This window comes from Podarcis pityusensis (assembly GCF_964106645.2).
Source record: "Podarcis pityusensis genome assembly, chromosome: 18".
NCBI lineage: Eukaryota > Metazoa > Chordata > Lepidosauria > Squamata > Lacertidae > Podarcis > Podarcis pityusensis.
This window is the reverse complement of record NC_138043.1, coordinates 4,881,633-4,951,028: the sequence shown is the minus strand read 5'-3', so window position 1 is coordinate 4,951,028 and position 69,396 is coordinate 4,881,633. Positions and strand designations below refer to the sequence as shown.

Below are 69,396 nucleotides of genomic sequence, written 5' to 3'. Positions count from 1 at the left end.
CAAGTGATGGAGTGACGTGACGGGGTGAGCTCCCGTTGCTCGGTCCCAGCTGCTGCCAACCTAGCAGTTCGAAAGCACACCTGTGCAAGTAGATAAATAGGTACCGCTCCGGTGGGAAGGTAAACGGCGTTTCCGTGCGCTGTTCTGGTTCGCCAGAAGCGGCTTAGTCCTGCTGGCCACATGACCCAGAAGCTGGACACTGGCTCCCTCGGCCAGTAAAGCGAGATGAGCGCCGCAACCTCAGAGTCATCCCCGACTGGACCTAATGGTCAGGGGTCCCTTTACCCTTTACCTTTAAGTGATGGAGGCAAACAGAGAGCATCTTATCCCACCTTTTGGAGCCGGGTGCAGCTGGAGCATGGCGCCATCTGGCGCTTGGAGGTGGTTCTGCGGTTCGAAGTATATTTTTGCCGGGGCAAAGGGACCCCGAGACTCTTTTTAAAAAAATAATAATTTTGGGGGGGAAATTTTATTTACAACGTAACACAACCCCCCCACCCCCCGACACAGAAATCCACCCCCATCAGACACAAACATAACAAGCAACAAGCATAATATACAACAATACAAACAACCAAATAAAAGACTTCCTTTATCCTGTTTCTGGCGTCCTTATTTACTTCTTATAAGCTGTTTCCTTTATGAATAATTATTTAGATTTTTCTAATTATAACTTAAATATCCACAAAGTCTCCTGCAGACATTAATCGAAACAAGTCCGGGTATGAATTTTAGGGCACTGTTTTGTGAAGTATTCTCTGCATTTCCCCCATGCTTTTTGAAATTCTTGCCTAGTATGATCTCTAATTGCCTCTGTTAATCTAGCCAGTTCAATATACTCTAACAGTTTGTCTTGCCGTTCTATTTTTGTTGGCACAATTTCTTTTCCCCAGTTTTTAGCAATTAGGATCCTTGCCGCTCCTGTAGCATAGAGGAATATTTTCTGATCTTCTCTTGCTATACCTGCGTCCGTTATCCCTAGCAGAAAAGCTTCTGTATGTTTTTATACTTAAACATTTTTTTAAGCTCGTCATATACTATGTTCCAGAAGCTTTTGATTTTTTCACAGGTCCACCAAACATATATAAGTGTCCCCTCTGTTTTACCACACCTCCAACACAGATTTGTTTTTGTCTTCTACATTTTAGCTATTTTGGTAAGTGTTCAGTACCACCTATAAAACATCTTGATTAGATTTTGGGACCTTGAGACTCTCGTCAATGGATGGGATAGCGTCAGAGCTGTCCTGGCAGGGGCAGGATTTTGCGGAGGGAAAGCAATGTTTGGGGCAGAGCACTGATGTTCCAATTTTTGAGCCAATCAGTTGTTCCATATCCAGTTCTAACTGTAGCTTCTTGTCCCACATAGAGATTTCTCAGGAGACAGATGAGGTGATCAGACACTCCCATTTCTTTAAGAATTTGCCATAGTTTGCTGTGGTTGACACAGTCAAAGGCTTTTGCATAGTCAATGAAGCAGAAGTAGATGTCTTTCTGGAACTCTCTAGCTTTCTCCAGAATCCAGCGCATGTATGCAATTTGGTCTTATATGCAGAATTCATCATGCGAAAGGCTGGGCTGGATGAATCCCTAGCCGGAATTAAGATTGCCGGAAGAAATATCAACAACCTCAGATATGCAGATGACACAACCTTGATGGCAGAAAGTGAGGAGGAATTAAAGAACCTTTTAATGAGGGTGAAAGAGGAGAGCGCAAAATATGGTCTGAAGCTCAACATCAAAAAAACGAAGATCATGGCCACTGGTCCCATCACCTCCTGGCAAATAGAAGGGGAAGAAATGGAGGCAGTGAGAGATTTTACGTTCTTGGGCTCCATGATCACTGCAGATGGTGACAGCAGCCACGAAATTAGAAGACGCCTGCTTCTTGGGAGAAAAGCAATGACAAACCTAGACAGCATCTTAAAAAGCAGAGACATCACCTTGCCAACAAAGGTCCGTATAGTAAAAGCTCTGGTTTTCCCAGTAGTGATGCATGGAAGTGAGAGCTGGACTATAAAGAAGGCTGATCGCCGAAGAATGGATGCTTTTGAATTCTGGTGGTGGAGGAGACTCTTGAGAGTCCCATGGACTGCAAGAAGATCAAACTTCTCCATTCTGAAGGAAATCAGCCCTGAGTGCTCACTGGAAGGACAGATCCTGAAGCTGAGGCTCCAAGACTTTGGCCACCTCTTGAGAAGAGAAGACTCCCTGGGAAAGACCCTGATGTTGGGAAAGATGGAGGGCACAAGGAGAAGGGGACGGCAGAGGATGAGATGGTTGGATAATGTTCTTGAAGCTACCAGCATGAGTTTGACCAAACTGCGGGAGGCAGTGGAAGACAGGAGGGCCTGGCGTGCTCTGGTCCAGGGGGTCACGAAGAGTCGGACACGACTAAATGACTAAACAACAACTGATGTTCCAGATTTCATACTTTTAAAAGACTTTAAAAGGCTCGTTAAAATAGCGGTTATGCATTTTATGGTGGGCAGGAAACAGGATGATGTTTTAATAAAATAGTTACGAGAAGTTCTATATTGAGGCAGATGTTTATTTTGAGAACTGAGATTTATGTATGACGACGGATTTATATATATTTATTTTCTACCCCTCCACAGAAGAGGCAGTGCCTTATCGTAGCTTTTCAGCTGAAGCAAATTACAGATGATGGTTGACTGTTCTCTTTTCAAGTTTGAGAAACGGCTTTTGAAATGTTGTTATCAGTGTTGAAAATATTTTAACAGGAACACTTCACTAAAAACTTCCAACATTGTTGCATATTGTGCCTGAAAATTATGTTTTATTTGGCTTGGGGAAAGTGGGGAGAGGTGCAGGGGGGGGAAAACACTGCAAAGGATATCATAGGACTTAATAATTTTTCTGCCCATCTTGACTAAATAAGATCCCTGCATTTTGCTACCAAAAAGAATGAGCCTTTTTCTCATGCAGTCTTAAAAGCATCCAATCTCCCCCAGAACAAAAGGCCAATCTACATTGTTCGCTGAAATAAAATATTCCACCCCAAACTCCACATTTTTCACCTTTATTGCAGATTGGGAGAACTGGGCCAAAACGAACAAGCTGAATTTCAATAGCCACAAATGTTAAGTTCCACATTTTACCTCACCATTTTATGAAGGGGGGCTTATTAAAAGAGGGGAAATGACAAACAAAAGTATTAAAAGGCTATCTCAGAATGAGCAGAATGCCTTTCCCATTTGAAAGACTTTTTATTTTTATTTTTAAAGGTTTTAATAAATTTCACCTCGCGATTTTAAGGAGGGGAGTTATTGAAAGAGAGAAAATGACAAACAAAATTACTAAAAGGCGACACATCCTATCTTAGAATGAGCAGAATGCCTTTCTCTTCTGAAAGGGACTTTTTTTTTTATAAAAAAAGAGGATTTCAGACATTTTCCCTCACCATCTTAAGGAGGGGGGTTATTGAAAGAAGGGAAACGAGTCCTGTTTGGTGCAACTCTTTCAAATATACTTATGATTATTTTTTGCAGTGATGTCTTTATCTCACTTAAACTGGACATCATTGGTTCACTATTATGATTATTTTTTGCAGTAATGTCTTTATCTCACTTAAACTGAACTGGACATATGGTTCTCAATTTGAATATTGATTCGATCTCCTTAGTCTACCCACAACTCTGGCATTCTCCTGAGGGGAAAAGCCATATTCCCTCAGAATTGTCTCTTTTTCCTCAGAGCACGGAGGCCGGGACTTTGGGAGACCTGTGTTCTGATTGGCTCTCTGCCTCTGACGCAGTCTCCCATTGGCTCTGAGGGGTGCTCCTCTCAGAAAGTTCTCATCCCCCTGAGCAACAGCTTATATATTTAGAGTGGACGGTCGGGTTGCGGACATGATCCGTGCGGGATGCACATTTGCAACCCGCATCTGTCCACACGTGGGTTGCGATTCGGCGCTTCTGCGCATGCGCAAAGTGCAAATTAGCGTTTCTGCGCATGCACGGCCGCCGAAACCCAGAAGTAACCCGTTCCAGTACTTCCGGGTTTCGGCGGTCCGCAACCCGAAAAAACCGCAACCTGAAGCGTCTGTAACGCGAGGTATGAGTGTGAAAAGATCAAAGATTTTTGGGATATCATTATAAGATCCCATTCCCTAAAAAACCTGAGGCATTTCTATTAGGACTTATGACAGTTAAAATTAAAAAGAAGTTTAGCTGCATCAACTGCAGCAAGGATTCGAATACCAAGAAATTGGACGAGCGAAAGCATCCGTTCAAAGATTGAGTGGCAAGCCAAATTAATAGAGTACTTACAATTAGCAAGGAGAACGGGAACAGTGAGAGGAAACTCAACACAAGAAGTTAATGAGGAATGGATAATAATTAAGGAATATCTCAAAGGGTACTGTGGCAATAAAAACTTCCTGGCAGATACATACTGAATGAGCCATGCAATATAAAATATTTGTTGGAAAATGTCAAATTAAGTCAAAGAAAAACAACTTTATGTAACTGTGTAAATAATAGTTTAATTGTAAATCAGTACAATGGGCTTCGTCGGACGTTTCTTTTCTTCGCTGATTTGCACATCAGATAGAATTATGTTCTTTTTCTATTCACACGCTCATCTCTTTTTCTTCTCCTTTTTCTTCTGTTCTTTTTTCTATTTATACTCTTTACAATCTCTACAATTCATTGCATGTCAGTATTGTATTTAAGGTTTTTCTTGTTCAATAAAATTTAATTATATATATGTGTGTGTGTGTGTTCAAAATTGTGGGACGTCTTATACACGGATACAATCGCCCCCCATTTTCTACGGTAATTTTGCATGCTAGTTAGTACATGAAGGGGTTACGGCCATAGAGTTGTATTCCTAGACTCAGGCCACACCCCCTCACCTCTGGTAAGGGAGGAAGTGAAGCTTCTCTCCCTTTCTCTCCGCACCATGTAACAGGCCAAGAATTATGTGCTCAGATTGGATGCTTGAAACTATATTCTGTATTTTATACCCAAGAATATTCCATGTGTGTTCTCCTTTGCTGCTGCATGGAATGAGAACATGCTGTGTGCATGTATCCAGGAAGAATTCTCTGAAAAGGAATACTCTATAATAAAAAAATTCTATCATTGGTTCCATTTGTGTTTATAATTTCAGCAGACTGTTGTAGGAGAAAATTGTATTTGAAAACAATCTGTTAAAAAAAATCAGTAAAAATTTGATCAGCAGATCAGAGGAATTCAGATCGAAAAATAATATTTAATAGACTTAGTTTTCTGCACTTATTTTCCTCGTTAGATGATCTCTGCTGTTTTGCTGGGGCCTCAGAAGAATAATGAAGCATTTGGGAGGCAAAGATGCAGCCCGGGAGACCAGCCCTGGAGGCCAAGATGAAGAAGATCTCCACAGCCACCATGAACTTCTCCTTCGTACTCAGGTAAGTTGGGAGAAAGGAGACCCAGACACCGCAAAAGACCAGCATGCTGAAGGTGATAAACTTGGCCTCATTAAAGCTGTCACGCAATTTCCTAGCTAGGAAAGCCACCGTGAAGCTGATGAGAGCCAGGAGACCCATGTAACCCAAAACAGTGTTAAACGTGGTCGCTGAACCTTCATTACATTCCACTACAATCTCTCCTAGACAGCAAAACAAACAGCAAAATAACAAACCTAGACAGCATCTTAAAAAGTAGAGACATCACTTTGCCAACAAAAGTCCTTTTAGTAAAAGCTATGGTTTTCCCAGTACTGATGTATGGAAGTGAGAGCTGGACCATAAAGAAGGCCGAAGAATGGATGCTTTTGAATGATGGTGCTGGAGGAGACTCTTCAGAGTCCCGTGGACTGCAAGAAGATCAAACCGATCCATTCTGAAGGAAATCAGCCCTGAGTGCTCACTGGAAGGACAGATCCTGGAGCTGAGGCTCCAATACTTTGGCCACCTTATGAGAAGAGAAGCCTCCCTGGAAAAGACCCTGATGTTGGGAAAGATGGAGGGCAGAAGGAGAAGGGGACCACAGAGGACGAGATGGTGTGACAGTGTTCTTGAAGCTACCAGCATGAGTTCGACCAAACTGCGGGACGCAGTGGAAGACAGGAGTGCCTGGCGTGCTCTGGTCCATGGGGTCATGAAGAGTCAGACACGACTAAATGACTAAACAATGACACAATCTCTCCAACAGAGGAATAAAAGTCCATGTTTGGGAATGGAGGAGAGGTTCCTAGCCAAATTGTACAGATAATAGCTTGTGTCAGAGGACAGGCCAGGACAATGAAGTTCATCAGTTGCTTCTTCAACAGTTTTTTTTGCCATGTTTCCTGGCTTGGTAGCCATGAAGGCCAGAACTGTTGGGATGCGTCCGGGGAGACGGGGGCATTCGACAGGCCCCCAGCTGGCGCCAGCAACCGGCCGGCAGCCGGGTGAACTCTGGTTCTTGGAACAACATCAATCAGTGACTCAAGCCTCAGAAGCGTTCAGAAGCATGCAAGCCAGCAGAGATAACTCTTTGCAATGGAAGTGGCGGACAGAGACATGTGTAAGCATTATTTACAGACGTTTATTCAGCAAAGGAACTTGGGTGGTGCTGTGGGTTAAACCACAGAGCCTAGGGCTTGCTGATCAGAAGGTCGGCAGTTCGAATCCCCGCGACAGGGTGAGCTCCCGTTGCTCGGTCCCAGCTCCTGCCAACCTAGCAGTTTGAAAACACGTCAAAGTGCAAGTAGATAAATAGGTACCACTCCAGCAGGAAGGTAAACGGCGTTTCCATGCGCTGCTCTGGTTCGCCAGAAGCAGCTTAGTCCTGCTGGCCACATGACCCAGAAGCTGTCTGCAGACAAACGCCGGCTCCCTCAGCCAAAAAAGCGAGATGAGCGCCGCAACCCCAGAGTCGGTCATGACTGGACCTAGTGGTCAGGGGTCCCTTTACCTTTATTCAGCATAGCTCAGGGACAAAGGAAGAAACATGTCTGCTACCCTTTGTGTCCAGCAAAACAGCAGCAAAGCAAAAGCAATATACAAATGGAAGTTCCCAGCAAGCCTGTGCTGGAAGTAAACAGGCATGTGACACACTACAGTCATGCCTGTTCCTTTTAAGGTGGACCAGAACTATATCCTAACAAGAACCACCGTGACAGCTTTTGCCAAGATGGAAGAAATAGCAGCTGAGAAGGTGATGCCAAAAGGCTTGAGTTCTTGACCGGGAAGAAGGTGGGATATATGTATATTAAAGGTAAAGGGACCCCTGACCATTAGGTTCAGTCGTGACTGACTCTGGGGTTGCAGCGCTCATCTCACTTTATTGGCCGAGGGAGCCGGCGTACAGCTTCCGGGTCATGTGGCCAGCATGACTAAGCCGCTTCTGGCGAACCAGAGCAGCGCACGGAAACGCCACTTACCTTCCCGCTGGAGCGGTACCTATTTATCTACTTGTACTTTGACATGCTTTCGAACTGCTAGGTTGGCAGGAGCTCGGATATTAGGATACCAGGTTAATGTGCCAGATCGATGGGATAACAAGGACTGACAAAACCCGGGACCAGGAGGAAGGGACGCTGGATGAAGATTGGATTTGTTTTGATTTCTTTTTTTCACTACTAGGACTGTTTTATAAAATTGATGAATGTTAGAAAAATGTTGGAATGAAATTACTTGGCTTTAGTAAAAATGTTGAAAGAATTATGCAAGAATATTATGGTTATGAGAGGTTGGTAAAAATAAGATTTAAGTTTTAAGTTTCAAGTTTTTTTATAGTAAGATAAGATTAAAATAGTTTAAGGTAATGTAATGACAGAATATTATGAAATATGGAAAGGATTTGCTGTGACAATTAACAACCAGGATACAAGGAAGGGGAGGAGGAGGAGGTCAAGGAAAGAGGGTAATGGTAGTCGAGGAGTTGAGAATAATGAATTTGTTTTTAAATGTTTTTAAATGTTTGTGGTGTATTTTTGTTTTTTTTCTCTCTCTCTTATTTTGAATTTGTCTATGTATGGTTGGAAGTGGCTTGTTTTTCTCTTTTTCTACCTTGTTTTTCTTCTGTAACTTTAAAAATTTTTTTTTCAATAAATATCATTGGGAAAAAAAAAGAACTTTGCTTCAGGATGAGAACAGAAATTGGGCTCCGTCGGTGCGGTGGCAGCAGGAGGCCCCATTAGCTAAAGTGGTGCTTCAGGTTAAGAACAGTTTCAGGTTAAGAACGGACCTCCGGAACGAATTAAGTACTTAACCCGAGGTACCACTGTAATAGGCTTTCTGGAGCTCAAAAGGCCTGGTCAAGAGGCACGTATCCCTCTGTGAAATTTCAGCTGCCTGAGGCCGAAGCCAAAACAGCAACAACAACAGCCACATCATTGGCAGGATGAAAGGAAGGAACCTTTTCCTTGCATGCCAGCAACAAAACTGGGTACAGAGCCCAGAAAGAAGCTGACTATCCAGGTTCTATCTGGGGCTATGGAGCAGCGTAGGGAGAGATGGTCAGACAACAAGCTGCTTGTTTTGCATCCCAGCCACACCTGGAAGGCCTCACATTGCATCATTATCACAAACATGTTTTGCTCATGGATTTCTTTGTTATTGACTCGGTGGGTGGAAATCCACAGAGGTTTAGCAAGAATTACTGTCATTCTGATAATTCTACTGGAGGAAAATAACCGCAGCTTTGAAGCTCTGGACTCACTTTGACATTCAAAGAGGAATGTCTTAAGTTTGCATCATTCTCTACTTGTTGTGGACTCAGGGGATCGGCCTTATTTGCCAGGTCCTGGTCTTCAGCTGATGTGGAGCTGAGTAGCAGTTTCCAACCCAGAGTTTGCTTGTGGCAAACTTAGTTAACTCTGGTTGGTAATGACTTCAGTCCCCCAAGGCTGCCCCATAGGCAGGAGAGGTTTCTGAAAGTTCGGAAGCTTTGCCAGCCAACTGGACCTTTGGATATATGGTGGAGGGGAAAAACAACCCATACTCGCCGGTGGTGTAATTAACACAGACGTTATTCTTCACACAAGGGGCACAGGTAGTGCTGTGGGTTAAACCACAGAGCCTAGGACTTGCCGATCAGAAGGTTGGCGGTTCGAATCCCTGTGACGGGGTGAGCTCCCGTTGCTCGGTCCCTGCTCCTGCCCACCTAGCAGTTCAAAAGCATGTCAGAGTGCAAGTAGATAAATAGGTACTGCTCCGGCGGGAAGGTAAACGGCGTTTCTGTACCCTGCTCTGGTTCGCCAGAAGTGGCTTAGTCATGCTGGCCACATGACCCGGAAGCTGTCTGTGGACAAACGCTGGCTCCCTCGGCCTAAAGAGCGAGATGAGCGCAGAACCCCAGAGTCATCTGCGACTGGACCTAATGGTCAGGGGTACCTTTATATCAGGTTCTAAGAGTAATGGCTGTTCCCCAGGTTCCCCCCCCCCTATACATTTGATTTCCTTACATTAGGAAGGGACAAAAGATCACTGGTTTTGATAGACTGGTAGTGCAAGATAACACTATGTCTGTTCCTCTTAAGTGCTACGTAAGAATTATTATTCTGCATTATTATTATTAAGCTATGGTTTTCCCAGTAGTGATGTATGGAAGTGAGAGCTGGACCATTAAGAAGGCTGGTCGCCGAAGAATTGATGCTTTTGAATTCTGGTGCTGGAGGAGACTCTTGAGAGTCCCATGGACTGCAAGAAGATCAAACCGATCCATTCGGAAGGAAATCAGCCCTGAGTGCTCACTGGAAGGACAGATCCTGAAGCTGAGGCTCCAAGACTTTGGCCACCTCATGAGAAGAGAAGACTCCCTGGAAATGACCCTGATGTTGGGAAAGATGGAGGGCACAAGGAGAAGGGGACGACAGAGGACGAGATGGTGGGACAGTGTTCTTGAAGCTACCAGCATGAGCTTGACCAAACTGCGGGAGGGAGTGGAAGACAGAAGTGCCTGGCGTGCTCTGATCCATGGGGTCACGAAGAGTCGGACACGACTAAATGACTAAACAACAACATAGCACCTGTGGGTGCTGGGTTGGTGATTCCTGATCTAGCCTGCAATGATTATGCATTACTAGGCTATATCACATTATCTTCGCCCATCCACCTGAGCTAGCTAACTTTTGGCGCCATCCTGGGTGCCATCTTAGATTTCAGTTCCACACAGAAACAACTTCGGACTCTTGACAGAGTCAAACTTCCATGGGTGACACAAACATGTTTTTCTCCGCTTGAGTCGAGAAGGGAATCCGGCACCATGTCATTAATTTTTTCTTCTATGGAGTAATAAGAATAATGGGGTTTTTTTTACTTCTGAACCCTGCCCCGCCCAAAGCGCCTTGGGATATCTACTCGCCAAGTAAACAGAAAAGTCGGAACAAAACACCCTTCTTATAAATACACCCTGAACCTTTCCAATTGGGAATGCGATGGAGAAGGGGGCGACTTGATGTGTGGCTGTTTGTCGCTATTTTAAAAAAACAAAAAACTGCATCTCGGCTTCGTGATGAATCTGTTTCTAAGCTAGGAGGAGAGGTCTCTTCATGCCAGTGATGTTAATTTGGCTGCTGCTGCTTCTTCTGTTTTGGCTTCTGCCTCAGGTAACCAGCATGGGCTCCAAGAGCAAGTGTCTCTTGACCAGGCCTTTCCGACACCAGGAAGACTATTACAAGCCAGGAGACCTGATTGTGGGGGGGAATCTACCCCTCATCAGCGCCGTCGACTTGATGAAGTACTTCTACATTCCTCCCCAAGACCAGGAATACTGCTCTGACCAGTAAGTGTCTTTAGGAAGGCTTTGGGTTGCCCTGGCTTCAGTGATCTGTGTTAAGGGTGATGCTGACATCTGGAATTCCCTGGTTCGGATTTTGAACCTGTGCAGCTCATAATGTTTTACTTTAGTCCATGTTTTCTTTTAATCATAATTTTTTTTAAAAAAATTGATTTTCATACCATTTTCAAATAATTTCATCTGCCACTCCGTTTTAGTTGGTATTTTCGCTCCTTTCCACCATTTAACTATTAACATTCTCGCAGCAGTAGTTGCATACATAAATACCTTTCTGGAATCCTTTGGAACATCTGCAGCTAAGATGCCTAAGAGAAAGGCTTCGGTTTTTGATAAAAGTTAATTTGGACTTTTTTAAAAGCTCATTATAAATTATTTCCCGAAAGTTTTTTTTCCATCTTATTACATTTCTACCACATGTGGTACATTGTTCCCTCAATTCTTTTTATTATTATTATTATTTGTTTTATTTAGGCATACTTGCAAACAAACAAACAAAATAAGATACACACACTTAACCACAAAATTAACCAAAAAAGTAATAAGAAAAAGTAAGAACAAAAGGAACATAAAATACCACACCCATGTGACTTTCCTCCACCAGCTCTTGTCATCTTTAAATCATTTAAATTTAAATTGCATATCATTTATCACTGTAATTACTTCTTTTATGATACTATTATAATATAACATCAGGTCATCGTTACAAACTTAGACTTAGTTCTCTCAGATTCTTTACATCTCCAACAAAGAGCTGGTTTTATACATTTTCACCAGCTTGCTAGGTGTAATATACCATTGGTAAAACATCTTCATGTAGTTTTCTTTTAAAGCGTAGCAAGCCGTAAACTTCAAGTCCTTTCTCCAAAGTCTTTCCCAAGACGCCCTCTGTATGTTATAACCAAAATCTCTGGTCCTGGGCTGCTCCCCAATCCATCACTGATTGTCCAGGCCACAAGGAAAGAGGGTGGAGGGAGAGGAGACAAGGAATGACAGGCTAGGGTTGTGAGGATTTGATGGAGGAGTCGTTGAGAGATGCTCAGGGCTTCCTGATGTCTTGTCAGATCAGAATAAAGTATGTTGTTGTTGTTTAGTCGTTTAGTCGTGTCCGCCTCTCGTGACCCCCTGGACCAGAGCACGCCAGGCACTCCTGCCTTCCACTGCCTCCCGCAGTTTGGTCAAACTCATGCTGGTAGCTTCGAAAACACTGTCCCACCATCTTGTCCTCTGTCGTCCCCTTCTCCTTGTGCCCTCCATCTTTCCCAACATCAGGGTCTTTTCCAGGGAGTCTTCTCTTCTCATGAGGTGGCCAAAGTCTTGGAGCCTCAGCTTCAGGATCTGTCCTTCCAGTGAGCACTCAGGGCTGATAATAAAGAATAAAGTATAAACAGAGCCATTTCCTCACTTTGGGCTCCATCGCAAGCCCTGATACAAAAGAGACATCCAAATCCATACTGTTAAAAAAGTTGGGTGCCTCCTCCTCTCTCTGCCAAGCAGTGGCTTGAGCCCATGGGGTCCCAGGCACTCAACCAGAGTCTGTGGTCCTTTGGAGAATTGAGACATGGCAGAGACTGTCATAGCTTTAAGGAATATGCTTTATTCACCTATCTTTTATATTTCCATCGGGTGGCTGTTTCAGGTAGGGCGTTGTTGTTTCTGAAGGGAGGAACTTGATTCTGCACCTCAGTTAATGGGCTGTTTAGGGTTTGGAAGGCGCTGTCACTGCGAGAAGAGGGATGAGATTTATTGACATCTACTCATCATCCGAGGGATGCGGATGGCGTTGTGGGTTAAACCACAGAGCCTAGGACTTGCCGATCAGAAGGTCGGCGGTTCGAATCCCTGCGACGGGGTGAGCTCCCGTTGCTCGGTCCCGGGTCCTGCCAACCTAGCAGTTCGAAAGCACGTCAAAGTGCAAGTAGATAAATAGGTACCACTCCGGCGGGAAGGTAAACGGCGTTTCCGTGCGCTGCTCTAGTTCACCAAAAGCAACTTAGTCCTGCTGGCCACATGACCCGGAAGCTGTACGCCAGCTCCCTCAGCCAATAAAGCAAGATGAGTGCCGCAACCCCAGAGTCGGCCACAACTGGACCTAATGGTCAGGGGTCCCTTTACCTTTACCTTACTCATCATCCATTATGTTGGAACGCGGATGGACATACACACACCTCCGCTTCCCCCAACTGCAGGGACATGCCAGTGCCCAAGAACTACCAGCACATCCTGGCCTTGGTGTTTGCCATCGATGAACTTAACAGGGATCCGGCGCTCCTTCCCAACATCACGCTGGGCTTCCGTATATACGATGATAAAGAGAACGTGAGAAGAATCTTTCAGGACAGCCTGTCTCAGCTCTCCACACGGGGGAAACTGGTACCTAATTACAAGTGTGATCGGAAGGACAAACTGGTGTCCGTCATTGGGAGTCTCGACATCAAAGCGTCAAGGCAGATGGCCTCCGTCTTGGGCCCCCACAAGATCCCACAGGTAAGGAGACTGATCTGGGATAGATGGAAGTGATCTGCAGAGCTCCGTGGCATTGCTGCAATGTAGAATAATAACAGCAGCAACAACAATAATATAATTTGTACCACACCCATCTTTATTATATTATTATTAATAATAATAAAGCGATAAAACATCAAACATTAAAAACTTCCCTAAACAGGGCTGCCTTCAGATGTCTTCTAAAAGTCATATAGTTGTTTACTTCCTTGACATCTGATGGAAGGGCGTTCCACAGGGCGGGCGTCACCACCGAGAAGGCCCTCTGCCTGGTTCCCTGTAACCTCACTTCACGCAGGGAGGCAACTGCCAGAAGGCCCTTGGAGCTGGACCTCAGTGTCCGGGCTGGACGATGGGGGTGGAGACGCTCCTTTGGGTATACTGGGCTGAGGCTGTTTAGGGCTTTCAAGGTCAGCACCAACCCTTTGAATGATGCTCAGAATATGTAAACCTGATGGCAGGAGCTTCCTGCAGCCAATCAGAAGCCGCACTTACGAATGTTTTGGAAGTTGAACGGACTTCCAGAACAGATTTTGTTCAACTTCCGAGGTACGACTGTATTCCCAAGGCTCACGAAAACTTAACCGCTCACCTTGTCAGCCCACAAAAATCCTTAGTCGTAGATCAATAATCTGTACATACAAGCCATTTCTCCTGCTATTTTTCTCACACAAACGTCTGACTGGTTTTAACAAACACGAACTCCTCTCCACTAAGCGTTCCATTCCTGCCCAAAACACACAGTGTGTGTGTGTGTGTGTGTGTGAGTGAGTGAGAGAGAGAGAGAGATAACAGTTAAAGGTAAAGGGACCCCTGACCATTAGGTCCAGTCGTGACCGACTCTGGGGTTGCAGCGCTCATCTCGCTTTATTGGCTGAGGGAGCCGGCGTACAGCTTCCGGGTCATGTGGCCAGCAGGACTAAGCCGCTTCTGGCAAACCAGAGCAGTGCACGGAAACGCCGTTTACCTTCCCGCTGGAGTGGTACCTATCTATCTACTTGCACTTCGTGCTTTTGAACTGCTAGGTTGGCAGGAGCAGGGACCTAACAATGGGAGCTCACCCTGTCATGGGGACTTGAACCGCTGACCTTCTGATTGGCAAGTCCAAGGCTCTGTGGTTTAACCCACAGCGCCACTCGCGTCAAGCAAACTTTTAAAATAAAGCTCTTCTTTTTTTTCAGCTCGGTTATGGTTTGTTGAACCCTGTTTGGGGAGGAAAAAGCTCCTTTCCTTCTTTCTACCGTATTGACCCTAACGAAGCCTCACAGTACGTAGGCTTAATCAAGCTGCTCCTCCATTTCCACTGGAATTGGATCGGGGTCTTTGCTCCAGATGATGAGAGGGGCCAAAATTTCATCCGGACCCTGCGGCCCATGCTCGCGGAAAACGACATCTGCGTCGAGTTTTTTAAAACGATTCCTCGGGACGACTTGATGCGCGATGCTATTTACTTTGATGACCCGCCTGTTTATCGCTGGGAAGCAGAAGTGGCGATTGTCTTCGGGGACAACGTTCTCGTCGAGCAAATAACAGGCCACTTCTACGCCCACAAGAAAGAGACTTACGAGTCGAATTGGAACGTTTGGACCATTTGGATCCTGACTTCCCACTGGGAGTTTTCTGCGATGGGAGTCCCCTTCCACTGGCGGTCTCTAAGGTTATTGAGTGGTGCGCTGTCCTTCAAAGCCCACGCAGGAGATGTGCCGGGCTTTGGAGATTTCCTCGGGTCCTTGGATCCAAAGCAGCCCCGGGGGGACATATTCCTCCGCCAGTGGTGGGAAGGTGCTTTTTACTGCGAGTTCATCATAACGGACCGGTTTCCCCCAGAGGAGCTGAAAAACGGTACCGGGGAGGAGAAGGTGGACGACTTGCCCCCGATCTTGTTCGAAAGGAGAATGACAGGCCGCAGCTACGGGGTCTATAACGCCGCCTATTCTGTAGCACATGCATTGCATGTTTTGCACTCGATGGGGACAAAGCAGAACGCGGCGTGGGGTGGCAAGAAGCTTCTGGATCTCCAGCCATGGCAGGTAACAGAATCTCTCTGACTTCAGTGCCGGATTTACGCATAAGCTAAACAAGCTATAGCTTAGGGCAGCACTCTCTTAGGGCCCCCCACAAAATTTAACAACAACAACAATCTTTATTACGGTCCAGAGACCCAACAAGTCATTACAAAGCAATACACAATTCATGCAGCCTACCTCCAGGTTAAACAAGCATTTTGTTCAGCATATTGGGATCATTGGTTCTTGCAACCACCGATAAAAACTTTGCCACTGCTAAAGTTCTAGCATTTGTCCGGTCTTCCAATAGGAACCTGACATAGTGAGCCTCTGATTTTCCCGGGAAAGGTACCAGCAAGGGTAGTATCAGTTCAGCCCTGCCTTCTCATATTTTGCACAGTGCAACAAAATATGTTTTATGGAATCGATGTATTGAGCACACGAGCAAAGTCTGTCCTGGTAGGGAACTCCTCTCAACAAAATTTAAAGGGGGGAAAAACTGGATGTACATTTCCAAAATATAAGATAAAAAACGAATAAAATAAAACCTACATACAGCAACAGTCTTTTGTGTTGTGTAGGCTCCCGTGATGTAAGTAAGGGGTCAGCAAACGTTTTCAGCAGGGGGCCGGTCCACTGTCCCTCAGACCTTGTGGGGGGCCAGAATATATTTTGAAAAGAAATAATGTACAAATTCCTATGCCCCACAAATAACCCAGAGATGCATTTTAAATAAAAGCACACATTCCACTTGTGTAAAAACACCAGGCAGGTCCCTCAAATAACTCAAAGACGCATTTGAAATAAATGCACACATTCTACTCATGTAAAAACACGCTAATTCCCAGACCACTCACAGGCCGGATTGAGAAGGTGAATGGGCAGGATCCGGACCCTGGGCGTTAGGCTGCCTACCCATGGTGTAGACAATATTGAGTTTGATGGGCCCAATGCTTATTTGGTATGGGGCAGCTCCTTATGTTTCAGGTCTCTTGCATCCAGAATCAGCCCACCCATTATCTTAGTATTTCTGCCATTTCAGATCCACGCGCCTTTAAAGAACATCCGCTTTAACAACAGCGCTGGAGATGAAATATCTCTTATTGAAGACAGTGAGAGATCGGTTGACTGGGATATCCTGAACTGGATCTTTTTCCCAAACGGGTCTTCAGCGAAAATGGAAGTTGGAAGAGTGGCTCTTGCGGCTCCCCCAGGCCAAGACTTCACCATAAACTCAGATGCAATTGTGTGGGGTGCCGAGGTGGGTAGCAGGCAAATATTCTTGGGGTAATGGAGAAACAGAGAATCCTTAAGCTCAGTCCCTTTGGAAATGGAAAACTGGGGCATATAAAAAGCTGCATCAATAATCTGGTCCTGGATAAATTAACATTTTTGAGGGGCGCGGGTGGCGCTGTGGGTTAAACCACAGAGCCTAGGGCTTGCTGATCAGAAGGTTTTGCGGTTCGAATCCCCGCGACGGGGTGAGCTCCCGTTGCTCGGTCCCTGCTCCTGCCAACCTAGCAGTTTGAAAGCACACCAGGGCAAGTAGACAAATAGGTACCGCTCCGGCGGGAAGGTAAACGGCATTTCCGTGCGCTGGTCTGGTTTGCCAGAAGCGGCTTAGTCCTGCTGGCCACATGACCCGGAAGCTGTACGCCGGCTCCCTCGGCCAGTAAAGCGAGATGAGCGCTGCAACCCCAGAGTCGGTCATGACTGGACCTAATGGTCAGGGGTCCCTTTACCTTTACCTTACTAGTTTGCTTTGGAAGACGATAACCAGGCATCTGCACAACATGGCCGGTCCAACGAAGTTGATTTGTATTAGACAAATATTGATGCTGTTGTGGAAGGTTAAGAGACCAAATGCCGTATAATGCAGGAAAACCAATCAACTGTCCCTTTTATCCCTTTTAGACAAACCGTTTTGCCAGATGTGTGGAGAGGTGCCCCCCAGGGCACAGCGTAAAAGTGATAGAGGGGAAGCCTGTTTGCTGCTATGGATGTGTCCGCTGCCCAGAGGGGACCTTCTCTAACCAGACAGGTAGCTCATATTTTGAGGGTGGAAACCCAGTTTTACTTGCAGGACTTGACAGGTGGAAGCAAGTGAGGGCGGGAGGCTTCGAGGGTGGGGAAGACGAGGGGAAGGTCATGGACAAAGAGTAGGGTCTACCGTTTCCCCTGGGGATGAGATTACATTTGGGCTTTCAAACCCAGGCTGTTTTGAAGAACATGCTGGAATGGACAAGATGCAAATTATGAATGAACATGGTTCGGTCATAGAAAAGTTGCATACAAATAAACTCACAGTGATGAAACAATTTACTGTACTTTTCCGTCTATAAAATGCCCCATGTGTAAGATGCCCCCCTATTTTGGGGGGCTCAAATTTAAGAAAATGGGGGGAGATGGAACTGAGTTGTCAAGCTTTTTTTGGGGGGGGTGCCCACGGTTGTTGAGCAATTGGGTGGGTGGGGATTGCCGAACCAAAAATCACTCACCCAGCTGACAAACACTAACAATCGCAAGCAATAGAAGCCAAATTGACAAAGCAGCAGCCAATCTAAAGCAGACCTTGGGAAAGCGCCATATGAATAAACTCACGACGATGAAACAGATTATATGCAGGGAAACAAATCACAGCAACATCTCAAGCTTATGCACCGTCACAAAACAGAACACAACTGTAACGAAAAGTCACAGTAATATCCATATAGGGGAAACAAACGCATCATGTTAATAAACACTAAAACAATGCCCAACAATAAAATACAAAACTGCTTCTCCAGTTTTCAAAGCTTAGTATTTCATTTTTCAATTTTACGAAGAACCCGTAGTTATAAAAATCATAAAATCACCGAATGAGAAACAAGGATGTTTGATGCCAGCCCAGAAATTTGGTTAGGGTCTGAAAAGACTTGAAATTTTTTTAATGCAGTGGAAAATTGTACTTTTGGCCCCACATAACGAGGTGGAAGAAGGATCCCTCAATCTCTCTGTGACCTGAACTGGTCAAAACACTAATTTATTTTGTCATGCCTGAGATACAGTGGTACCTCTGGTTAAGTACTTAATTCGTTCCGGAGGTCCGTTCTTAACCTGAAACTGTTCTTAACCTGAAGCACCACTTTAGCTAATGGGGCCTCCTGCTGCCGCCACGCGATTTCTGTTCTCATCCTGAAGCAAAGTTCTTAACCCGAGGTACTATTTCTGGGTTAGCGGAGTCTGTAACCTGAAGCGTATGTAACCTGAAGCGTATGTAACCTGAGGTACCACTGTACTTAAAATGGTGGCTTATTTGTTCCAGATGCAGTTCAGTGCATCCAGTGCCCAGACGATCAGCACCCAAACGAGAAACGAAACCAGTGCATTTCCAAGAAAATCAACTTCCTTTCCTATCATGAGATCCTGGGCTTTGTTTTGGTTTTCCTTGCCTTTTTCTTCTCCCTGCTCACCTCTTTAGTCTTGGCAACCTTCATTAAACACCGAGACACACCCATTGTCAGAGCCAACAACCGGGACCTCACCTACGTCCTTCTCGTCTCCCTTCTGCTCTGCTTCGTCTGCTCCTTCCTCTTCATCGGCCGACCCGGGAAGGTCACCTGCCTTCTCCGACAAACGGCTTTCGGCATCGTCTTCTCTGCTGCCGTTTCTTCCATCTTGGGGAAAACCGTCACCGTGGTCCTGGCCTTCATGGCCACCAAGCCAGGAAACATGGCGAGGAAACTCCTGGACAGACAACTGACCAACTGCATTGTCCTGACCAGCCCCATGATCCAAGTTGTTATTTGCGCGGTGTGGCTAGGAACCTCCCCTCCGTTCCCAAACTTGGACTTTCATTCCCTGGTTGGAGAGATTGTAGTGGAATGCAATGAAGGTTCCGTCGCCATGTTTTATTTTGTCCTAGGTTACATGGCCTTCCTGGCGCTCGTCAGCTTCACGGTGGCTTTCCTAGCTAGGAAGTTGCCCGACAGCTTTAATGAGGCCAAGTTTATCACCTTCAGCATGCTGGTCTTTTGCAGTGTCTGGATCTCCTTTGTCCCAACATACCTGAGCACCAAGGGGAAGTTCATGGTGGCTGTGGAGATCTTCTCCATCTTGGCCTCCGGGGCTGGTCTCCTCGGCTGCATCTTTCTCCCCAAATGTTACATTATTATCCTGAGGCCCCATCTCAACAGCAGAGATAATCTGATTAGGAAAAGTCTGTCCAGTTGATATTAGAGCACAATATACAGGGGGTATAGGTTTTACAGCCCTTGCCAGCTGGGGCCAAAACACTCTGAGCTTTCATTCCATAGTATGTGCTATGCAACGAATATCTGTATCTTGCTTCTCCAGCAAGTTCGATTTTGTGTACGCTTTCCTCCCTTTCCTCCTTTTACGATATACGATATCTTTATTGTCATTGACCCATGCAGAACAATGAAATTGAAAAACTACATAAAACATTATAAACCCCCTAAAAACTCTGAAACCCCATTTTAAAATACACTATACTATAGAGACCCCTTATGCTGTGTTTAGAACCAGAATTGCATTTGCGTAGAAACTGTTTCTCAGGTGGCTAGTTCTGGCCTTTATAACCCTATACCTTCTTCCAGAAGGCAGAAGCTGGAATATTTGCCATAGTCCTGTCAGGTAAAGGTAAAGGGACCCCTGACCATTAGGTCCAGTCATGGCTGACTCTGGGGTTGCGGCGCTCATCTCGCTTTATTGGCCAAGGGAGCCGGCGTACAGCTTCCGGGTCATGTGGCCAGCATGACTAAGCCGCTTCTGGCGAACCAGAGCAGCGCACGGAAACGCCGTTTACCTTCCCGCCGGAGTGGTACCTATTGATCTACTTGCACTTTGATGTGCTTTTGAACTGCTAGGTTGGCAGGAGCAGGGACCGAGCAATGGGAGCTCACCCCGTCGCAGGGATTCGAACCGCCGACCTTCTGATCGGCAAGTCCTAGGCTCTGTGGTTTAACCCACAGCGCCACCCGTGTCCTGTCAGGTAGGCTTGGCTAAATTAATACAGATGGTAGGTGAATTGAGGTTGAATCCTGACAAGACAGAGGTACTGTTTTGGGGGACAAGGGTAGATGTGGGGGACTCCCTGGTCCTGAATGGAGTCACTGTGCCCCTGAAGGACCAGGTGTGCAGCCTGGGAGTAATTTTGGACTCACAGCTGTCCATGGAAGCACAGCTTAATTCTATGTCCAGGGTGGCTCCATCTGGTACGCCGGCTGAGACCCTCCCTGCCCACAGACTGTCTTTCCAGAGTGGTGCATGCTCTGGTTATCTCCCGCTTGGACTCCTGCCATGCGCTCTACGTGGGGCTACTTTTGAAGGTGACTTGAAAACTACAATTGATCCAGAATGCGGCTACCAGACTGGTGATTGGGAGCGGCCACTGAGACCATATAACACCTGTCCTGAAAGGCCCACACTGGCTCCCAGTATGTTTCCAAGCACAATTCAAAGTGCTGATGCTGGCTTTCAAGCCCTAAACGGCTTCAACCCTGTATACCTGAAAGAGCATCTCCACCCGCATTGCTCAACCCGGATACTGGGGTCCAGCTTTGAGGGCCTTCTAGTGGTTTCCTCTCTGCAAGAAGTGAGGTTACAGGGAACCAGGCAGAGGGCCTTCTCGGTGGTGGCGCCCGCCCTGTGGAACGCCGTCCCATCAGATGTCAAGGAAATAAACAACTACATGACTTTTAGAAGACATATAATACGTGCTATTTTACTGTGGTTTTATAATTTGCTCTAAGCTACCCAGGGTGGCAGCTTATATTGGTAATAGTAGCAGGTGTCGTCAATAAATTGTGTTTGTGTTTTTTTTGGGGGGGGGAGTGTTGCAGGGGTAGGGTGAGGGGGGCTGTTGGGGCATTGGCCCCGGGCATACTGTATTTTTTGCACCATAACACTCACTTTTTTCCTCCTAGAAAGTAAGGGGAAATGTCTGTGCGTGTTATGAAGGGAATGCCTACGGGTGGCATGCCTACAGATTTTCCTCCTCTAAAAACTATGTGCGTGTTATGGTCGGGTGCATGTTATAGATCGAAAAATACGGTATTTTTTGGTGCAAGTTTGCAAAACAAGGAAGAAGAGATGGGGTGGGGGGGTTTGCAAATAGGGTGAAGGAATGCAGTCCCCTTCGGCACCCCACTTGTCACTCCCCCCCCTCCAGGAATATGAGGAACAAGTTCTTTGGCTGATTGGTATCTGGTGCCCTTTTAAATGTGTTGTGGAAGGAGAGGATTACTTGCTTGTTTTTGTTCCTGTTACTATTATTATGCATTTTGTGTTTTTTTATATTGTAATTTTATGTTGTCAACCGCCCCTGAGGTCTACAGGTATTCATGAAATGCAAATTTAATTAATAATACAAATTATACTAACAACCATTAATGAGTGCTGTTTGGGTTCCGTCAATCAACCAGTTACAAATCCACCTAACAGTTACCTCGTCCAGCACACATTTTACCAGCTTCACTCTCCTTCCAATTCTTTGCTTCACCAGAAGTCTCTCAATGTTGTGCCAGCCTCTTGCTGTCCCCCAGGAAGGAAAGAGCCTCAAAATCACGAAAAGGAAAGACCCGATAAGTGGAATGGGCTCAACAATTCGTGGGAAAGCAAGACGACAGAAGTTGGCTGACGATTTGTCGCGGTTGCTTTAGTTGAGATTCCTGAATTGTGGGGGTTGGACTAGAGGACCCCTGGGGGTCCCTTCTAACTCTATGAATTCGTCCCAGCATTTCATTTTATTATTGCAATGCAACACACACACCTGAACAATGCCACTTGTGATATTCGACACCCCTCCCCCCCGGGACGTTTTCACGACATTTTCGGAGAACCAAGGAAAAAGGTACAAGATTAATGCTCAGCCTTTTAGCTTTACTAGATAATATACGTTGGAGAGAGTGCAACAGAGCAGGGGGCTGATTCCAGTTTTCACCCTCCCTCCCAACTTCTTTTCCTCTCCCCATTTGGCTATCCTGCCCCCTTAGGCATATAACCAACCAAAGTGGACTTGGGGCAAATCCACTGAAATCATACAATACTGTGCATAGAGATCTCAAGCATTATACTGCTTTAGACAGCCATGGTGGCTTCTTCCCATAAGAATCTTGGGAACTGTAGTTTGCTCCCCCCCTAGAACTACTCTTCCCAGAATTCCTGGAGAGATGGGTCGACTGTTCAACCTCTCTGGGAATCGCCGCTATATGAAGAGGCAAATCAGATAAATGCACTTGCGAATTGAAGACCCCATGGACCCACTTGCTTCAATAGGTTGCGGGTGGGTGGGATTGCAGAACGAAAGGCGTACAGGTTATTAAGCATGCAGAAGGTTTTTTTATACATATATTGAGCAAAGGGTGCTGCTGCCTGTTGCTTCTTCTCTTCAGGATTCCATGGTTTTCTTGATCCAGGGCAGGAAATGGGCGATGCGAGAGTAAACTCCAGGAGGGTATGAGTTACCAAACGAGACGATTCCTTGTGCCACGCCTTTGCACACCATGGGGCCTCCGGAATCACCCTGGGGGGGGAGAAAAGCAAACATCCTCACTGCTACAAGCTCCTCAAACCAAGCCAGCGTGGTGCAGTGGTTAAGAGCGGTAGTCACGTAATCTGGGGAACCGGGTTCGCTTCCCCGCTCCTCCACCTGCAGCTGCTGGGTGACCTTGGGCTAGTCACACTTCTCTGAAGTCTCTCAGCCCCACTCACCTCACAGAGTGTTTGTTGTGGGGGAGGAAGGGAGAGGAGAATGTTAGCTGCTTTGAGACTCCTTTAGGTAGTGATAAAGCGGGATATCAAATCCAAACTCCTCCTCCTCCTCCTCCTCCTCCTCCTCCTCCTCCTCCTCCTCCTCCTCTTCTTCTTCTTCTTCTTCTTCTCAAACTGCACCATTCAATTGCAAAGATCTGGGCCTCTGGCTCCAATTAGAACCAGTGCATCTGAGCGTTGGAAGGAAGTTCTACAGTCCAGCTCAGTGTGGCCACTCCAAGTGTCCCTATTTTCCAGGGACGTCCCTGATTTAGAGATGCCATCCCGGTTTCTGATTTGACCCCTTAATGCCCCACTTTTCCTTAGGACGTACCTGAAGGAGCATCTCCACCCCCATCGCTCATCCCAGACACTGAGGTCCAGCTCCAAGGGCCCTCCCATTAGATGTCAAGGAGATAAACAACTATCTGACTTAAGACATCTGAAGGCAGCCCTGTTCAGGGAAGTTTTTTTGATGTGTGATATTTTATTGTGGTTTTAATATTCTGTTGAGAGCCACTCAGATTGAATGGGGAAACCCAGCCAGATGGATGGGGTATAAATTATTATTATTATTATTATTATTATTATTATTATTATTTATTTACATTGGAAAAATATTGGAGGGTATGAGTTGTTATTGGATCCCCAAGCCACCTGAAGGCAATCCTGTATAGGGAAGGGTTTTTTTAAAACCCAGTATACCTTCAGGAGCGTCTCCACTCCCATCGTCCAGCCTGGGCACTGAGGTCCATCTCCAAGGGCCTTCTGGCAGTTCCTTCCCTGCAAGAAGTGAGGTTACAGGGAACCAGGCAGAGGGCCTTCTTGGTAGTGGCACCCGCCCTGTGGAATGCCCTCCCATCAGATGTCAAGGAGATAAACAACTGTCTGACTTTAAGAAGACATCTGAAGGCAGCCCCGTTTAGGGAAGTTTTTGATGTGTGATCTTTTATTGTGTTTTTAATATTCTGTTGGGAGCCGCCCACAGCGGCTGCGGAAACCCAGGCAGATGGGTGAACTATAAATATTACGGTAAGCTGTTGTTGCTGTTGCTGTTGTTGTTACTATTATGTTACTGGTCTGACTCCCAAGCGTGGTTCAGAACTTTCCCATGGTTCCTGAGCATTGGCTGATGGGAGTTGGAGTCCAGCTGGGGGGGTGGGGGCCACAGATTCCTCCATCCCTGACCTCCCCCTCACCTGGCTTGTATCCCGAAGATCATTGTGGCTGCCGGCACAGATCATCGCATCGTTGAGCTGCGGGTAGATCTTCATGCACTTCTTCCGGCTGTAGATGGTGACGTTGGTCTCAAACAGCCTCTCTGTGTCCTGGTTGTCGTCAATCAGGCCCCAACCTGCCAGGCTGCAGGGTGTACCCTCGGGGAGGTCGCTGCTAGATTTGGGCAGGGGAATCATCTGGACGTATTTGTTCAGAGTAGCCTTGTGGACCAGCTGCAGGAAGGAATCAGGAGACGCAGGAGGGTTATCCAACCTCCCTTTGCAATCTGAAGTCTACTCTGGAATTAGGGTTGCACCTGTCCTTTATAATAAGGGATTGTCCTTTATCTCAAGGGAAAACACTTATCCTTTATTTGTCCCTTATTTCTCACTTTCTCCTCCTCCTCCTGGGACGTGGGTGGCGCTGTGGGTTAAACCACAGAGCCTAGGGCTTGCCGATCAGAAGATCGGCGGTTCAAATCCCCGCAACAGGGTGAGCTCCCATTGCTCAGTCCCTGCTCCTGCCAACCTAGCAGTTCGAAAGCACCTCAAAGTGCAAGTATATAATTAGGTACCACTCCGGCGGGAAGGTAAACGGCGTTTCCGTGCACTGCTCTGGTTCGCCAGAAGCGGCTTAGTCCTGCTGGCCACATGACCCGGAAGCTGTATGCCGGCTCCCTCGGCCAGTAAAGCGAGATGAGTGCCGCAACCCCAGAGTCGGTCATGACTGGGCCTAATGGTCAGGGGTCCTTTCACCTTTTCCTTTTTACCTGTCCTTTATAATAAGGGATTGTCCTTTATCTCAAGGGAAAACGCTTATCCCTTATTTGTCCCTTATTTCTCACTTTCTCCTCCTCTGCTAAGGCGAGCGCTGAGCTCAGCTCTTCCCTCCCTCCCATCTCTACCAGTGTCCCTCCTGCCCGTCTGATTTCTCTCTTTTTCTTTACCCTACCCTTCCCTTTTACCCTGTTTGAGCACATTACACCAATCCTGGTCCAACTGCACTGGCTACCAATGAGTTTCCGGGCCCAGTTTGAAGTGCTGGTTTTGACCTATAAATGGCTCAGGACTGCAATACCTCAAGCACTGTCTCTTTCCATATGGACCTACCCGGACCCTGAGATCATCTTCTGAGGCCCTTCTTCGTGTGTCCCCTCCTCGAGAGGTCCAGAGGGTGGCAACACGAGAACGGGGCCTTTTCTGTGGTGGCTCCCCGTCTGTGGAATGCTCTCCCCAGGGAAGTTTGCCTGGTGCCTTCATTACACATCTTTAGGCGCCAAACAAAAACGTTCCTTTGGTTGTTCCGATTTACATCTTATCCCCTTTTAAAATGTGGTTTTTTTGGGGGGGGGGCTATTAGGTTGTTGTTTTTATTTTTATTAGGTATTTTGTGGTTTTATATCTTGATTTTATTCTGTGAACTGCCCAGAGACCTCCGGGTATAGGGCGGTATATAAATTCAATAAATAGAATAAATAAGTCCAGTGGGTGACTCAGCTGTGGCACAACAGATGGGTGCAGAGAACGGCGAGTTGGATTCTTCCTGGTCAATTTCCCCTTTGTTTCCCTCTTAAAATAAGATAACACACAAGCTGAAAACTCATCCCCACCAATCCCCGGGCTCCACTGCACTCTATTGCCGAAGCCACACACCGTCACCAGAAGCAGCGAATTGGTGAAAGCCAAGTAAAGTTTTTAAGAAGAGAAACCAGGTTTTAATTGACTGATTTGGCGAAACGGAAGCCAAAAAGGAAGTCAGCTTCCGATTTCTGTGGACAGGTTCTGCAAGGGACGTTTTTGTGAATGGGAGATAAAGAGGCATTTACAGCCATGGAGATTTAGCAACAATTTGACTTGGATTTTTGAAACGGTTTCCTTCTTTTGTGTATATATATATATATATGAAACAGTTGTGTCAAGTTTCCTTTTGGGGGGGGGGAAGAGGATACAATTTGACAGCTGAAGAGAATCTGACAGACTGATAATTTTGGCAGAGTAAGAAGCAAAAAGGGACGCAGGTGGCGCTGTGGGTTAAACCACAGAACCTAGGACTTGCCCCTTCCTCCTTGAGGTCACTGCCTTTTTTTGTTTAATTGTTATTTTATTTATGTATTTCAGATTTATCCACCAAGGCCACTGACTTTGAGGGTGCTGAGAATGGAAGAGGGAGCCTGGAGCAACTTACCTTGAGCAAAAGGATATCGTTTGAAACCGTTATACGATTATATTCCGGGTGGATGTGGTACGACTCAACGCCGATCACCTGTTGAGTGTTCTCGATGGCGGAGCGGTCGTGTGCCCCCAAAACCACGGTCATCTCGCTGGAAAACAAGGGCACCAGTGTGCATTGGTAAGGGTTAGTGAACTGTGAATCAACCCTCAGCTATCGTTCTCTCTTGGTGACAGGCAGGATGGGGGAATCTGTCCATTTCCCCAGTCTTAAATTCAGCTCTTCAGATTTCTACACCAGTTTGCCTAATAGGTTGGTAATGAACTAAGACGGCATCTCTGCTGCTTTGTCCCAGAGGTGTATAACTTTAGGTCACATGGGAAAGGTATTCAGCTGCAAATCTCCATTTGGAGGGAGTTGGTCTTTGTTCTCAAGCACCGTAGAAGAAAGCATGTGTCCTAATGTTTTCTCTCCACGAGAGAACAACTTTGGCTGGAATGGAGCCTGTGAGAGCTTTGTTTACAGCTCTGGCCGAAGTTATTTAATGTTTCTAAGAAGCTGAACCTAGGCCGGGACAAGCATATGATTTCACACGACTATTCGGATGTAATGTTAATTGTTTTGGGTCTGTTTTGCAACGAGTTCTGCTAGCAAAGCTTTGAAACCGCATTTTTGGAGTGGGAAATTTTTGATTCCATAAGCGCCGCCCGCTTTTATTCATCCTATTGCTTCCATATGTGCAATATTGACAACCGCAGTTCTGCTTGCAAAGAGCAGGTGGTTGCAGCAGCGGGGAGAAGGGAGAGAGAGGGAGAGACTTCCCCTTGCAAAGCTCATTTGCTTCCGCATTTTTCACTTCCCCAGCTGGCTACAAAGGCATTGCCAGCACCTGTACAGAAGACCAGCCTCCGACCATTAGCTTGGACCCTGGCAACCACTAGGGAATAGTGAGACGTACCTCATGCAGTGCGCGGCTGTCATTACCCACTGGGGGTCCACCAGGAACCCGCCGCAGCCATAGCCCAAGCCCATTTTGAGGGTTGCCATGTAGGGTCTGGAGTGGGGTACTGCTTCCTGGCCTCCGACAATCTGGCTCCGCAAATGTGCTGCAAAAATAAAAATAAAAATCACAAGGTTGAATCCTGACAAGACAGAAGTACTGTTTTTGGGGGACAGGGGGCGGGCAGGTGTGGGGAATTCACTGGTCCTGAATGGGGTAACTGTGCCCCTAAAGGACCAGGTGCGCAGCCTGGGAGTCATTTTGGACTCATGGCTGTCCATGGAGGCGCAGGTCAGTTCTGTGTCCAGGGCAGCTGTTTACCAGCTCCATCTGGTACGCAGGATGAGACCCTCCCTGCCCACAGACTGTCTCTCCAGAGTGGTGTATGCTCTAGTTATCTCCCGCTTGGACAACTGCAATGCGCTCTACGTGGGGCTACCTTTGAAGGTGACCCAGAAACTGCAATTAATCCAGAATGCAGCAGCTAGACTGGTGACTGGGAGTGGCTGCCGGGACCACATAACACCGGTCCTGAGAGATCTGCATTGGCTCCCAGTACATTTCCGAGCACAATTCAAAGTGCTGGTGCTGACCTTGAAAGCCCTAAACGGCCCAGTATACCTGAAGGAGCGTCTCCACCCCCATCGTTCAGCCCAGACACTGAGGTCCAGCTCCGAGGGCCTCCTGGCGGTTCCCTCATTGCGAGAAGTGAGGTTACAGGGAACCAGACAGAGGGCCTTCTCGGTGGTGGCGCCCGCCCTGTGGAATGCCCTCCCTTCAGATGTGAAAGAAATAAGCAGCTATCTTCTCTTTAAAAGACATCTGAAGGCAGCCCTGTTCAGGGAAGTTTTTAATATTTGACACTGTACTGTTTTTAGCACTTGATTGGGAGCCGCCCAGAGTGGCTGGGGAAACTCAGCCAGATGGGCGGGGTATAAATAATATATTATTATTATTATTATTATTATTATTATTATTATTATTATTAGCGGAGGTCAGCGTCTGTCTGTTGCCTCTTGCTAGTTTTAAGGTCGGCAGGAGGAAGAGATCTGGTATACTTCTCCTTGAATGGAAGCTCCATTTTCCCATTATAGACAAGCTGTTGAGTAGACCATGAGAATATGAGATGAAACTGCTGGATCAGGCTCCCTGGCCCATCTAGTGCCTTGTTGTTTAGTCGTGTCCGATTCTTCGTGACCCCATGGACCAGAGCACGCCAGGCACTTCTGTCCTCTAGTGCCTAACAGAGTCTAATTCTCTTTTAAAGCCACTCAAGTTGTTGTTGTTGTTGTTGTTGTTGTTCTTATTTATACATACATACCCCACCCATCTGGCTGGGTTTCCCCAGCCACTCTGGGTGGCTTCCAACAAAAGATTAAAAATACAATTAAAACATCAGTCATTAAAAACTTCCCTAAACAGGGCTGCCTTCAGATGTCTTCTAAAAGTCAGTTTATTTCCTTGACATCTGATGGGAGGGCCGAGAAGGCCCTCTGCCTGGTTCCCTGTAACCTCACTTCTCGCAGGGAGGGAACCGCCAGAAGGCTCTTGGAGCTGGACCTCAGTGTCCAGGCTGGACGATGGAGGTGGAGACACTCCTTCAGGTATACAGGACCGAGGCCATTTAGGTCTTGAAAGGTCAGCACCAACACTTTGAATTGTGCTCGGAAACGTCCTGGGAGCCAATGTAGGTCTTTCAGGACCGGTGTTATGTGGTCTCGGTGGCCACTCCCAGTCCCCAGTCTCGCTGCTGCATTCTGGATTAGTTGTAGTTTCCGGGTCACCTTCAAAGGTAGCCCCACGGAGAGTGCATTGCAGTAGTCCAAGCGGGAGATAACCAGAGCATGCACCACTCTGGCGAGACAGTCTGCGGGCAGATAGGGTCTCATCCTGCGTACCAGATGGAGCTGGGAGACATCTGCCCTGGACACAGAATTGTGGTGCATGAAAGACTTCCCTTTACCTATCCTGTATTTTACAACATTCAGCTGCAATGAATGCCCTTCTGCGACTTCTAACGTTACAAGAGAAGGGGAGAAAAACTCCTCTTTCTATGCATCATTTTACAAACTTCCTTCATGCTTCCTCTTTACTCACCTTTTCTCTAAACAACAACAACAAAAGCCCTAAATGCTGCAACCTTTCTTCCTAGGCGAACCTAACCCTAACCCTTTTCTGAACCTTCCCCAGCACTTAACAATATCCTTTTCGAGTCGAGGCGACCGGTATTCCAAAAGCAGCTGTGCCACAGAAGGTAAAAGGTAAAGGTACCCCTGCCCGTATGGGCCAGTCGTGTCCGGCTCTAGGGTTGTGCACCCATCTCACTTAAGAGGCCGGGGGCCAGCGCTGTCCGGAGACACTTCCGGGTCACGTGGCCAGCGTGACGAAGATGCTCTGGCGAGCCAGCGCAGCGCACGGAAACACCATTTACCTTCCCGCTATAAAGCGGTACCTATTTATCTATTTGCACTTAGGGGTGCTTTCGAACTGCTAGGTGGGCAGGAGCTGGGACCGAAAGACGGGAGCTCACCCCGTCGTCGCGGGGATTCGAACCGCCGACCATGCGATTGGCAAGCCCTAGGCGCTGAGGTTTTACCCACAGCGTCACCCGTGTCCCTGTGTCACAGAAAGGTCTCCCTAAATTTCTCTCTCCTCTAAGCTTGCAGCTGCCTGCTTGGGACAGAGGTGGGCAGGCTTGGAAAGGGGAGACGAGCAGGGTTGCCCTTGGTGAGTCAGATCAGTTTCAAAGGAAAGGAGTCTGGACTTGCCTTGAGACCACTTGGAGACCACACCCGATTCACACCACCGTCATGGAGGAGCAGCGTCAATAGATTACAGAATCACCAAATTGTCGAGTTGGAAGGGACCCTAAGGGTCATCCAGTCCAACCCCCTGCAATGCAGGAATCTCAGCTAAAGCATCCAGGACAGATGGCCGTCCAACCTCTGCTTAAAAGCCTCCCAGGAAGGAGAGCATCACCTTCCAAGGGAGACCATTTCACTGCCAAACAACTCTTATACTGGCCTCGGTCCAGTATAGCTGAAGGAGCGTCTCCACCCCCAATGTTCTGCCCAGACACTGAGGTCCAGCGCCGAGGGCCTTCTGGCGGTTCCCTCCCTGCAAGAAGCCAAGTTACAGGGAGCCAGGCAGAGGGCCTTCTCGGTGGTGGCACCTGCCCTGTGGAACGCCCTCCCATCAGATGTCAAAGAGAACAACAACTACCAGACTTTTAGAAGACATCTGAAGGCAGCCCTGTTTAGGGAAGCTTTTAATGTTTAACAGACCACTGTATTTTAATACTTTGTTGGAAGCCGCCCAGAGTGGCTGGGGAGACCCAGGCAGATGGGCGGGGTATGAATAATAAATTATTATTAGTATTATTATTAATCAAAAGTTCTTCCTGTTGCTTAGTTGGAATCTCCTTTCTTATAACTTGAAGCCATTGGCAGGAACCTTTTGCCCAACGTGGGGCTCAAACTCACGACCTTGAGATTAAGAGTCTCATGCTTTGCAAACTGAGCTATCCCAGAGATCAGTTCACCAAGAGTGCTCCCCTCCTTGCTGCCTTATGAGGTCCACCCCACAAAGTTGGAGAACATTTAAAATTTATTTGCCACCCCTTTTAAAGGGCTGACTCCAAGCAATTTCTGCTCAGAGCAGAAATAAATAAAATAAATGGACCTTAGCCACGCTCGTACATTTCAATAGGTCCACTTGTAAACCCTGAGAGGCATTCAGCTAAATCCTACTCTGGGTAGTCCCACTGCAAATAATCTCAGTTGGGGATCCCCCTTCCAGAGCTACGATTCTAGTCACGCCTATTCATTTGAATGGGCCTGCTCTAGGACTCAGGTTGGATACAAACTTATGTTTATGAATGTTCTCTGGCTGTGCAAATTTGGCACTCTCTTCTCTTGCACACAGGGACGAGGACTTGCCGATCGGAAGGTCAGCGGTTCGAATCCCCGTGACGGGGTGAGCTCCCGTTGCTCGGTCCCTGCTCCTGCCAACCTAGCAGTTCGAAAGCACGTCAAAGTGCAAGTAGATCAATAGGTACCGCTCCAGCGGGAAGGTAAACAGCATTTCCGTGCACTGCTCTGGTTCGCCAGAAGCGGCTCAGTCATGCTGGCTACATGACCTGGAAGCTGTACGCCGGCTCCCTCGGCCAATAAAGCTAAATGAGCGCCGCAACCCCAGAGTCGGCCACGACTGGACCTAATGGTCAGGGGTCCCCTTACCTTTATCTCTCTTGCACACGGCTGGTGCCATTCTGGCGACATAAAAATGAACGGCACTCGCACCCTGAACATCTCAAAGGGAAGGAATTGAGACTGGCTTAGCCTGAAAGGGAGCAGCAGAAAACAGCTCATCAAAGGCGGTCCTTTGTTTTTTGTTTAACTCACCTGTTTGGGCCCATGACAAGGACAGGAGTAGAAGTAGGAGAGGCCGACTGAATCTCAACATCTTGACGTTCTGCTACGTTCAAGCTACGGAACTGCCTGGCACTTAACTGTCCAGCCCCTCAAACTCACAGCTTTTATTAGCGTTGGACTACACCTCCCCAGGAAGCAACGGAGATGTGAAAATCTGATAGTGGCGGTTCCAAGCAAGCTTAAGCAAGCTAAAACGGCAATCAGATAGCGAGGCGGTTGGAGGATGGGTGGCGGCTAACAGATTGAGATTGAATCCTGACAAGACAGAAGTACTGTTTTGGGGGGACAGGGGACGGGCAGGTGTGGAGGACTCCCCGGTCCTGAATGGGGTAACCGTGTCCCTGAAGGACCAGGTGCTCAGCCTGAGAGTCATTTTGAACTCACAGCTGTCCATAAAGGCGCAGGTCAATTCTGTGTCTAGGGCAGCTGTCCACCAGCTCCATCTGGTATGCAGGATGAGACCCTCCCTGCCCACAGACTGTCTGGCCAGAGTGGTGCAAGCTCTAGTCATCTCTCGCTTGGACTACTGCCATGCGCTCTACGTGGGGCTACCTTTGAAGGTGACTTGGAAATGACAACTAATCCAGAATGTGGCAGCTAGCCTGGTGACTGGGAGCAGCTGCCGGAACCATATAACACCAGTCCTGAAAGGCCTACATTAGCTCCCAGTATGTTTCCGAGCACAATTCAAAGTGCTGGTGCTGACCTTTAAACCCCAAACGGCCTTGGCCCAGTATATGTGGAGCATCTCCACCCCCATCGTCCAGCTGGGACACTGAGGTCCAGCTCCGAGGGCCTTCTGGCAGTTCCCTCACTGTGAGGTTACAGGGAACCAGGCAGAGGGCCTTCTCGGTGGTGGCACCCGCCCTGTGGAACGCCCTCCCATCAGGTGTCAAGGAATAAACAACTATCTGACTCTTAGAAGTCATCTGAAGGCAGACCTGTTTTTAATGTTTGATGTTTTATCATATTTTTTAATATTCTGTTAGAAACAGCCCAGAGTGGCTGGGGAAACCCAGCCAGATAGGAGGGGTATAAATGTATCATCACCATGTGATTGGATCCTGCTGGGGTTCAGGAAGCTGCCATGCAGTGTGCCCAGTGTGAAATGCCCAACTAAGGATGATGAAGAAGTGTGCATGCACACGAAAGCTTATACTCAGAACAAACTTGTTGTTTGTTGTTGTTGTTTAGTCGTTTAGTCGTGTCCGCCTCTTCGTGACCCCCTGGACCAGAGCACGCCAGGCACTCCTGTCTTCCACTGCCTCCCGCAGTTTGATCAAACTCATGCTGGTAGCTTCGAGAACACTGTCCCACCATCTCGCCCTCTGTCGTCCCCTTCTCCTTGTGCCCTCCATCTTTCCCAGCATCAGGGTCTTTTCCAGGGAGTCTTCTCTTCTCATGAGGTGGCCAAAGTCTTGGAGCCTCAGCTTCAGGATCTGTCCTTCCAGTGAGCACTCAGGGCTGATTTCCTTCAGAATGGAGAGGTTGGATCTTCTTGCAGTCCATGGGACTCTCAAGAGTCTCCTCCAGCACCAGAATTCAAAAGCACCAATTCTTCGGCGATCAGCCTTCTTTATGGTCCAGCTCTCATTTCCATACATCACTACTGTGAAAACCATAGCTTTTACTATACAGAACAAACTTAGTTGGTCTCTAAGGTGCTACTGGACAATTTTTAATTTTCTTATATGTTTTGACTGTGTCAGACCAACATGGCTACCTACCTGAATCTAGAATCACTTGTGTTGGTTCTCTTACTATTTGCTTGTTGTGTTTCTTTGGTGGTGAGAAAGGTTGGTGGTGGCTTGGGGTGTGGTTGGTTGTCTTTGGCTGGCTGTAGGGAGATTTGTTTTTGTGTGTGAGCGGGGTGCGTGTGTGTATTGTTGAATCAGGTTAGCCAGATTGATTCGCATGCTGTCGGCGGGTTCTTGTCGCTCACTCAGTGCTTAGTTAAAAGTATGGAACCCGCTCCAAACGAGATTGTGGTGGCCGCCAACTTTGGATGGCTTTGAAAAGAGGTTGAGCCACAACGTCCATGGTTCCAACCTGCACAATCGGAGGTGAAATATACTCGGAGTCGAGAGTGGATTTCATGCTCTTTATTCAGCTCATAGTGGTGAGGAGGAATGAAAGTCCCCCCAAAGTATCTGCTTTATATACATTATTTACACAATGGGCCCCATGTGATTGGCTAATTCCGGGATTCACCTGTAGGCCAATCAGGTTGTGGATTCACTTCCACCTGGAGCTGGATTGGGTGGCTCCTGTGGACCAATCAGACTGCTGCATTCTGAATCCTATTGTTCTAGGACCAATCAGACTGCTGCATTCTGAATCCTATTGTTCTAGGACCAATCAGACTGCTGCATTCTGAATCCTATTGTTCTAGGACCAATCAGACTGCTGCATTTTGGATCCTATTGTTCTAGGACCAATCAGACTGCTGCATTTTGGATCCTATTGTTCTAGGACCAATCAGACTGCTGCATTTTGGATCCTATTCAACTCAGTACATAACAGGAGGCCATCACACTTCTTAAATTACAGAGGAGGAGAGTTGCTCTTGTATTCAAATCCTGTTTGCGGGTTCCCCACTGCTGGAACTTCTGGTTGGCCATTGTCCAGGCTCATCTTATCATGTTCTCATGTACCTTCCCTTTCTAAGAACTCTCTGATAGCTTAGTGGCCTTCCAGCAGGAGATGACCTTAATTGTAGCAGGGGAGGCAAAGGAGGTCTTTCCGTCAGATGACTGTTCAAACTGAACGATGGAGATAATGCCATGAGCTGCTTGATAAACGACAAGGGGCTGGTGATTAGCTTTTAGCTGGCATTATCTGCCATTTTCCACGCAGAACTGGTGGTTAAAAGTCTGTTATACTTTGGGCAGATTAAACAATGTAGGGATTTGTGCTGGGTGGAGAGAGAGGAGATATTTGCTGAATCAATAGGGCACCCTGAAGTCTCCCACAGAACTGCTTTTGTTACCTGGTTTTTCCCGCTAGCGAGGACGGGCAGAACCCCTAAACAGGCTTCAGGACTCCTCTTTGTTTGCCTACTTCATACTCCATTGCTGGGCATAGCCTCCAAGTTGGCAGTGCCGGATTTACGTATAAGCTAAACAAGCTATAGCTTAGGGCCCCGCTCTCTTGGGGGCCCCCAAAAAAATTAAAGGAAAAAAAACTGGATGTACATTTCCAAAATATAAGATAAAAAACAAATAAAATACAACCTACATACAGCAACAGGGATGCGGGGGTGCTGTGGGTTAAACCACAGAGCCTAGGACTTGCTGATCAGAAGGTCGGCGTTTCGAATCCCTGAGACGGGGTGAGCTCCCGTTGCTCAATTCCTGCTCCTGCCAACCTAGCAGTTCGAAAGCACGTCAAAGTGCAAGTAGATAAATAGGTACCGCTCCAGCGGGAAGGTAAACGGCGTTTCCGTGCGCTGCTCTGGTTCGCCAGAAGTGGCTTAGTCCTGCTGGCCACATGACCTGGAAGCTGTACACCGGCTCCCTCGGCCAATAAAGCGAGATGAGCGTCGCAACCCCAGAGTCGGCCACAACTGGACCTAATGGTCAGGGGTCCCTTTACCTTTACATACAGCAACAGTGTTTTGTGTTGTGTATGCTCCAATGATATAAGTCATGGGCCCCACCTGCTCCCTAAAATATCACTGGTTTGCTCCTTTCTATGTATAGGGTGCCTACATTCTGCATGGACTGGTTGCATGGCAACATGCGTAAATGGCTTGAGATACCTATTAGGTCTATAAATGACCATAAAGCATATATTCAACACCAAAAAAACCTGTGACCATTTGTTGTTGACAAAGGACAGCTGGACATATAAAGGGCCCCATTACCTTCAGTAGCTTAGGGCCTCATCAAACCTAAATCTGGCCCTGCCTTCAAGTGTCCCTATTTTCCAGGGACAGTCCTCCATGCTTGTTCCGCCCATTCCCACAGGTGCACAAGCCATTTATTAAGATATTTATTTCCAGCCAGCCATGTGCTTCTCCACATTGCAGGGCTAGTTTTCATTTAGCAGTACGTTGCTCTGTGAGTTGCCCTTCTAGGATTAAGTGATGTGCACTGTTAGTGTGGTCCATTGAAAATGTGGAAGTTGGTCTCGAGTCTGGACTGGTTGAAGAACAGCTGCTGTAGACATGTGCTACATGGACCAGTGGCTTCACTCAGCAGAAAGCAACGCCCTATGCTCCTATATCTCAAGGAGAGAGCTGTAGTTCAGTGACAGAGCATTCGCATTGCATGCAGAATTCGGTGGCCTTGTTGCTCACTGGGCAGCAAGACGGTTTGAGCATCTTACACCGATCACTGGCTACTGATTAGTTTCCGGGCCCAATTCAAAGTGCTGGTTTTGACCTATAAAGCCTTAAACGGCTCAGGACCGCCGTACCTCAAGGACCGCCTCTTTCCATATGAACCTACCCAAACCCTGAGTTCATCTTCTGAGGTCCTCCTTTGTGTGCCTCTTCCTTGAGAGATCTGGAGGGTGGCAACACGAGAGCGGGGCCTTCTCTGCAGTGGCTCCCCGTCTGTGGAACGCTCTCCCCAGGGAGGTTCGCCTGTTGACTTCCTAATACACCTTTAGGCGCCAGCCAATAAGGTTCCTTTTTAACCAGTCCTTTGGTTGATCTGTTTGACATCCTATACCCTTTTAATGCGGGTGGCACTGTGGGTTAAGCCACAGAGCCTAGGACTTGCCGATCAGAAGGTCAGCGGTTTGAATCCCCGCAAGGACGGGGTGAGCTCCCGTTGCTCGGTCCCTACTCCTGCCAACCTAGCAGTTCGAAAGCACGTCAAAGTGCAAGTAGATAAATAGGTACGGCTCCAGCGGGAAGGTAAACGGCGTTTCCGTGCGCTGCTCTGGTTCGCCAGAAGCGGCTTAGTCCTGCTGGCCACATGACCCAGAAGCTGTACGCCGGCTCCCTCGGCCAATAAAGCGAGATGAGCGCCGCAACCCCAGAGTCGGCCACAACTGGACCTAATGGTCAGGGATCCCTTTACCCTTTTAAAATGTGGCTATTTTCTGGGGAGATGATATTGAGTGGTTGTTTTTATTCTGATTATATACGTTGTGAGCTTTTCTGTGAACCTCTCTGAGACCGCCAGGTATAGGCCAGTATATAAATTCAAACCACCACCACCACAACAACAAGGCAGAAGGTCCCAGGTTCAGTTCCCAGCTTTTCCACTTTAAAAAGTGGAGAGGGGTCTTTGCAACCATGCTGCATGGTTTCAGAAAAAACAACTACACAAAGCAGATTTGGTTGAGGCCTGTTATCATTCCCCCTTTCTCCCCTGCACATCCTTCTGTCTTTTAGTCTGTCCCCAGTACGCTTCTCTCTAGGGTGTATGGGGTGTTAGGAGAGGGTGTAATAATAATAATAATAATAATAATAATAATAATAATAATAATAAATTTTATTTATATCCCGCCCTCCCCAGCCGAAGCCGGGCTCAGGGCAACTAACATCAATAAAACAATACAACATTCTAAAATCATTTCTTTATAAAATTAATTCAAATCAAATTGATGGCAACCATTGGGCTAATGTTCTGTGAGGATCGCCAAAGGAGGGAGTCAGGCTGTGCCCTGGCCAAAGGCCTGGTGGAACAGCTCTGTCTTGCAGGCCCTGCGGAAAGATGTCAAGTCCTACAGGGCCCTAGTCTCTTGTGGCAGAGCGTTCCACCAGATCGGGGCCACAGCCGAAAAAGCCCTGGCTCTGGTTGAGGCCAGCCTAACCTCTCTGTGGCCTGGGACCTTCAGGATGTTTTTGTTTGAAGACCGTAAGGTCCTCCATGGGACATACCAGGAGAGGCGGTCCCGTAGGTACGAGTGTTGAATGGTTTCTTTAAATGTAAAGGTTCATCACTGTTCCACTCGATGTGTATGTCTTTAAGGGGCCAGAGCAAGATAACGAGACCCAGCTTTACAGCTGTGAAACATAGCAGGAGCTGCTAAGTTGTACTGATTAAGCTGTGTTGGCAATTGGGTGTAGTATATAAGGAGCAGCACCTAGCTCTCCCATTACCCTGGGGGATAGGTTGGTGGTTGGGTCATGTTTGTTTGTTAATGTATTTAGTGTATAAGGAGTTTTTGTTTTTGTAATTAAAACCTTGTTTAAGTTATTTTTGAGTCCCTTTTTAATGCATGGTCTCCCCAGCAAGCTCTCTGCAGCGCTACCATACTGCAAATAGCCAACATCTTTGGTTATGGGCCCAGCTGCTGAGTGGATGACTGCACGTTTTTGGACTCTGAGAAAGGTTTGAAAACTCCTTCTCCTGTTGGCGTAGTTCTGTGGGTCTGGAAGAGTTCCAGAATGGTTGACCGGGTTCCTGAAGCTGAGAAGGCTCTGGTCTTCCCACAGCTGACAGATGAGAACTATAGTTTATGGTCTTTTCGGGTGGAGGCGCTTTTGACCTCTAGAGAAGCATGGACCTATGTAACTGATGACCCTCCTAACCCTGTAACTAATGCTTGGTCGAAAGGAGATGCAAAAGCCAGGGCGATAATTAATTTGGCAGTCAGCGACCAGCAAGTAGTCTATATAAGAAATAAGAAAACTGCTAAAGAAATGTGGGACAGTCTTGCAGCAGTGCATGTTAGAAAAGAGTCAGCGTCTGCATTGACGTTTTTCAAGCAGTTGTACCAGACGAAGTTGCAGCCTGGTGGTGATTTGGCAGCACCTTTGAGACATCTGGAGACATACTGCAAATAGCCAGCAACGAGGGTCCTAGGCCGTATAGGGCTTTGAAGGTTATGCTCCTACTGGAGCAGTTTCTCAGTTCGGCCCATTTCTCAGTGGCAGTTGGGGACCTGCCAAGATCAAACCACACGAATCATCTATCTGATTGCCGTTTTAAGCAAGGAAGAGGAATCAAATGCACAGTGGTTGTTGTTTTTGAATAATAATTTTTTAAAAAGTCTTTGCGATGGACAATTAAACACCAGGCGTCTCTCTCCCCTTGGCAAGCAAAGCATCCATTTGAGATAATTCCACCAGCCTCTTTCCCTCCTTCTCCTTCCCTTCTTGTTGGCCCAACCAAGTGAGTCAAAGGAACTCATGAGCTCATTTCGACTACTGTATTTTCCGCTCTATAAGATGCACCAGACCACAAGACGCAGCTAGTTTTTGGAGGAGGAAAACAAGAACAAAAATATTCTGAATCCCAGAAGCCAGAACAGCAAGAGGGATCGCTGCGGATCGAAAGCAGCGATCCCTCTTGCTGTTCTGGCTTCTGGGATAGCTGCGCAGCCTGCATTCGCTCCATAAGACACACACACATTTCCCCTTACTTTTTAGGAGGGAAAAATTGAGTCTTATAGAGCAAAAAATACGGTACTTGTTCTGGCCAAGGCAGTGCAAAACCCTTCCGTTTCCTATATGCTTAGGATCTGGGAGACGTTCAACATCAGCCATCAAAACTGCCCCATTCATTCCCAAGACAGAAGTGTAAGCAGCTGCAAGGAAACCACCCCTCCCCAGGTTTGCAGAAGTTGTTTTTGGTGCTGCAATCCATCTGTCTCGAGAGACAATGGAACACGCTGTTGTAAACAAAAAATTGCCCATTTCCCTTATGGGGTATCCAAGAGCCCATATAGAGTCCTTACATAGGTTCCCTATTGGTAGGAGAGAATAACAGAGGCCAACCAGAGAATATTGAGAAGCTAAGCAGCTAGTAAGCCTGGTCTTTATTGATCTGTTGCAACAGGGTGCTCCCCTCACCCGCAGGAGAGAGGAGGGACCCAGAAAAATGGTGTTCAAGGCCTTATAAAGACTTTTGAAATTGCCACCCTGTAGATCAAGACCACCCCCAGAAACATCATACATACATCACAGAAGGGGTGTAACCTAAGACCACCCCTCAGATACATCACACCTACATCACAGAAAAGGCGATCTAAAACAGAAATTGAATGTTGTTTTTCTCCTGTCTGGCAGGTTACTTGATTGGATTGCCTGGGGAGCCTGGCCAGTCTTTTGTAATGATAAATACTTAGTTCCTGGGCCAGGTCACAGGCTCACACCCTATTCATATCTTAAATGTGCCCTTAAGACAGGATTTGTGAGGAAAGCGACAACAGGGAGGCTTTGACCTTGCAGAGAAAACATTGGCTCAGTTTAGGAATCAAAATGGTTCCAGGTCGGTCTTCCTGTGCTGATCTATGTCCGTGCGGTTATGAACATTACCATATATCTAAGACCTCAAAATTCCTATCACAACGCCCCCTCTCTGGGGTGCAAGCCTGGCCCTGGGACTCCTCATAAGGAAGCTGGTCCTGGAAGAAGAACTGTAAGGCGGAGACTCCATCAGGCAAGGCCTCTAGTCTCTGTTTCTCAATTTGTATTGTATTATTTTATGTACTGTGGCTGTTATGTACTGAGTTGAATAGGATCCAAAAGGCAGCAGTCTGATTGGCCCTAGAACAACAGGATTCAGAATGCAGCAGTCTGATTGGTCCACAGGAGCCACCCAATCCAGCTCCAGGTGGAAGTGAATCTGCAACCTGATTGGCCTACAGGTGAATCCCGGAATTAGCCAATCACGTTGGGCCCATTGGGTAAATAATGTAGATAAAGCAGACATTCTGGGGGAACTTCCATTCCTCCTCACCTCTAAGAGCTGAATAAAGAGCATGAAATCCACTCTCGACTCCGAGTATATTTCAGTGGCTTGCCGTTGTTTCATTGATTATAGTTTAGAAATTATTTATTGTAACTGTTGAGTGGATTTCTGTTTATCTTTTATATGTTATTATTTTTAATACTATTCTAATGATTGTTGAAAGTTACTGTTTTGATGTATTACTGTTACTGTTTTTCGAATCCCCGCAACAGGGTGAGCTCCCGTTGCTTGGTCCCAGCTCCTGCCAACCTAGCAGTTCAAAAGCACGTCAAAGTGCAAGTAGATAAATAGGTACCGCTCTGGCGGGAAGGTAAACGGTGTTTCCGTGCGCTGCTCTGGTTCGCCAGAAGCGGCTTAGTCCTGCTGGCCACATGACCCGGAAGCTGTACGCCGGCTCCCTCGGCCAATAAAGCGAGATGAGCGCTGCAACCCCAGAGTCATCCACGACTGGACCTAATGGTTACGGGTCCCTTTACCTTTACCTTTAATGATTGTTGAAAGTTACTGTTTTGATGTAGGTTGCCTATTTTAAAGTTTTGTTATCACACTTTTGCATTGTTACAAGATGTACATTTTTTGCTTCTTCAGCTTGTAAACTGCCTTGAGTGTTGTAAGATAGAAAGATGGTATACAAATTAAAAAACGAAAATGAAATGAGACGACAAGACCCCGCCTCTCAACCTTGAAGATGGGCGTCCAAAGGAAAGCAGAGCAAGACGTTTGGCACCGGCTTGGCTGCAGGACTCCACTCCAGATTTGTGTAGGGTTTATTCCTGAACTGCGTCTTCTCTCCAAGATAACCTGCAAGTTTAGGCAGAGGTTTAGGATTGGTGCTTTCCTTCTCGATGGACTACTTTCCCAAGTTGCTTCTCATTTGCCTCTACAGCACATGCAGAAACTGCCTTCTTGGCTGTTGGACACAATCTTGGTCTCGCCCACTCAATCCACCAGAACCTGTCTTCACATGCAAGGAAAACTCCTAACTCACTGAGGGTTGGAGACCCACCGGCTGCCCTCACCTGGTTTAGCCGGACAGGGAATGTGGCCGCTGTTGCATGCTGACAGCTTCTGGGAGCCGCAGGTGAGAGCTGATTGCAAGGTGGGGACCAAAGATGGACAAACTACCCCAGGTGGAGCACAATACAGTGGTACCTCGGGTTAAGAACTTACTGTATTTTTCGCTCTATAAGACGCACCAGACCACAAGACGCACCTAGTTTTTGGAGGAGGAAAACAAGGATATTTTTTTTCTGAATCTCAGAAGTCAGAACAGCAAGAGGGATCACTGCGCAGTGAAAGCAGCAATCCCTCTTGCTGTTCTGGCTTCTGGGATAGCTGTGCAGCCTGCATTTGCTCCACAAGACGGACACACATTTCCCCTTACCTTTTTGGAGGGAAAAAGTGGGTCTTATAGAGCAAAAAATACGGTAATTCGTTCTGGAGGTCTGTTCTTAACCTGAAACTGTTCTTAACCTGAAGCACCACTTTAGCTAATGGGGCCTCCTGCTGCCGCTGCACCAACGCTGCACGATTTCTGTTCTCACCCTGAAGCAAATTCTTAATCCGAGGTAATATTTCTGGGTTAGTGGAGTCTGTAACCTGAAGCGTATGTAACCTGAAGCGTATGTAACTCGAGATACCACTGTATGCCACCACCAGAGGTACTCCCCCTTCCCTAACACCCCATACACCCCCACGTTGTTAAGGGCCTTAATGCAAGAACCTTGGTAAAGGCAAACACAAAGGAGTCCAGTCAAAGGCGACTATGGGGTTGTGGCGCTCATCTCACTTTCAGGCCGAGGCAGCTGGCGTTTGTCCACAGACAGCTTTCTGGGTCATGTGGCCAGCAGGACTAAACCGCTTCTGGCGCAATGGGACACTGTGACGGAAACCAGAGCGCATGGAAACGCCGTTTACCTTCCTGCTGCAGTGATACCTATTTATCTACTTGCCCTCGTGTGCTTTCGAACTGCTAGGTTGGTAGGAGCTGGGACCAAGCAACGGGAGCTCACTCCATCGTGGGGATTTGAACCACCGACCTTCTGATCAGCAAGCCCAAGAGGCTCAGTGGTTTAGACCACATCACCACCCACAATAACCTTGAACCTGGTTTGGCAGCGTACGGGCACCCAGTGCAAGCATTTGAGCACGACTTATGTCCCCATCAACGGCCACAGCAGAGTTTGAAGAAGAAGAGTTTGGATTTGATATCCCGCTTTATCACTACCCTAAGGAGTCTCAAAGCGGCTAACAATCTCCTTTCCCTTCCTCCCCCACAACACACACTCTGTGAGGTGAGTGGGGTTGAGAGACTTCAGAGAAGTGTGACTGGCCCAAGGTCACCCAGCAGCTGCATGTGGAGGAGCGGGGAATCGAACCTGGTTCACCAGATTACGAGTCCACCGCTCTTAACCACTACACCACACTGGCTCACACACAGCAGTTTGCACCAGCTGGGTCTCTCCCCGAAGCCCTGCTACGAATGGAGGAGAAATACGATTCTGTGTGCATTTTAATATTGCTTGCAAAAAGGTGTATGTGAGTTAAAAAAAAAATGATGCATACAAAACATGTGTTTATTGAGGAGAAATTTGCACTAAAATGCTGGCAGACCTATCACAGGAGGATCTGAAAAAAAAACACAGCGTGCACTACAAATTGCTGTGGAAATGTGAAGAAGTGAAATTAAGATTCAGGAGAAAATATAGACCCGATTTGACAGATTTGTCCAGGTTGCAAGAAGAAAAGGGCACTCTTTCTGCACAGGCCGGCTTCTGCTCCCCCATGATTCCCCCCCCCCCAAAAAAAAGTACGAAGAAAACCATATACTGCCCCAGATTCTGTCAATTTATTCCTGCAATTTTCTGGGCTGGTGGGGCTGCAAACAAGTCGTTTCTGGAGCAGATAACACGGAAGCGAGAGCTAAACCTCCACCGTGTTCCACTAGATTTCCGGAAGCGGTTTCATGTTGTGCGAAAGCTCGAATATGATGCAGAAATAAGCAGGGGAACGGAATAAACGGCTTTGTGAACGCTGTCTCAGGAAGTTAGCTGGAGTCAAGGCCTAGGACTTAGGTACACTGATGCTTTGTTTTGTTTTCAGCGTTATAACATTGTGGCACCAGATGGCGCTGTAGAGTCCGATCCTCTGGCAATTTTCCCATTATGAGCTTTACAACGCGTTTTCCTGAAACGTACAGATCCAGCCCTCATCAACCACATATTGTCTGTGGACTGGAAGGAACAGCCAATACTGATCCTGTCCGCTGGGTCGACTTCCGGACATGGGACCAGGAAGCAGAGAGCGAGGATTTCTGCTCCCGTTTCTCTTTTCATCAGGGTGGCATAGCTGTCAACTTACAGATTTGAAAATAAGGGACCCGCAGCCTCAAAAATAAGGGATCAGCAGCCAAAATAAGGGATTTTCCAAGCACAGGTATGTTCAACTTCTGAGCCCCTCCGAGCCAAAGACTGAAAGCCCAGCCAGCAGCCAAACGAAGCCTCAAGCGGTGGTTCCCACAGCGCAGCAACCCGGCAAAGGGGATGCAGCAAGGAAAACCACCGTCACCTTTCCGCTGGGAAGCGCTGAGCAAAGGCGATTTGATTGGCACAAGGCATGCAAGCTCCACCCCCCAGTCGTTCTTAGACTCCTTATTGGGTGAGCAACGCAGCCAAGCAACCCAGTTGGAGCCTCACTCCTCCCTGGCCGGCAGGGAGGGAGGGAGAGGAGCTGCTTCCTTTGAAACCCGGGAAATTTAAGGGACATCATCAATAAGGGACAGCAGCGGGACATGGCACTGGGATAAGGGACTTTCCCGCCAAATAAGGGACGGTTGACAGCTATGCAGGGTGGCCAAAGAGCACAGGGTTTTGAAATCCCTTTTGAATGGAGCGGGTCTCAGCCTGCAATAGCCAGGTCCACCCCCCCCCCCACCTTTGGGATTCCCAAGGGGTGATGCTGCTGGACAGATCTCGGTGCCCACCGGCGTTTTAAAACGGGCCTTTAGAGCCGCCGGTTTCGCATTCCATGCGCCAGGCCTCCTCTAAGGCAAACGGGTGGAGTCACTGGGATCCTTTAGAAGTGTCCGCAAGACCCTTCTAGACCAGGTTGAACTCATCAAGGTAGGCAGCCAGGACTGCATCCTTAATGTCCTCAAAAACCGTGCCAATGTTCTGCGTGTCTGTGGCACAGGTGAAGTGGAAGTAAAGGATCCGTGGCCTGTGCACATCGCCGGAAGGACCGCCTCCGAAGTCCCCGCCAGGGACCAAGAACTTCCTGAAGATGTCCATGTACATTTCAAGGATGAACTGCTTGGCCGCGTGAGCGTCTCGCTTGGGGCCTGGGAAAATACAAGGAGATAGCCTTCAGGTGTGCCAGCGCTAGGGGGCAGTGGTGCTGTCAGCCCCCTCAATATTCCTTAGCAGGGGGCTCAGCCTTGCCCAATATTGAGGGGGCAAAGGAGGCTGAATCTCTGAGCACCGGCAGCTAGACTGGTGACTGGGAGCGGCCGCCGAGACCATATAACACCGGTCTTGAAAGACCTACACTGGCTCCCAGTACGTTTCCGAGCACAATTCAAAGTGTTGGTGCTGACCTTGAAAGCCCTAAACGGCCTCGGTCCAGTATACCTCCACCTCCATCTTTCTGCCTGGACACTGAGGTCCAGCGCCGAGGGCCTTCTGGCGGTTCCCTCGCTGCGAGAAGCCAAGTTACAGGGAACCAGGCAGAGGGCCTTCGCGGTAGTGGCGCCCGCCCTGTGGAATGCCCTCCTACCAGATGTCAAAGAGAAAAATAACTACCAAACTTTTAGAAGACATCTAAAGGCAGCCCTGTTTAGGGAAGCTTTTAATGTTTAATAGGTTTTTGTATTTTAGTGTTTTGTTGGAAGCCGCCTAGAGTGGCTGGGGAAGCCCAGCCAGATGGTCGGGGTATAAATAATAAATTATTATTATTATTATTATTATTATTATTATTATTATTAGCTCAGTGTCAATGGCAGGCTCCTCCTGAGCATGAGAGAGACATGCAACGTCACAGGCGTGCAAAAGGTAAAGGACCCCTGGACGGTTAAGTCCAGTCAGAAGCGACTAGGGGGTTGCGGCGCTCATCTCGCTTTCAGGCCAAGGGAGCTGGCGTTTGTCCACAGACGGCTTTCCGGGTCATGTGGCCAGCAGGACTAAACCACTTCTGGTACAACAGGACACTGTAACAGAAACAAGAGCGCGCGGAAACTCCGTTTACCTTCCCGCCACAGCAATACCTATTTATCTACTTGCACTGGTGTGCTTTCAAGCTGCTAGGTTGGCAGGAGCTGGGAAAGAGCAATGGGAGAGCTCACCCCAGCATGTTACCCAGTGGGTCAGGATTTGAATCTTAATCTCCCAGGCCCATAACTGACGCTGGAGGATGCCGGACTCTGCACTAGTTGGCTGGAGGGAAGAGGAAGTATTACCTGGGAAACTTGGGAAATAAGCAGCCAGGTCGGAGGTCAGGATCTTCTCCTCCAGGATGTCCACCTTGTTGAGGAAAAGGATGATGGAAGTATTCCAGAACCACGGAAGCTCCAGGATGGTTCTGAAGAGGTCGAGACTCTCCCTCATCCGGTTCTAACTCATGGAAGTGGAGACAAAAGGGGAAAGGAAGCACTTAGGAACACTTGCAAGGAATCGGGCCTCTCAGTCGTGCCTTCCCTGCCCAGAAGCAGCAGGGATTCAGAGAAAAGGAGTCTTCCCTACCCAGGGATGCCCAGGGCTGAACCTCAGACCTTCTGCCCACTAAGCAAAGCCTCTACCATTTCCCCCTCAAAGTGAAGCTAAGAGCCTAGTCCTCATTGTTTTATGTTATGTATTCAGTGGACTGTGTTTGCCTGAGTCTAGACTAAGGATTCTGAGCCCCTGTGTTCTGATTCGATACATGACGTCCAATCACAGAACATTTCAGGATTCGGGCCTCTGCCATTGGCCCTTGAGCTCTGAGCCGTGATTCGCAGCTTGGAAGTTTAGAGAGCCAATCACGTTGGGAGTGGGAGTGGCCCAGGCTTTCAGGTATGTATATAAGCAGCTGCTCTGCCCCTGTTTCCCAGTTATGTAGTGCAATAAAGGTTCTTGCTGTTATCACTATCAGGTTTCAGGCAGGGGCACAGTTCCCAGCCCTACCTGAAGATGCCAAGCCTGAGACCTGCTATTGAGCTACGGTCTCTTCTTTAAAAAATAAAAATAAAACAATATTCCAGTCCTCGTGACTTTGAAGGGCTTATTTAAACAGGAATGGGCCGGCTAGGGTTGCCATATTTTGAAGAGCAAAAAAGAGGATGCTGTGACCAGGGCCGGATTTAGGTTTGATGAGGCCCTAAGCTACTGAAGGTAATGGGGCCCTTTATATGTCCAGCTGTCCTTTGTCAACAACAAATTGCCGCTGTTTTTTGGTGTTGAATCTATGCTATATGGTAATTTATGGACCCAACAGGTATCTAAAGCCATTTGCCCATGTTGCCCTGCAACCAGTCCATGCAGAATGTAGGCACCCTATATATAGAAAGGAGCAAACCAGTGATATTTTAGGGAGCAGGTGGGGCCCATGACTTATATCATAGGAGCCTACACAACACAAAACACTGTTGCTGTATATAGGTTTTATTTTATTTGTTTTTTAATCTTATATTTTGGAAATGTACATCCAGTTATTTTCCTTTAAATTTTTTTGGGGGCCCCCAAGAGAGTGGGGCCCTAAGCTATAGCTTGTTTAGCTTATATGTAAATCCGACACTGGCTATGATGACTCTCATTTTAAATACCCCTACCATAAGTAGGATATAGAAGCTGTGATTTTATTGCTGAGGTGGGGCAGGAGAAGAGGAAAGCAAGTCTTTAGCCCACAGTTATGTTTATGTCTCATCCAAAAATTATAGCCAGAGACATTCTGGCAAATTGAAAAAAAAAATCCACCCGGACAGAATTTTTACCCCTGAAAAAGAGGACGTGTCCTGGGAAAAGAGGACATATGGCAACCTTACCTAGGAAGCTCAGAGGAAGGTGACCTTTGCAGGGGGTGCAGTGCTGTGTTCACCCGTTCCCCTCCAGGTAACGTGGAAAGGAAGAAATCCTGATAACAAAAGGTGCAGGGATGCCTCCTTCCCTTCCCAAAGGACATGAGAAGCTTAAATCAGCATAAAAAGGTAAAGGGACCCCGGACCGTTAGGTCCAGTTGTGGCCGACTCTGGGGTTGCGGCGCTCATCTCGCTTTATTGGCCGAGGGAACCGGCATACAGCTTCCGGGTCATGTGGCCAGCAGGACTAAGCCGCTTCTGGCGAACCAGAGCAGCGCACGGAAACGCCATTTACCTTCCCGCCGGAGCGGTACCTATTTATCTACTTGCACTTTGACGTGCTTTCGAACTGCTAGGTTGGCAGGAGCAGGGACTGAGCAGCGGGAGCTCACACCGTCACTGCGGGGATTCGAACCGCCGACCTTCTGATCGGCAAGTCCTAGGATCTGTGGTTTAAACCAAAGCGCCACATATGGGCATAAAATCTAATGCTTAGAGGCCCTGGCCAGTTTTTAAACCTGGACAGAGCAGCATCTCGATCTGAGCAGACAGCAGTTTCCCCTAAGTGCCCAACTTTGGCCTTGGAGGGTGGCAGAGAATAGGCAGCAGTGAGGTAGGTTGGATCTGCCAGGAGTTGCGATGCCTCACCTGCAAATTACCGTATTTTTTGCTCTATAAGACTCACTTTTCCCCTCCTAAAAAGTAAGGGGAAATGTGTGTGCGTCTTATGGAGCGAATGCAGGCTGCGCAGCTATCCCAGAAGCCAGAACAGCAAGAGGGATCGCTGCTTTCGCTGCGCTGCGATCCCTCTTGCTGTTCTGGCTTCTGAGATTCAGAATATTTATTTTCTTGTTTTCCTCCTCCAAAAACTAGGTGCGTCTTGTGGTCTGGTGCATCTTATAGAGCGAAAAATACAGTAAACTGCGGAACTCCCTGATGCAGGAGGGAGAACAGCGGAACTCCCTCCCTTGGCCTGCTCTTCTTGTGATCTTAAAACCTGATTTCAGCACACACAAACAGGGAAATGTACATGCATTTTTTTAAAAAAAAAATCCCCCTCCTTACTTCGCTTGTGTTCTCCTCCAGAGATTGGTCATATTCACTGAGAGAAGCCAAGTAGATCAGGGCAATCACGTTCTCAAAACAGTGGATCCATTTACGGCGCTCCGACCTCTGCCCGCCTACATCAACAATCCTGCACAGGAAGGGAGATCATGGTTTTTTTGGCTTCTGGGCGGCTACAGATACTCACCTCCTGGGTTTAAGGTAACCTCCACCCCTGGCTCCAATGAAACCGATGTAGAAGTTCCCCCCCCCCCACAAAAAAGGTGTAGAAGTTGTAAAAAAAGGGGGGGAATTCGAACTGTCGACCTTCTGACCGGCAAGCCCTAGGTTCTGTGGTTTAAATGAGTATTTAAAATTAAGGTGTCAAAAAAGGTTTTTTATGGTCCGTACAGTTAAAGCTATCGTTTTCCCAGCCAGTGATGTATGGAAGTGAGAGCTGGACCATAAAGAAGGCTAATCGCCGAAGAATGGATGCTTTTGAATTCTGCTCTTGGAGGAGACTCTTTGAGAGTCCCATGGACTGCAAGAAGATCAAACCTCTTCATTCTGAAGGAAATCAGCCCTGAGTGCTCACTGGAAGGACAGATCCTGAAGCTGAGACTCCCTGGAAAAGACCCTGATGTTGGGAAGGATGGAGGGCGCAAGGAGAAGGGGAGGGCAGAGGACGAGATGGTTGGATAATGTTCTTGAAGCTACCAGCATGAGTTTGACCAAACTGCGGGGGGGCAGTGGAAGACAGGAGTGCCCGGCGTGCTCTGGTCCAGGGGGTCACAAAGAGGCGGACACGACTAAACAACAAAACTGCGGCCTGTGATTTGTTAGTCTAAAAACAAGTGAGGTCCCAAGCAAAGAAGAACGGCAACTTAAGCTGACAGAATATGCACAACTCACAGACTTAGAATAAGAGAACAAGAAGAACATGCCTTTAGAGAAGATGGGAAAACATTTATTGAATATATTGGGGGGGGGTGGAATTGTGTACACCTGAAAACGTTGGAAGCGTTTAGATAAATTAAACAGTGAAAATAAGTTTTGATGGCTGCAGTAATGGAATACTGAATGGTATAGTTTACGTAAAATATGCAGGGATTTATGATATGCAAAATGAACCATGGAAAGAGAAGAAGGGAAGTCTTAAAGGTAAAGGGACCCCTGACCGTTAAGTCCAGTTGCGGACGACTCTGGGGTTGCGGCGCTCATCTCTCTTTACTGGCCGAGGGAGCCGGCGTACAGCTTCCGGGTCATGTGGCCAGCATGACTAAGCCGCTTCTGGCGAACCAGAGCAGCGCACGGAAACGCCGTTTACCTTCCCGCCGGAGTGGTACCTATTTATCTACTTGCACTTTGACGTGCTTTCGAACTGCTAGGTTGGCAGGAGCAGGGACCGAGCAACGGGAGCTCACCCCGTCGCGGGGATTCGAACCGCCAACCTTCTGATCGGCAAGCCCTAGGCTCTGTGGTTTAAATGAGTAAATTGTAATACAGATAATTTAATAAAAATTACATACACACACAGGAGTATATATGAAGTTGTACCCAACTAAGGTTATTCTCGTGGTGGAGGCGGCGTCCGATGAAGTTGTATAATCTTAGAAGGGGACCATGAGATAGGGCTAGATTGTGACCATCACAAAGGGACTTTGCCCTTCTGAGTTTGCCGCTACACTCATTTCAGCAGAGATCAACTACGGAGGCTTTGGGACCCATCGGCATCTCTCACCTGGTTTAGCCGGCCAGTCAAAGCCATCAAGGCTGCATGGCTTCAGATCCCGCTCCCGGTTTTGCTCACCTGAGCCTCACCTTCTGCACCGAAAAGCAGTACTCGTTGATGCCCGTCGTCGGCACCCGCGTCCTCAGGATGTCCTGGGGGCTTGGCACGTACCCTGCCGCTGCAATGCGGTCCAGGTTAGACAGGAAGCTGCAACGGCACATTAAGGATAGTTGTTTAAATTGTACATGGAAATGGGAAGATAACTTACTAAAGAAAGAGGAGGCTTCGCCCTGCCAGATTTGAAATTATATTATGAAGCATCTTGCCTCTGTTGGTTGAAGGAATGGATGAAATTAAAAAATACTGAATTGCTGGATTTAGGAGGTTATGATAACAGATTTGGGTGGCATGCATATTTATGGTACAGTGGTGCCCCGCAAGACGAATGCCTCGCAAGACGAAAAACTCGCTAGACGAAAGAGTTTTCCGTTTTTTGAGTCGTTCCGCAAGACGAATTTCCCTATGGGCTTGCTTCGCAAGACGAAACGTCTTGCGAGTTCTTGCGAGTTTGTTTCCTTTTTCTTAATAGCCGCTAAGCCGCTAATAGCCGCTAATCCGCTAATAGCCGTGCTTCGCAAGACGAAAAAACCACAAGACGAAGAGACTCACGGAACGGATTAATTTCATCTTGCAAGGCACCACTGTATAATAAGACAAAAGTCCATAAAGGATTTGGAAGCCATATATTTCGAAGATCTTCAATAGAAACCTGGGATAGGTATAAAAACCTATTGGAACGAAAAACACCACATTGGTTATCTCCATTAGAAGCAATGAGTGTAAAAAAGGTCAATATGAGTGGGAAATGGATAACATATGGGAAATTAATATATCTGGAAGGAAGTAAATGGAAACTGAAACAATATGAAGAAATTAAAGAATATGTTAATGATTGGTTACATTATCGCCAGGTCAACAAAATGTTTAAACAAGACTCTAAAGAAAAAGGATTTGATGAAAGTGGATCAAAGTTTGAATTAGAGATATTAAGTAATGATGCAAAAATTTTGTCTAAAATGTATAAATTGCTGCTTGAATGGCATTTGAAGGACAAAGAGGTTAAGTCGGTTATGATTCACTGGGCCAAAGATTTTGGGTATAATATACAGCTGAGTGATTGGGTGAAATTATGGAAGGAAGGTTTAAAATTTACTGCATGCAATGCCCTAAAAGAAAATGTGATGAAAATGATGTATAGATGGTATATTACACCTGTCAAGTTAGCGAAAATGTATAAAGTCAGTAATAAATGTTGGAAATGTAAAGAAAAAGAGGGAACATTTTATCACATGTGGTGGGAATGTAAAAAGGTGAAATGCTTATGGGAGATGATATATAATGAGTTGAAAAAAATGTTGAAATATACATTTATAAAGTAAAGATTGGGATTAAAAAAGTGGAAAAGAAATTGCTGGACAAACAATTTGGACTGGAATACAAAAGAGGGAGGTATGAGGAGGTCCAGAAAATAAGTAAATTTAAACACGGAAATGAAAAGGTGATTGTTTTTAATTGTTCTGTTTCTTTTTTTGTTTTTTGTTCTCTGTGTTTTTTCTTCTTCTTTGGATTATGTACTGTGTATTTGTGTATTTCTTTTTTATGTTTTTCTGTTTAATCTTTTACTGAAAACTTAATAAAAATTATTAAAATATATATATATATATATATACATTTATAAAGAAACCAGAAGCATTTTTATTGGGCATTGTGGGGAGTGACATAAATAGAAAGGAATGTAAGCTCTTTTTATATGCAGTAACAGCAGCAAGAATATTATTGGCCCAAAAATGGAAGCAAGAAGAGTTACCGACGATTGAAGAATGGAGGATGAAGTTAATGGACTATGCAGAATTAGATAAACTAACAGGAAGGATTTGAAACCAGTGAGACCAGAAATTCACGGAAGACTGGAGTAAATTTACGGACTATTTGAAAAGTAATTGTGAAGAACAGACGACGTTTGTAGGGTTGCAAGAAGTTTTGTGAGGAGTATTATTAGAAGTATTGTAAAAATGGACAAGGGGGAGGATGATTTGTTAAGAGATGTAAAGGCAATATAAAGTTAAGAAATGCATAAGAAGTGGTTAAAACTGTGGATCTCAGAGGTGCTGATGTAAGTCTAAAAAGATTGTATAAGTGAAACGTTTTGTGGTACATTTTATAATTTATATGTTAAAATTAATAAAAAATATTATATATAAAAAAGGAAATGGGAAGATAACTTTGTAATGTGTCTGAATGTGTCCTGCGTAGCATGGCACGTCTGTCAAAGCTAAGCAAGAGCTGCAGAGAGCCTAACAGTTAATGATTATATTAAAAAATTGTCCAGTAGCACCTTAGAGACCAACTAAGTTTGTTCTGGGTATAGGTAGGCAGCAGTGTTGGTCTTCTGTAGTCAAAAGAAAATAAAAAAATTCCTTCCACTAGCACCTTAAAGGTAAAGGGACCCCTGACCATTAGGTCCAGTCGTGGCCGACTCTGGGGTTGCGGCGCTCATCTCGCTTTATTGGCCGAGGGAGCCGGTGTACAGCTTCCGGGTCATGTGGCCAGCATGACTGAGCCGCTTCTGGCGAACCAGAGCAGTGCACAGAAATGCTGTTTACCTTCCCGCCGGAGCGGTACCTATTTATCCACTTGCACTTTGACGTGCTTTCGAACTGCTAGGTTGGCAGGAGCAGGGACCGAGCAACGGGAGCTCACCCCGTGGCGGAGATTTGAACCGCCGACCTTCTGATCAGCAAGTCCTAGGCTCTGTGGTTTAACCAACGGCGCCACCTTAGAGACCAACTAAGTTTGTTCTGGGTATAAGCTTTCATGTGCATGCACACTTCTTCAGATACACTTCTTCAGATATTTCATGCACACGAAAGCTTATACCCAGAACAAACTTAGTTGGTTTCCTAAGGTGCTACTGGACAATTTTTTCTTTATTTAAACTGCGTCAGACCAACACGGCTACCTACCTGAATCTAGTTAATGATTAAGCGAGACTGGATCTTTGTGGCAAAGTCACAAGGGTGTTTAAAGCGCATGGAAAGGATGCAATTTCATCTGACTGGGCTGGCATCTGTTTGTTTCGGGAGGCAATGGAGGAGGGCGCCTTTGGGAGGCGAAGCCAAGCTGTTGGACAGTTACAGCGCCTGCTGTGGCTGTAGAGACCGATGTGGGAGAGACATGTTTCGTTGCAGCTGGGGCCGATGAAGGACTTGTCCTTCCAGTGAGCACTCAGGGCTGATTTCCTTCAGAATGGAAAGGTCTGATCTTCTTGCAGTCCATGGACTCTCAAGAGTCTCCTCCAGCACCATAATAGTGGAACCCAGATGGAGGCCTACCACCTCAAGTCTAAGCATATTTTGGGTGTGTTAAGCGTTTGTTGTGAAGTCGCTGGAGAGAATGGATTGCTAATCTCTCTCTCTCCAGGAAAATAGCCTCAGACTAATGGAGATCGGGCCTAACGTAGAATCAAAGAATTGTAGAATTTGGAGGGCCATCTAATTGAAATAAATAATAATAATAATAATAATAATAATAATAATAATAATAATAATAAATTATTTATACTTTGCCCATCTGGCTAGATTTCCCCAGCCACTCTGGGCAACTCAAAACAGAATATTAAAAATACAATAAAACATCAAAACCTCCCTAAATAGGGCTGCCTTCAGATGTCTTCTAAAAGTAAGATACCGTATTTTTCGCACCATAGGACGCACCGGACAATAGGACGCACTTTGTTTTAGAGGGGGGAGAACAAGAAAAAAAAAATTTTCCCCTCTCTGCCCAGCGCCCCTTCAGCGAAGCGGCAGGAGGCGCTGCGCAGAGAGGGGGAGAACTTTCCCCCTCTTGTTTTCCCGCCCTAAAACAAGGTCCCATTTAAGGTGCGTTCAGGCGGCTACCTTGGAAGCCTGGAGAGCGAGAGGGGTCGGTGTGCACTGACCCCTCTCGCTCTCCAGGCTTCAGGTTCCTTTCGACCTGCTCTTTGGGGCTGGCGGGGGGAAGCCCACCACCAGCCCCAAAGAGCAGGTCAGGGAGCAGCGGAGAGGCTCCTGCCATAGTCGCGCGTCACCTCTCCAGCCGGGAGAGGGTCGCGGGGCTATGGCTTCTTTAGCCCCGCGCGCGCACTCTCCCGGCTGGAGAGGTGACACGGGGCTGTAGAGGTTCCTGCCATAGCTGCGCGTCACCTCTCCAGCCGGGAGAGGGTCGCGGGGCTATGGCATCTTCGCTCCATAGGACGCACACACATTTCCCCTTCATTTTTGTAGGGGAAAAAGTGCGTCCTAAAGAGCGAAAAATACGGTAGTTGTTTATTTCCTTGACATCTGATAGGAGGGCGTTCCACAGGGCGGGCACCACCACCGAGAAGGCCCTCTGCCTGGTTCCCTGCAACCTCGCTTCTTGCAGGGAGGGAACCGCCAGAAGGCCCTCAGAGCTGGACCTCAGTGTCTGAGCTGGACGATGGGGGTGGAGATGCTCCTTCAGGTATACTGGGCCGAGGCTGTATATATGCACAAATCTTTTGCCCAACGTGAAACTTGAACCCACAACCCTAAGATTTAGAGTCTCATACTCTAACCAACGTGGTTGGCGCTGTGGGTTAAACCACAGAGCCCAGGACTTGCCGATCAGAAGGTCAGCGGTTCGAATCCCCGCAATGGGGTGTGCTCCCATTGCTCGGTCCCTGCTCCTGCCAACCTAGCAGTTCGAAAGCACGTCAAAGTGCAAGTAGATCAATAGGTACCGCTCCGGCTGGAAGGTAAACGGTGTTTCCGTGCGCTGCTCTGGTTTGCCAGAAGTGGCTTAGTCATGCTGGCCACATGACCCGGAAGCTGAACGCCGGCTCCCTTAGCCAGTAAAGCGAGATGAGCACCGCAACCCCAGAGTCATCCGCGACTGGACCTAATGGTCAGGGGTTCCTTTACCCTTACCTTACTCTAACCAACTGAGGGCTTTTGATAGTGCTGCACAGGTTGTTGTTGGCGGTGTTTTTTACTAGATTTCATAGATTTTCTGTTATTTAATTTCCATTATATTTTGATTACTTTTTAACTACTATCGTTGATTTGTTTTTAAGCATTCTGTGTTTTTGTCTATGTTTGCTTCGATTCTTGTAAGCCTGAATCTTGTAAGCTTGAATCATAGAATTGTAGAATTGGAAATGGACTCCAAGGATCATCTAAAGAGTCTTGGTTCTGGGAGAAAGGCAGTTCAATAATTCCAGTGGATCTGCTCTAAACAGAACTTAGTTGCAAGCAACCCAAATGCGTCTTCTCTGAGTAGGATAAGACTGGGTGCAACCCACCACCCGGAAACCCGACAGATTTGCCCGTCCTTAAGCGTCAAACGCAAATGCGCTCACTAGAAAGTGGAATCCAGCAAATGGTACTCGCTTCGCCTCTGATAGCAGGTTCGGATCCCGCCATCTCTCCACAGGCTTTTGATCATCCTTGCATGGCGCGCATCCATCTCCTTCATTTTGTAAGTATCCACACCCATCAGCAGCTGAGCATTTTGCTAGAAGCAGAGAGAATAATGTAATTTAATATTGTTGTTGTTACAGTGGTACCTTGGTTTAAGAACAGCTTAGTTTAACTTGCATTAAGAACGCTGCAAACCCAGAAGTAGGTGTTTTGGTTTGTGAGCTTTGCCTTGGAATCAGAACGTGTTGGATGTGTTCCATTTGTAAATTGAATCCCCTGCTGCTATGGGAAAGCACGCCTTGGTTTAAGGACGCTTTGGTTTAAGAACAGACTTCCGGAATGGATTAAGTTCGTAAACCAAGGCACCGATGTATTTATTTTGATTCGACCGTAACACGTTTGTTAAAGAAGGAAGCGTCCTTCTGGGCAGCTTCTGGTAAGAGAAAAGCATTTACTTCTTTTATCTCTTACATTGTATGGGGACGCGAATGGCGCTGTGGTCTAAACCACTAAGCCTCCTGGGCTTGCTGATTGGAAGGTTGGCGTTTCGAATCCCTGCAACAGAGTGAACTCCTGTTGCTCTGTCCCAGCTCCTGCCAACCTAGCAGTTCAAAAGCATGCCAGCGCAAGTGGAGAAATAGGTACCGCTGCGACGGGAAGGTAAATGGCGTTTCCGTGCACTCTGGTTTCCGCCATGGTGTCCTGTTGCGCCAGAAGCAGTTTAGTACTGCTGGCCACATGACCCAGAAAGCTGTCTGTGGACAAACGCCAGCTCCCTCGGCCTGAAAGCAAGATGAGCGCCACAACCCCATAGTCACCTTTGACTGGACTTAACCGTCCAGAAGTCCTTTACCTTTCAGGACCTGTGTTATATGGTCTCAGTGGCAGCTCCCAGTCACCAGTCTGGTAGCCACATTCTGGATTAGTTGTCATTTCCAAGTCACCTTCAAAGGTAGCCCCACATAGAGCGCATGGCAGTAGTCCAAGCGGGAGATAACCAGAGCATGCACCACTCTGGCGAGACAGTCCATGGGCAGGGAGGATCTCATCCTGCATACCAGATGGAGCTGCCCTGGACACAGAATTGACTTGCACCTCCATGGACGGCTGTGAGTCCAAAATTACCCCCTGGCTGTGCACCTGGTCCTTCAGGGGCACAGTTGCCCCATTCAGGACCAGGGAGTCCCCCATACCTGTCTGTCCCCTGTCCCCCAGAAACAGTACTTTGGTCATGTCAGGATTCAACCTCAATGCTTTGGTCTCACCCCGTGGGTTCCTCTTCCCATGCTGTCGGACTACTCACCGCATTTTCCGGCTGGGCGTAGGAGATTTGGAGAACCTCCATAGCCTTGACCATAGCCTGGATGGACATGAAGATGTTCTGATAAACCACCTTGGCAAATTCTTTGCGGTCTTCCTCCGTATAGCCCAAGCCATGGATTATTCTCATCTGTTTGATGAAGGTGCTTTTCCCACTCTCTCCGGTACCTAAAAGAAATCCCATAGCTCTTATTTTTTTCCTTCATTTCGTTTCATTTTACACACACACACCAGTTGTTTGTTTTTCTTTTAAAAAACTCCTCAAAGCGGCGTATGAAAACTAGGGTCCGATGTACCGGTGGTATTTGACTCAGGTAGCATAAGAGGATGCGGGTGGCGCTGTGGGTTAAACCACAGAGCCTAGGACTTGCTGATCGGAAGGTCGGCGGTTCGAATCCCCGTAATGACGGGGTGAGCTCCTGTTGCTCGGTCCCTGCTCCTGCCCACCTAGCAGTTCAAAAGCACATCAAAGTGCAAGTAGATAAATAGGTACCACTCCGGCGGGAAGGTAAACGGCATTTCCGTGCGCTGCTCTGCTTCGCCAGAAGCGGCTTAGTCATGCTGGCCACATGACCCGGAAGCTGGACGCCGGCTCCCTTGGCCAATAAAGCGAGATGAGTGCCGCAACCCCAGAGTCGGTCACGACTGGACCTAATGGTCAGGGGTCCCTTTACCTTTACCTTTACTACAATCCACGGCTCCAGCCCTTCCCAGATTTAAAGCTGGGTGTCATATTGTCTCTTAATCGTCTCTCCTTTCAGGCTAAAGGATGCCCAAATCACACACAGTTTCCTATGAGGAGTTAAGACTCCAGGACTGTGACTGATCAAAATGGGCAAACAGTTAAATAGAATATTGACACAGCAGCATATTTCCCCAATTTTTCATATATATATATTGATATGTCTCAGCTAGACTTCAAAAAGGATTTCATTCAGCTTAAACAACCCCAGATGGGTGTATACCTTTCCAAACTAATGCACGGATCAGAAAAGTAATAGATTTTAAAAATTAGTGGTAGTATCGGTACTGTGTTGGCAAACTGCGGGAGTGGAAGACAGGAGTGCCTGGCGTTCTCTGGTCCAGGGGGTCACGAAGAGTCGGACACGACTAAACGACAACAATAATCAGTACTGTTTATGTGCCCTTCACTCCAGGGTCCCTGGGCAAGTTGCAGCAATTAAAACATAAAATTAAAAACAGGTTAAAGCAACTTAAAATTAGAGAAATAAGCTGGGTCCTTTGCACTTTTCTGAATTTTGCAATTGAATGAAAAACAAAGCCAGTGACAAAATAACCTATTCTATAAGGTAAGATATGCACACTGGAAGGACAGATCCTGAAGCTGAGGCTCCAAGACTTTGGCCACCTCATGAGAAGAGAAGACTCCCTGGAAAAGACCCTGATGTTGGGAAAGATGGAGGGCGCAAGGAGAAGGGGACGACAGAGGACGAGATGGTGGGACAGTGTTCTCAAAGCTACCAGTATGAGTCTGACCAAACTGCGGGAGGCAGTGGAAGACAGGAGGGCCTGGTGTGCTCTGGTCCAGGGGGTCACGAAGAGTCGGACACCACTAAACGACTAAACAACAACAACATGCACAATTTTAGATCAAATACAAAATTCATATTGGCACAAAGTTGTAGCCAGCGTTACTCCTATTCAGAGGAGTGCCGTTGAAATAAATTATTGTTAATTTTGGAGTGTATACTCGGAACAGGGTCTAGTTGGGTATGGCCGAAGTCTAGAAATAGATGAATCTACTGGTCCCTAGTCATGGCAAGGATTATCTGAAAAGGTGTGTCCTAGTCACACTTCTTTGAAGTCTCTCAGCCCCACTCACCTCCCAGAGTGTTTGTTGTGAGGGAGGAAGGGAAAGGAGAATGTTAGCCGCTTTGAGACTCCTTCGGGTAGTGATAAAGCGGGATATCAAATCCAAACTCTTCTTCTTCCCTGATAAGCGATGGTGCTTTCAAGTGGGAGAGGAATGTTAGCTTTAATTTTAAACGAGAAACGACTTGATTCTCACTTTCTGAACCTATATCCACACTAAAAGGAAGCCATCCTTCAAAATCCGCTCTTCTCTGAATCACGGAACTGCAGAGTTGGAAAGGGACCCTAGGGTCATCTAGTCCAACCCCCTGCAATGCAGGAATCTCAACTGAAGAATCCCTGACCTAGGGCCACCCAACATCTCTTCCAAAGCTTCGTCTGAAGGAGACCCTGCCCCCTTCCTAGGGAGCCCATTCTGCTGTCGAACAACTCTCAAATGGTTCTTCCTAATGTTTAGCTAGAATCTCTTTTCCAGCAAGGAGAGCCCATCGCTTCAACTGCATTTCAGCGAGAAACTACCCGATCCTCACTTTCCAGGCCAATATGCGCACTGGAAAACAGCCATCCTTCGAAATTTGCTCTTCTCTGAACTTTGCCAACCAAGCAATGTTTAAGTACCATATTTTTCTCTCTATAAGGCGCACCAGACCACAAGACGCACCTAGTTTTTGGAGGAGGAAAACAAGGGAAAAAATATTCTGAATCTCAGAAGCCAGAACAGCAAGAGGGATCGCTGCGCAGTGAAAGCAGAAATCCCTCTTGCTGTTCTGGCTTCTGGGATAGCTGCGCAGCCTGCATTCGCTCCATAAGACGCACACACATTCCCTCTTACTTTTTAGGAGGGAAAAAGTGAGTCTTATACAGCAAAAAATACGGTATATCACACACCAGCAGATCTACTCAGGACAGAGTAGTGGTTAGAATGTCAGACTAGGACCTGGGAGGGTAAGGTAAAGGTAAAGGACCCTTGGACGGTTATGTCCAGTCAAAGGTGACTATGGGGTTGCAGCGCTCATCTCGCTTTCAGGCCAAGGGAGCCGGCGTTGGTCCACAGACAGTTTTCTGGGTAATGTAGCCAGCAGGACTAAACTGCTTCTGGCGCAACAGGACACCGTGATGGAAACCAGAGCGTACAGAAACACTGTTTACCTTCCCATCACAATGGTAACTATTTATCTACTTGCACTGGCGTGCTTTCAAACTGCTAGGTTGGCAGGAGCTGGGACTGAGCAACGGGAGCTCACCCCGTCGTGGGGATTTGAACCGCCGACCTTCTGATCGGCAAGCCCAGGAGGCTCAGGCCTGGGAGACCAGGGTTCAAGTCGCCTCCACTTGGCCATGAAGCTCACTGAGAGTGACCCCAAAGGCCAGCCGCTCCCTTTCGGCCTAATCTACCTCACAGGGTTGTTGATGGGATTAAATGAGAAGGGAGAGAACCATGGATGCCAAGCTCTTTGGAGAAAACAGTGGGGTATAACTGGAATAGTTCCATCAAGTTACATTAAAGGGAGCCCTGACCATTAGGTCTAGTCGTGGCCGACTCTGGGGTTGCAGCGCTCATCTCGCTTTATTGGCCGAGGGAGCCGGCGTACAGCTTCCGGGTCATGTGGCCAGCAGGACTAAGCCGCTTCTGGCGAACCAGAGCAGCGCACGGAAACGCCGTTTACCTTCCCACCGGAGTGGTACCTATTTATCTACTTGACGTACTTTTGTATTGCTAGGTGGGCAGGAGCAGGGACCGAGCAACGGGAGCTCACCCCGTCGCGGGGATTCGAACCGCCGACCTTCTGATCGGCAAGTCCTAGGCTCTGTGGTTTAACCCACAGCGGCACCCTCAAGTTACATTACGAGGTCGATAAGAGAGCTTTAGGGGCTTTTGGGGAACAATTATCCATGGGGCACAATTGAGAAAGCTTGGAAAAAGAGGAAGGGAGAGTATTATTTCTTGCTAGTATGGTAGGTGCTGGAGGAGACTCTTGAGAGTCCCATGGATTGCAAGAAGATCAAACCGATCCATTCTGAAGGAAATCAGCCCTGAGTGCTCACTGGAAGGACAGATCCTGAAGCTGAGGCTCCAAGACTTTGGCCACCTCATGAGAAGAGAAGACTCCCTGGAAAAGACCCTGATGTTGGGAAAGATGGAGGGCACAAGGAGAAGGGGAGGACAGAGGATGAGATGGTGGGACAGTGTTCTCGAAACGACCAGCATGAGTTTGACCAAACTGCGCGAGGCAGTGGAAGACAAGAGTGCCTGGCGTGCTCTGGTCCAGGGGGTCACGAAGAGTCGGGCACGACTAAACGACTAAACAAACAAAAAATAAAATAAAATATGGAAGGCTAGATCATGCTCCAAGCCCATCACTCAAGCCTCAAGCCTCTCCCCAACCTAGCTAGCAAGCTCCTTGTCTGAGGAGCTGTTACTCACCCAGTAAAAGCAACTTCAGCTCCCACCGATCTCGTTTCTTTTGTTCCTGGAGAAGCCGGTTGATTTCTTTATCTATGGCGACGGCGTTTTTCTCCTCCTCAGAGAGAAAGCATAGGCACCAGACCATCGTGGTGGGACGTGAGATGGGGTCCCCCCTTACCAATCTCGGACCAGACGGAAAAGACCCCACCCTGATGAAAAGCATGCACACGAATAATTTTTTTTTTGAAACGCAGAAGGTTTGGTAAGAAAAATGTCCACCGATGCACGGTCCAAGCCCTCCTCCTTAGAGGAGGGACCCAGGAAGAGACGGTGCGAGATCAAGTTTCAGCAGAACAGGGAATCCAGAGGCTTGATCACAGAAGCCTCCCAGGATCCATAGCTGGCAAGGTGAGGGATCTCATGGGAATTGTCTGATCCAAGAGGTTGCCCATGGAGAAGGAAAGCAAATACTTGGGCTGAGGTCAGACACGCGGGCAGCTAACTGTTCGCGAAAGTTTCCACTGCCATTCATAGGAGCTGTGCCCAACCGCCGTAAATTCCATTCCACTCATCGGAACCGCTCAGCATCCACCTTCCAGCGACCGCAAGGTGATCCAGGAGCTTTTAAAAGCAAGGCGTGGATTGTTTCTCTTCAGATAAGAGAAAAGGATTTTAAAAAGGAAGGAAGTTAGTCCCAGTTCACTTTTGTTTCTTCACAATCACCTCCACCTACACCAATAGTTTTTTCTATCAAACAAAGTGGTTGGTTGGTTTGTTTTTAAATAATCTTTATTTAATTATAAAATTCATATCCTGCCTTTCTTCCCAAAGGAGCCCAGGGCAGCAGACAACCAGAGATAGAACAGTACAAACATCTTAAAAATAATTTCAGCGCAGATACAGACATCATCACAACAACAACAACAACTTATTATTTATACCCCGCCATTTGGCTGGGTTTCCCCAGCCATTCTGGGAGGCTCCCAACAGAATATTAAAAACATGTTTAGACATCAAACATTAAAAACTTCCCTAAACAGGGCTGCCTTTAGATGTCTTCTAAAAGTCGTATCATTGTTTATTTCCTTGACATCTGATGGGAGGGCGTTCCACAGGGAGGGTGCCACCACCGAGAAGGCCCTCTGCCTGGTTCCCTGTAACCTCACTTCTCTCAGGGAGGGAACCGCCAGAAGGCCCTCGGAGCCGGACCTCAGTGTCTGGGCTGAACGATGGGGGTGGAGACGCTCCTTTAGGTATACAGGACCGAGGCGGTTTAGGGCTTTCAAGGTCAGCACCAACACACTGAACTGTGCTCAGAAACGTACTGAGAGCCAATGTAGGTCTTTCAAGACCGGTGTTATATGGTCTCAGTGGCAGCAACTAGTCACCCGTCTAGCTGCTGCATTCTGGATTAGTTGTCATTTCTGGGTCACCTTCAAAGGTAGCCCCACGTAGAGCGCATTGCAGTAGTCCAAGCGGGAGATGACTAGAGCATGCACCACTCTGGCGAGACAGTCTGTGGGCAGGGAGGGTCTCATCCTGCGTACCAGATGGAGCTGGTAAACAGCCGCCCTGGACACAGAACTGACCTGCGCCTCCATGGACAGCTGTAAGTCCAAAATGACTCCCAGGCTGCGCACCTGGTCCTCCACACCTGCCCGCCTCCTGTCCCCCCAAAACAGTGCTTCTGTCTTGTCTGGAGAAGATCTCAGCTTAGAAAGCTTGTTGGAAGATGAAGGTCTTTGTCAGGGCCGAAGAAACAACAGAGATGGCGCCTGACATAAATTCAAGGGGAGGGGAGTTCCAAAGGTGCTACCACAATAAGGAGAGGCCGGTGGGTCAGGCCAATAGCCCATTGAGTCCTTTGTCCTGTTCTCACAGTAACAAACCAGATTCCACTTCTGGTGGACTCTCAAGCAAGACCTAAGTGCAAGAAGAGCAACTCTCTCCCTTCCTGAAGTTTTTGGCAACTGGTATTCGGAAACGTTTCATGAAAGACCGGTTTCCTACAACATGCGCAAGGCACTTCCTGATACGATGGCACCTGCAGGATGTCCTTACCTGCAGATTGCAGTGGCGGAGTGGGTTTATAAGGGGTGAGACCACCTTTAGGTATCCTGGTTCCCTGGGGTTTGGGGGTTTTCTATGTCAAAACCAAGGGACGCAGGTGGCGCTGTGGTCTAAACCACTGAGCCTCTTGGGCTTGCCGATCGGAAGGTTGGCGGTTCGATTCCCCTTGACAGAGTGAGCTCCCATTGCTCTGTCCCTGCTCCTGCCAACCTAGCAGTTCGAAAGCACACCAGCGCAAGTAGATAAATAGGTACCACTCTGGTGGGAAGGCAAACGGCGTTTCCGTGTGCTCTGGTTTCCGTCACGGTGCCCCGTTGCTCCAGAAGCGGTTTAGTCCTGCTGGCCACATGACCCGGAAAGCTGTCTGTGGACAAACGCCGGCTCCCTTGGCCTGAAAGCGAGATGGGCACGCAACCCCAGAGTCGTGCGGGACTGGACCTAACGGTCAGAGGTACCTTTACCTTTACGTCAAAACCAGTGCCTTGAACTTAGACCAGTAGCTAATTTGCATGGAATTGGAAGAAGGCCAGCGATCTGGTTCATTGACTGGTTAACCGCACAAGTTCCGGCTGGTTAATCTACAAAGTTGTGGTTGATTGATCTTACCCATTCAATTTGCATGCAAGTAAAAGCTGCTTTTCCGAAGGAAGAAAGATCCCTGAGATTAACTGCAAGAGCTTCACTGGCCGTTCCCCAAGTTGGTGAGGCTCATAGAGTTGGAAGGGACCCAAAGGTCATCTAGCCCTACCCCCTGCAATGCTGATTTAACAACAACAAACAGAGCCTTCCGTGTCAACGGCCCAGTCCTGTGGAACACTCTGCCACTAGATATCACATTTTAGATATTGCCTGCCGGGAATTTCCCCATTCCGTCAGGCCTACTAATTTTGACGTGGTTTTTATTGTATGGTTTTATGTAAGATTGTTATAAACCACTCTGCTTGTTGTTTACGAACAGCAATATATAGCTAATTTTTAATAGGTCAATAAAATGAAAGAAACGGAATCGGGGTCGAGGTAAAGGGAGCAGCGTGATTTGGGCTGTAAGCAGCAGCAAGAGAAGCAGAGAGGCTGTGGTTCGTTCGTAAGCTAGTCTGAAAACAGCGGAAGGAATGGAATGTGACTTTGTGCCATCCCGATAAACATTGCAGGGAACCGAACAATGGAAGATAGTAATGAACTCTCTCAGCACAAACCGGTCTGCAACTAAAACAGGGGTCAGCAAACTTTTTCAGCTGGGGGCGGGTCCACTGTCCCCCAGACCTTGTGGGGGGCCGGACTATATTTTGAAAAAATAAAATAAAAAATGAACGAATTCCTATGCCCCACAAATAACCCAGAGATGCATTTTAAATAAAAGGACACATTCTACTCATGTAAAAACACGCTGATTCCCGGAACGTCCGCAGTCCAGATTTAGAAGGCGACTGGGCCGGATCCTTAGTTGCCCACCCATGAACTAAAATGCATATGCAAACTGGATTTTAAATTTATAAGATGCAGCAGAGGTGCTGTTTGTAAGGAGGGAAAAGAGGGCAGCTGGAAGAACGGTTTAACTGCAAGCGAAGGATCACAACCAGCCACTAAATAAACGATTCAGCTACGGGAGGAAAATGATTGACAGGAGTCAGAAACCTGATTTTAAGGCGTCGTATTAAAGTGATTCGGTTCCATCTGTAATAATTTGGGGGAATCATTTTAAAAAATAAATGTTAAAAGGGAAGTGAGGAGGAAGTTCAAGGCTGTATTGTGGTTACTCCACACCTTCTGAAACAACACGCAAAACGGAACCATAGCCATTGTCGGGATTTTGCAATACCGTTCTCCAAACAAGCAAGGTATTTGCAAAGTGAATATATTAGTGGGAAATGCACATTTGATGCAAATTGCATACAAAAAAAAAAAAAAAAAAAAGCATTCTACAAAGGGGAAATTGCTTTGCAAAAATTTGCTTTTGGGCAAAATTGCATATTTTAGGAGGGATATAAAGAGATGACTTACCCTGAGTCAGAGAATTGGTCTTGTCTGCACTGACTGGCAGAAGCTCTCCAGGGTTTCAGACAGGAGTCTTTCTCGCTCCTAGTTGGAGATGCTGGGGTTCAAACCTTCTGCACTCAAAGCACATGTCCTGTCCCTGAACTACGCTCCCTCCCCGTTTCAAAAAGGAGAAATTGGCCCTTCAAACGCTGCCAAATTTTCACGAGGACTTAAAAAGGCCAACGAGGCAAAACTGATGTGGGAATGCAGGGAGCTGAATTTTAAGATTTGGGGAAAAAAGGAACTGAGAGTGGCAGGTGCATTTGCACCCAGGCAAGGAACATGCCCCTGGAACAATTCTGCTTTTTGTTTCGTAGGCATGGCCACTGGTCCCATCACCTCCTGGCAAATAGAAGGGGAAGAAATGGAGGCAGTGAGAGATTTTACTTTCTTGGGCTCCATGATCACTGCAGATGGTGACAGCAGCCACGAAATTAAAAGACGCCTGCTTCTTGGGAGAAAAGCAATGACAAACCTAGACAGCATCTTAAAAAGCAGAGACATCACCTTACCAACAAAGGTCCATATAGTTAAAGCTATGGTTTCCCCAGTAGTGATGGATGGAAGTGAGAGCTGGACCATCAAGAAGGCTGATCGCCGAAGAATGGATGCTTTTGAATTATGGTGCTGGAGGAGACTCTTGAGAGTCCCATGGACTGCAAGAAGATCCAACCTCTCCATTCTGAAGGAAAACAGCCCTGAGTGCTCACTGGAAGGACAGATCCTGAAGCTGAGGCTCCAAGACTTTGGTCACCTCAGGAGAAGAGAAGACTCCCTGGAAAAGACTCTGTTGTTGGGAAAGATGGAGGGCACAAGGAGAAGTGGACGACAGAGGACGAGATGGTGGGACAGTGTTCTCGAAGCTACGAACATGAGTTTGACCAAACTGCGAGAGGCAGTGGAAGACAGGAGTGCCTGGCGTGCTCTGGTCCAGGGGGTCACGAAGAGGCGGACACGACTAAACGACTAAACAACAACAACAACAACAGGCAGGGACAGTTTTCGCACCTGTGCTCCAAACAGCACCTGATCTATCTGCAAAAAAAAGGTCCACACACAGAACACAGAACATCAGGGTCAGTAAGGAAGAGGACAGACAAGAGGAAGAGGACGTCAGAAAGGGGAGTACCTAAATTATCTTCCCAAAATGCCGCAACACGGACCTGGAGAGGAGAGGCCTGCCAACTGCTTTCTCTGCACCAAAAGAACCGAGAAGGTTGCAAGGGGAACTTTCCCTTCTGGTAAGTCTCCTCCTAGCGAGGAGGCCTCATCCTGTTTGCTCACCGCCCCAACTGAGATGTACCAATCCACAAAACTTCCCCCCTAGTTCTTGATCGCAAAAGGCAAACAGAAATTGCACTTTTGTTGGCCCTGGGCTTGGTTTGTTTTTGAAAATGTGGTGGGGAAGGAGTTCCCCTTCCTCTTTCGGTACCTTGCGAAACCTCAGCCGCCCGCTGTACGTTTGAATTCCCACAACTCCCCGTCTGCATAAGGAACAAGGGGGGTGGCATTGATTTTATTTCCCTATGGCGTGTGTGATAGATTGCAAATGATGGTTAAACCGAAAGCAACCCAGGTACAAGGAAAATAAAGCTCATTGCGCGCGCACACACCCAAAAAGTGTTAAAAACACCCAAATCGTATCCAATTGACCTACTCAGCCCTTCAGATACCAAGCCTGATGAGGAACAGTTGAAGGAGCTGGGTTTGTTTAGCCTGGTAAAGGGGAAATTGAGAAGAGACATTGATGATAGATTAGTAATTCTGTATTGTAATTGATAAGTGTAAACTGTTTACAGGGGTACCTCGGGTTACATATGCTTCAGGTTACATACGCTTCAGGTTACAGACTCCGCTAACCCAGAAATAGTGCTTCAGGTTAAGAACTTTGCTTCAGGATGAGAACAGAAATCGTGCTCCAGCGGCGCAGCAGCAGGAGGCCCCATTAGCTAAAGTGCTGCTTCAGGTTAAGAATAGTTTCAGGTTAAGTACAGACCTCCGGAATGAATTAAGTACTTAAGCCGAGGTACCACTGTATTTGCTGATGTGGGTTAAACCATAGAGCCTAGGACTTACCGATCAGAAGGTTGGCGGTTCAAATCCCCGCGATGGGGTGAGCTCCCGTTGCTCCATCCCTGCTCCTGCCCACCTAGCAGTTCGAAAGCACGTCAAAGTGCAAGTAGATAAATAGGTACGGCTCCGGCGGGAAGGTAAACGGCGTTTCCATGCACTGCTCTGGTTCGCCAGAAGCGGTTTAGTCATGCTGGCCACATGACCCGGAAGCTGTATGCCGGCTCCCTCGGCCAGTAAAGCAAGATGAGCGCCGCAACCCCAGAGTCGGCCACAACTGGACCTAATGGTCAGGGGTCCCTTTACCTTTACTTTAATTTACTATGGGATTCTAATGGATTATTGAATATTGCTTTATTTGCTAGGAGCTGTTTATTTTAAAGTTATTGTGACTTTTAATATTGGATTAGATTTTTATTATTCATGTTTGATGTTTCATTTCTATTTTTATATGTGTTGGAAACTACCCAGAGTGACGGGGGCAGATGGGTGGCATAATAATAATAATAATAATAATAATAATAATAATAATAATTGCCATCTTCATCAGACTATGCTTTTTTTCTTCTGCTCTGGAGGATCGGACCCGAAGCAGTGACTTCAAGTTACAAGAACGGAGATTCTGACTTAACATCAGGAAGAGCTTTCTGGCAGTAAAGGTAAAAAGGTAAAGGACCCCTGGACGGTTAAGTCCAGCCAAAGGCGACTCTAGGGTTGCGGTGCTCATCTCACTTTCGGGGAGCTGGCGTTTGTCCACAGACAGCTTTCTGGGTCATGTGGCCAGCAGGAATAAACCGCTTCTGGTGCAACGGGACACCGTGACGGAAACCAGAGCGTATGGAAACGCCTTTTACCTTCCCGCCAGAGCGGTACCTATTTATCTACTTGCGCTGGTGTGCATTCAAAAAGCTAAGTTGGAAGGAGCTGGGACAGAGCAACGGGAGCTCACCCCGTCACAGGGATTCGAACCACCGACCTTCTGATCTGGCAGTAGGAGCTGTTTGACGGTGGAACAGACTCTGCTTAAAAACCTCCCATGAAGGTGGTGGACTCTCCTTCTTTGGAGGTTTCTAAGCAGAAGTTGGATGGCCACTTGTCATGGATGCCTTGGCTGAGATTCCTGCATCACAGGGGGTTGGACTAGATGACCGTTGGGGTCCCTTCCATCTCCAGAGATCTACAGTTCCGTGTAGGACTGGGAATGTCTGTTGTCTGAAACCTGGAGGAGCTGCTGCCAGTGTCGGTGGCCCAAGGATTCCAACATCTACGTTCCTAACCCACCGCAGCCAAGTTAGATGTCTTTGGAGAGGCTTTTGATCTGCTGGCTTGACACTAAGCATGGTGTGGAAACCGAAAAGTGTCAGGCGATCTGGGATGGGGAGAGCAAACCCTTTCCACACAAGGCGTTGAACTTGAGCGTCTTCACCCCTTGCCAGGAATCTGACAAAGCCCTCCCCGCAAAAAAAAACCCCAGCCATCTCGCGCCCAGGAAACAAAACCAGCCAGCAGCAGCGGCAGCAGGACCAAGATAAATATTAGTATTGCAAAGGACACGAAGGAACCAGAGTCCTTGGGCGTGCTTGTCTTCTCCGCACCCAGGCTGTTTATAAGAAGTTCCAAATGTTTAGAGGATTTGCTTTCCTGGTTAAGAGTACAGAGCGGGGAAAGGAAGAAGGGGTATGTAGAGAGTCGTCCATCACTCTCCGAAAGCGCAGCGAAAACACACAGCGTTCAGACCACCCACCTTTTTTGCAATTTACACTTGGGCGAAGAAGAGAGTTTCCTTTCGTCTGGTTCCGAAAATTCTCGCTGGCCAGTTTCGTCAGGCCGGACTGTGGCCAAGGCATTAGAAATCCACTCTACGCCATCCATAATTTTTATAAAACCTCTGTTGT

General features: G+C 47.3%; 4 protein-coding genes across 11 annotated transcripts in view; 2 read left to right on the top strand and 2 right to left on the bottom strand.

Annotated features, from left to right (window-relative positions):
* Positions 1-12,673, top strand: part of GTPBP3 (GTP binding protein 3, mitochondrial) — a 32,451-nt gene extending 19,778 nt beyond the window's left edge. The window contains exons 9-10 of one of the 2 annotated variants that reach the window (XR_013981176.1): positions 1-100; positions 12,660-12,673. The exon at positions 1-100 is cut by the window's left edge and continues 225 nt beyond it. Coding sequence is in view for 1 of the 2 variants with exons in the window: in XM_080989013.1 (XP_080845139.1) it covers positions 1-7 (7 nt within the window). In the remaining variant the exon portion in view is untranslated. Of the gene's footprint in view, positions 602-12,659 lie in introns of those variants that run through there. The other variant, XM_080989013.1, reaches the window with a different exon arrangement.
* LOC308467279 (vomeronasal type-2 receptor 26-like) lies at positions 5,187-19,472 on the top strand. Of its 2 annotated transcripts, XM_080988832.1 has the most exons (7): positions 5,187-5,415; positions 10,542-10,717; positions 12,919-13,216; positions 14,416-15,264; positions 16,283-16,501; positions 17,155-17,281; positions 18,545-19,472. In XM_080988832.1, the coding sequence occupies exons 1-7, from the start codon at positions 5,314-5,316 to the stop codon at positions 19,450-19,452; spliced, it is 2,679 nt and encodes an 892-aa protein (XP_080844958.1). In that variant the 5' UTR covers positions 5,187-5,313; the 3' UTR covers positions 19,453-19,472. The 2 variants fall into 2 exon arrangements, with proteins under 2 accessions (XP_080844958.1, XP_080844959.1); XM_080988833.1 differs by lacking the exon at positions 10,542-10,717 and having other exon boundaries at positions 5,281-5,415.
* A 2,629-nt stretch (positions 19,473-22,101) lies between these two features.
* LOC308467465 (mast cell protease 1A-like) lies at positions 22,102-31,941 on the bottom strand. Its single transcript, XM_080989228.1, has 5 exons — positions 31,783-31,941; positions 27,338-27,485; positions 26,395-26,530; positions 24,192-24,443; positions 22,102-22,765 (listed from the first exon to the last, which is right to left on the bottom strand). Exons 1-5 carry the CDS (start codon positions 31,841-31,843, stop codon positions 22,631-22,633), a joined length of 732 nt encoding a protein of 243 aa, XP_080845354.1. The 5' UTR covers positions 31,844-31,941; the 3' UTR covers positions 22,102-22,630.
* An 11,087-nt stretch (positions 31,942-43,028) lies between these two features.
* On the bottom strand, positions 43,029-66,672 carry LOC308467387 (guanine nucleotide-binding protein subunit alpha-15-like). 6 transcript variants are annotated; one of them, XM_080989096.1, is made up of 8 exons: positions 66,595-66,672; positions 61,343-61,974; positions 57,068-57,252; positions 55,704-55,858; positions 50,366-50,494; positions 48,577-48,706; positions 45,919-46,072; positions 43,029-44,805 (listed from the first exon to the last, which is right to left on the bottom strand). In XM_080989096.1, exons 2-8 carry the CDS (start codon positions 61,545-61,547, stop codon positions 44,564-44,566), a joined length of 1,200 nt encoding a protein of 399 aa, XP_080845222.1. In that variant the 5' UTR covers positions 61,548-61,974; positions 66,595-66,672; the 3' UTR covers positions 43,029-44,563. The 6 variants fall into 6 exon arrangements, with proteins under 6 accessions (XP_080845222.1, XP_080845219.1, XP_080845223.1 ...); XM_080989093.1 differs by having other exon boundaries at positions 66,561-66,643; XM_080989097.1 differs by lacking the exon at positions 66,595-66,672 and adding an exon at positions 65,396-66,132.
* Positions 66,673-69,396: the final 2,724 nt, after the last annotated feature.

What these genes read in the sequence shown, in the direction of transcription:
- LOC308467279 (XM_080988832.1), top strand. Translation starts at nt 5,314, where the DNA reads ATGAAGCATTTGGGAGGCAAAGATGCAGCCCGGGAGACCAGCCCTGGA. An exon ending in CAGGAATACTGCTCTGACCA is followed by an intron (nt 10,718 to 12,918) that starts GTAAGTGTCTTT and finishes CCCCAACTGCAG; the next exon opens with GGACATGCCAGTGCCCAAGA. An exon ending in GACCTTCTCTAACCAGACAG is followed by an intron (nt 17,282 to 18,544) that starts GTAGCTCATATT and finishes TATTTGTTCCAG; the next exon opens with ATGCAGTTCAGTGCATCCAG.
- LOC308467465 (XM_080989228.1), bottom strand. Translation starts at nt 31,843, where the DNA reads ATGTTGAGATTCAGTCGGCCTCTCCTACTTCTACTCCTGTCCTTGTCA. An exon ending in CTTGTCATGGGCCCAAACAG is followed by an intron (nt 27,486 to 31,782) that starts GTGAGTTAAACA and finishes TTATTTTTGCAG; the next exon opens with CACATTTGCGGAGCCAGATT. An exon ending in ACGATATCCTTTTGCTCAAG is followed by an intron (nt 24,444 to 26,394) that starts GTAAGTTGCTCC and finishes TCCTTCCTGCAG; the next exon opens with CTGGTCCACAAGGCTACTCT.
- LOC308467387 (XM_080989096.1), bottom strand. Translation starts at nt 61,547, where the DNA reads ATGCTTTTCATCAGGGTGGGGTCTTTTCCGTCTGGTCCGAGATTGGTA. An exon ending in GCTGAAGTTGCTTTTACTGG is followed by an intron (nt 57,253 to 61,342) that starts GTGAGTAACAGC and finishes GATTTCTTTTAG; the next exon opens with GTACCGGAGAGAGTGGGAAA. An exon ending in GTGCAGAAGGTGAGGCTCAG is followed by an intron (nt 48,707 to 50,365) that starts GTGAGCAAAACC and finishes CTTCCTGTGCAG; the next exon opens with GATTGTTGATGTAGGCGGGC.